Source organism: Trachemys scripta, chromosome 2, assembly GCF_013100865.1.
Source record: "Trachemys scripta elegans isolate TJP31775 chromosome 2, CAS_Tse_1.0, whole genome shotgun sequence".
NCBI classification, from domain to species: Eukaryota; Metazoa; Chordata; order Testudines; family Emydidae; genus Trachemys; species Trachemys scripta.
The window spans coordinates 232,251,956-232,315,398 of NC_048299.1; the positions used below are offsets into that span (position 1 = coordinate 232,251,956).

The following is a 63,443-nucleotide window of genomic DNA, read 5'->3' on the forward strand; positions in this document are numbered from 1 at the left end:
CAATGTTATCCCTCTCAACATTAAATGTAGCATTGCGTGCTTCAATTACCAGATTAGTTTGGTGGATCATTGTCCACAAAGATAACAACAGAATGTATTCAAATTTACTTCTGAATTTGAAGACTGCATTTGGGCAGCATTGCTCTTGTCAATAATTCCAATGTCAGTCACAGTCAAACCTGTAGTACTCAAGAATTGCTCTTGCTGTGCAAGATCTACATCTTCCTATTGCTGTTGAGTTTCTTGATCGTACACAGGATCTTCTGCTGCATTGGTTACTGTTGGCACATCTTCTTCTTGACTACTGTCCTCCTTTTGTATTGGCATTGAAATAGCACCCGTTGCAGTTGCAGAGTTTTCATGACCTGTAGCATTGTTTGTTGGGTAAGGTGTGTTTTCCAGTGGTTTGAGAAATGAAGTTAGTGGCTTTGAGCTCTTATCTGCTGCTTCACTCAGTTGTTTTCGCCGTCTCTTGCTTGCACCACTTTCAAATCTCCTCTTCATAGTGATCTATCTGATCTATTCACACCTTAAATATTCTAAAGTAAATATGTAGCCTATCCACACTTGAAATATTCTGCTGTAAATAAGTAGCTTATCTACTCTTGAAATCTTCTACTGTAAGCATGTACACAAATGCTGAATGGTACACTGAAAAGACTTAAAACGAAGGAATACTAATTAAAAACACAAATGAAACAGTCAGGTTATTATCCTTATCACTGAATCAAAACTCAAGCATGCAAGGTATAATATAACAAGCTGAGCTGAAGACAAAGGGATGACATATATATAGTAAAGAGACACAGCTACAGAAAGAGGGATAACGTCCAAAAATTTCAAACGTGTGTCCTCACGAAACTCACTGTACAAGATTGTCCTCAGAAATTTTCACCTTGAATCTGGGCCTATAGACTACGAAAGCCTATGATGATGGCCAAGCTACCAAGCTAGGGCTCAACCAATCAACCAGTCACCTCTTTTAGCTACCATATGAAGATAATAATGAGGAATTCTCACACATGAATAATTCCTTAGTCAACTAGACGTAAAACTATAAAGACACTAAAATGTAAAAATTCTCTACCTTTCAACACACATTTGATCCAGCACCAGCCACTACTAGTGGTTTGTTTATATTATCAGCAGATCTGAGGACAGGTTCATCATGGTCTAATCTTGTGCCATCAGAACCAATATATTTTTATTAATATTTATGAACATTTTAAACTCTTTAATATGACAAAATCTATATTAACAAAAGTTAACAAAATATTATGAATTTTACCAAATCACATCTTTTATTTGCTTAAATTTGCAGCTCTAAGCTGAGAGAGTGTGTCACATTTTGGTCCGATAGGAATGCGCATAAAAACAAGTTGCAAAACTTATCAAATGCCAAAAAATTAACAAGTGTCTAAATTGGAGGCCCCCTTTGAGCTTGAGGCCCAGGCCAAATGGCCCTCCTGCCCCATCTCCCACCCCCATTGGCTCTGCATACAATTTCCCCACCCAGGTGTGGCCCTCAGGCCAAAACGTTTACCCACCCCTGCTCTAGCTGGTGACCCCAGACATCCTCCAGCACCCACCATCGCAGGCATCCCAAGCACCTATCCAGTACTCCGAGTCACCAAGCAGAACACTTCCTCACCTACCCCAACCCAACTAGCCACCCACGCACTCCCTACTAGCCCCAGCCTCATACCTGCCAAGTTTTGTGCAGCTTCATATCCTATCCCTGCCATGCTTTTAGGAAGGGTAGATTAACCATAAAATGAAGCTTATGGTCATATGCAAATTATTTGCAACTATACAAATTAGTTCATTAAATAATGTACATAAAATGTCACACATGGAGTTATGCAAAACTTAGCAGCTATGGTAACAAATGTCAGTTTGAGTTTGCAGAGAGCCTGAAACAATAGCTTCAAGAGAACTACCCCATTCATTCAACTCTGAAATCTGCTGCCTTCTCAAGGAAGGATCAGGCCATGGTGTAGGAGTGGGGCCATAGTGTAGGAGTGGAGCCATGGAGGGTGTGCCCTGGGTCACCTGGATTGCCTTAATTCAGCCTTGCTGAACTTGGTTTTCCACAAATTCTCTCCATAAATTACTGCTCTTCGAGGCAGGGCCGGCTCCAGGTACCAGCCCAGCAAGCAGGTGCTTGGGGCGGCCAAGGGGAAGGGGCGGCATTTTGGGCTGTTCGGTGGCAATTCGGTGGTGGGTCCCTCTTGGAGGGAAGCACCTGCCGCCGAATTCCCGCCGAAGAAGAAAGCGGCATAGTGGAGCTGCCGCCGGAGTGCCGCCGATCACAACTGCGATCGTGGCTTTTTTTTTTTCTTCCGCCGCTTGGGGCGGCAAAAACCCTGGGGCCGGTTCTGCTTCAAGGCTGCCTTCACCACTACTTTCCAGACATTTTGGGTAAGTAAGAAAGCAACAGGGGCTGGAGGAAGGACCACACAATGTACCTTGCAGATCAAGGAGTTGCATGGAGCAGGACTGACTGAGCTTGGAAGTCATCAACAGGGAAATGAGGAACTTTATTTAGGACTTCAGCAGAGGAAACCATCAGACACACAAATATTAATTATGATTGTCTGGACCTCTTTCAGCCGTCCATTCCAGTGCTCATGAGTACTTGTTTATTCTGGCCTTGCTCTCATGGACTGAATTATTTTGTGTGTGGTTTGGAGTGTTGGATGCTAGCTCAGCAATTTGCTCGTGGCATCTAGTGATGAATAATTCTTGCATGATTTTTTGAATAAACAGCCAGAAACATAAGTCACAGGTGGGTAGACTTCATTGCCTGCCAATCCTGCTGCAGGAGACAGAAGGAGTAATTCCTCCCTGGATTCTGAAAAGCTGACTACTAAAGGCTGATGCGGGGGTGGGGGCTGGGAGAGGAGAAGGGGGCTTGCCTGCAAGAGTGAGTTTACCCTTTGTCATAGAGAATGGTTAACCTACAGTGCCCAGTCTGCTTCTGCCTCATCTGTTGTTGGGAACAAGAAGTTTAGGGCAAACTTCCGTCCCCAAGAATTAGCTCGCAAGGTTTATATGTCCATGACCATTAGTAGTTAGTTGTTCTTTGATTAATAAAGTTGCAGCTAGTTTAAGTTTAAATCTGTGTGTGTCCTTTTCCACCATGCCCATGGCAATTGGGACTGGCTCTCCAGCCCTCAGACTTGTGTGGCTGGCAGTGGTTTGCAGCATTGATGTCATGGCTTTACAGCCTCTTGATTAGTGGTTGCCCTCTGAATGCCTGTCTCTCGACTGACTGGCCAATCTTCATGACCATAAGAGCCAGGGGACAATGGGTGGGAACAAAGCTCTGCCTAACGAAAGTTATAGGCAGAGGTGTAGCCCAGTCCTGCCCCCACAACATCTTTCTTTAAAAAACATAAAAAGTATTAGTTTTTCTAATGATCAAGCCAAATACAGCACGTTTTTATATACATGATATCCTCCATATCCACTTAACTGCAGCTAAACCACTTCTATATATCTATGCTACAGATGGTTGAAACCTCTTCACCATGGCTGTGTCATGGGACCAAAAGGAAGAATATCTACATGTAGAGATGAGTATGTCAGAATGTCCTCATCAGAGAACTCTTTCAACAATCTGAGACAGAGAGACAGGGCATGGAGGATAAAGTATTATTCAATTCTAATGCAAAAATGTTTTCATTTACTAAAGGTTCATCTTTAAATCATTTCACCATGTCTGATGTTCACACTTTATTCATAGAATGTTTTTGCTTGGAAAAATAAAATGCTTTAAGACACAGGGCTTGACTATTATTAATTATCTGTATTTCAGCAGAACCTAGAGGCCCCAGGGAGACAGGAGCCTCTTTGTACTAGGCACTGTACAAACATACAGTAGAGACAGTCCTTCCGTAACGAGCTTACAGGCTACGTCGACATTTGAGCGGGGAGGTGCAATTCCCAGCTCGCGTAGACATACTCCCTAGCTACGTGAAAGCTAGAGTGCTACAAGTAGCAGTGTAGCCAGGGCAGGGACTTGTGCACGTACTCAGGAGTTCCAGATGGGTATGTACTTGAGTGGCTAGCCTAAGCCACCACCCGTGCTACTACACTGCAATTTGTAGCATGCTAACTCGACCAGAGTGAGGAGGGGTATGTCTACACAAGCTGGAAATCACGCCTCCCCACTCGAATACAGACATACAGTACCCAGTTTTAAGAGGAAAGACAGATGGGAATCTGAGGCACAGAGAGATTCAGTGATTTGTCCAAAGTCACAGAGGAAATCTGTGGTAGAAGGGGAAACTGAACTCAGATTTTCTGAGTCCCAGTCCAATGTCTTAACTAGAGGACCATCCTTCTTCCCTTAGCGATGCTACCCTGCCATAACTACTTTTCACTGGAATAACTCCAAATTTGCACTGGTGTAAGTGAAAACTGAATTAGGCCCTTCCTGCAAAAATATTAACGCATGTAGGTTAACGATACAATAAAAATATGGGACTGCATTCAGTGAATAGATCCTCCCCAAAGGCTTACAGCTGGAGGTGATTCTCCTTAAGATCAAATACTGATTATTTTGATAGGCTTTTTCTCAGGAATCAAATTTAACATTATATGATTGGTTTCTGACAGTTGTGCTGGATTTATATCCAAGAGGAAGTGAAAGGTTGAGGCAAATTTGTTCAGAATAGAGGCCGCAAGGGGTTTTACAGGAGTCTATTTGCTACAAGGCTAGAATTTTTTTGTTGTAAATAAATAGGGTGTTTTGAATATTCCTATCTGACTGTGTAGGGGCAGCAATCGGGCCCCTTGCAATTTCAGGCTTTAAGTAATTAAACCCAACAAAATTTAGGACTTTACATGTTAATCTTATGAATGCTTCTCATGCAAAAGTGGGAAAGAGTGCAACAAAAACCTGAACAGTTGGGAATACAAGGGATGAAGCCAGTTGTGATGCTGTATGGAATCTGGGGGACACTTGAGGATATTATGAATATTAATATTGTAAAATTGCAACGAGTTGTGCTAGATATGTCATGTAAGATATCTGCAAAAATGTTATAATTTGCCAAATATGATAATTTCATTTATGTGTTTGTATTACCTTTGTATATTATGGGTTATAGATATGTATGTATGTCTGTATTACAAAACTTCTGCTATGTTTCTGGGTGACACCCCCAGACAGTTTGGCATCAGCACTGCCTAGCCTGCTTGATGGCCCATTAAGGACCATCAGCTATACAACTGACCCATTGAGAGAAGGCAAGGGATACACCTTATGACTCAGCAAGGCATGCAGGGGCATGCCTATGGACAGAAAAGGCTTCCAAGACATGTGCTGGGCAGCTTGTGTTTGAAACAAAGGAAGCACAGGCCGCATGGCAAAAGACTATAAAAGGCAGCTGCATCTTCTCCATTTTGTCTTCATTCCTGCTTCTTACCTCTGGAGTAACTAGGAACCTGATATATGGACTTTGAAGTCATATGTATGTGAATGCTTTATCATTTAATATCTCTCTTCTTGTTCTTTCTTTTTTCTTTACAATACACCTTTAGTTTTAGACAGGACTGGCAGGCAGCATGATATTTTGGGTAAGATCCAAACCTATACTGACCTCGTGATGTGGCTGACTCTTTGGGGTCAGAAGAACATTTTGTATATATGAACAGAGTTTTTTAAATAACTTCTCACTGTACTGGACCTCGGTGCTGATTGGGAGCCAGAGAACTGGAATGCAAGAAAGGGGGCTGTGTGATTTCTTTTTTGCTCCTTGATAACCAGTGTGGGGGATCAGAAATATAGTTTGTGATTAGTTGAGAAGATTAACTTCAGTGTTACCCACCAGTCTTGGGGGTATCTGCTCTCCCTTTTGCAGCCTGCCCTGACTTTGGCATTTCCAGTGAGGGCTGCCCAGGCACCACAGGCCACGCTAGTGTCCTACTGTTCCATTCTGGAAAGAGTCAGAGGCTCTGAGCCACACAGATTTGCATTTTACAGTGTCCTATGGTATGCAAAGCACTGATGTCAGGAGGGGGGAAGCACAGAAATGAAATCAGAAAGCTAGGGGTGAAGCCCGATTGAAGAATGACAAGGAGAAATAGACATTCAGCCTGCAAAGCTGAGACTGCACAGTGTGAAAACTGATCAACACACTGTAAAGCTTGTATAGATTCTCTCTCTTTCTTACAGAAAAAATGTTTAATTAAAAAATGACCTTAAGGGCTTCTTAAATGATGAAGTGTCTGTCTAATAAAATGTAGACATTGCTCAACTTTTATTCAGCTCTGGCCAAGGAGTTATTTGGCTAATCTACATATAAATCTTTAAACATGATACTCTGTAACTTAATCTATTTTTAAATGTCTGCTGTTAACAGCAATTTTCTTTGCTGAATGGGTGAGTACGGAACATAGCTGCATGTGCAAATATTGAAGCCCAGAACAGTGATAAAGTCATAGATTTAGTTCTGCAGAATTTCAGTTGTATCCTTGAATTCTATCATACCATTTTCATCCTCATTTGACCAGTACAACAGGCCTGTTTTCTTGGCATACTTATTTGTGTCCAAGTCTTGCAGCATGCCATGGGGAAAGGTGGATCTTTTTGATCAGTGGGTTCTGATTAAAAATTCATTAGGCCTCCATTCCTACAATATCTAATCTCATCTGAGCATTTATATAGTGCTTGTGGACATAGTGTCTGAGGCCTAGATCCCCAAAGGTATTTTAGATGCCTAACTTCCATTGAAATCAATGGGAGTTAGGCAGCTAAATACTTCCGTGGATCATTGTCTGAGAGCGTAGTGTCTATGGTTTTTCATTTGTAACATTTTCAGACTTTTGTCGGAGATGGTGCATTCACTGCAGCTTTGTTTATGTTTAATACATTATATTTCTATCTTTAGAACTTTCTACATTATAGAAACTTGTTCACTCGATGCAGTGAATTTTTACGCCATGTTCATGGTCTCTTGTCTTTTGGGAACTTGGCTTTACCCTTTTGGAGCTCAGCACTCTGGACCTGACTCCAGCAAAGCACGGAAACAGGTGCTAACGTTATGCATGGGTTTTAGTACTTGGTGGCTCAGGGCCAGAGTGCTCTGCACCTTGCAGGATCAAGTCCAAGGGAAAGAGGTGTTAAGTAAGAATATACCATATTGACTTTGTCCCTGGTTTCTAGTCAAACTGCCTTTTAATTACATGAAAGGGGATTGCCCCTTCCATGGCAATCCTGTAGGAGAGGTTTTGTGGGAACAAGCAACCTTTTCAGTCATTCTAAACGAGGAGCTGAAGTTTGCCAAACCTGTGCCCATCCCCTCCCCTCCCCTATCATGGAATGAGTTGGATGTTGCCCCCCTCCCATCCCCAAATCCACTGATCTCCTGAAATCTGCTGTAGACTACAGACCGGAGTGCGTAGGCCCAGCCCCCATGTCACTCTAGCTGTGCAGTGTCATTGGTGCTGTGCTTCCAGAGCTTCCCAGCCTTCTGCTACTCCTGAGAATGCCATGATCTGCACTGGCTGCCTAGTAGCTACTGGGTGGAATCCAAAGAGTTGGTTCAACCTATTTTACACACACGCAAAAATTAAAAACCATTATTTAGGTTGCAAAGTCAAGCACTCAAAAGTTAGAAAATGTCAGATTTATGATTGCTCATGTAACCTTACTTCTGTCCACTTGTGCGTTCATCCTGTGCACTGAATGGGGCAGGGGGCAGGTGGAAAAATAGCATGTGATCACATAATTAAAGATTGTCTCATAATGCATATGCACAAGGAGGCTAAATTAAGGTGGAACAGGCAGCTGTGAGTCTGGTATTTCCTATCTTTTGAGTGCTTGACTGCAATATAAATAACACTATTTAAATGTAGATTTTTGTATAGGTAATTTCCTAGTTTTTCTTTTTTTAAGAAAAAGGTAAAAACCAAATGTTATTATGTGCAATTGTGACTTTCCTCTCCATTATGAATTATCTGCAGGATCTGAGGGCTGAACCTTTAGCATTGCAGCACAGACTGCATTTACTTGAGTTACAGGACTAACACTGCTACTTGGTAACCGAAGAAAGCTGTTTTCCCAGACCAGAAAATGGGTTGCCGCATCCAGGTGCTGGGTTGGAGAAGTGCTGGAGGGGAAGCCCCGCCTGGCTTGGTGCTCTTAGGGAGCTCATGCCCCATGTTACTCCTGAGAAACGGAAGGAACTTCACTGGTGCCATGTGCTGGGTCCAGGGGTAGTCCAGGGGGAACTTTTTTTCTCTCCCTGCTTGGGAGCTGGGGGAGCTCCACCCCCACGTGTTGCTCCCAAAGGGTGGAGGTAGTGGGCCATGTTGTGGATTTAGGGCAGGGGTAGGCATCCTATGGCACGCGTGCCGAAGGCAGCACACAAGCTGATTTTCAGTGGCACTCACACTGCCCGGGTCCTGGCCACTGGTCCGGGGGACTCTGCATTTTAATTTAATTTTAAATGAAGCTTCTTAAACATTTTAAAAACCTTATGTACTTTACATACAACAGTAGTTTAGTTATACATTATAAACTTATAGAAAGAGACCTTCTAAAAACGTTAAAATGTATTACCGGCACGTGAAACCTTAAATTAGAGTGAATAAATGAAGACTCGGCACACTACTTCTGAAAGGTTGCCGACCCCTGATCTAGGGGTTCATGGCGGGGGGTGGTGGTGGAAAGAGCCTGACCTGCCTCCACCCTCCGCTGCTCTGGCAGCTCCCTGGTGTTCCCTGTGTGATGTGTGCTGCCAAAATATGTCTGAGCAGCCCACGTGAGAGAAGGGAAATGGCGACTTGTAATACTTTATAACTCAGCCAAATCTACATGGAATTTCATGAGACAGAGAAAAGACACTTCTGTAGCCTGACGGGATTTGCCCTGCTGCAAACAAGGGAGATGTGAGAGCTTCCCAGATTAAAGGCAGAAAGACTCCTTTATAAAGGAAAGGCTTAGGCAACCTAAATATAAGGGTCACTACCAGCGCTCCCTATGGAACCTTAAATGGTTTGGGACCCAATTACCTGAAGGCTTGTCTATACGGGGAGATTTACTAGCATAACTATATCAATATAAACATATTGCTGTAGACAAGCCCTTAGAGACCACCTCTCTCCCTGTGAAATATTATCACAGTTATGACCAATGGAGGTGCTCAAGCAACAGCCGCCTCGGCTTAAGTGGGAAGAGGAAGGGGAAGCTGGCAGGATCTTCTCCACAATGAGTCTTCAACTCTGGAACATACTCTGTCCATGATTCAACAGAGCCCAGCCTTGTTAACCTTCAGAGCAGACTGCAAGGCTCACTCTCCCCCGCAGGCTTTTATGGAGGTACACTGCTACCTCGATATAACGTGACCTGATATAACACAAATTCAAATATAACGTGGTAAAGCAGTGCTCCGGGGTGGGGGGGCGGGGCTGCGCACTCCGGCGGATCAAAGCAAGTTCAGTATAATGCGGTTTACCTATAATGCGGTAAGATTTTTTGGCTCCCAAGGACAGCGTTATATTGAGGTAGAGGTGTATATGAAATAGCAGAGCAAGTAATAGTTCTTTGTTACCTGTTTGTGGATGAATGTGAGTGTTGTCTCAGTGATTTCTATATAAGTAGTTAATTTTTTGTAAGGTATTTCATTAACTGTGTAGAATGTAAGCTTCAAAGAACACCTGGAACTAGATAGGGGCATAAAATCGAAATAGATTTTTGGGAGCCTATAGGTTTGTTACAGTATTTTGTCTATTTTTCCCCCTGGAAAACAGGATCACAATCTTAAATCATACACTCATGTCTCTTGACTATCCCAAGGATTTCAGTCATACACTGCTGTCCACATCTAGACCAGAGACAGTGAACGTCTGCAAAGGAGCAAAAAAATAAAAATAAAAATGTGCACTCTAAACTAAAATTATCCATCCCCCTTCCTGATCTCTGAAATAATTTCTTCCACTATTTGAGACAAGCTTGACTCCTTCTTGTCCAGAAACATCAGATCAGCACAGAAAAAAGATGTATTTCTGGCCATTGGACAGCCTGTTGGCTTCAACATTTTAAGGTTTGGTGCATTCTTGCTTTAACCAGTTTAATAATTAAATACCTCTATGACGCAAACGAAAGACAACTATCTTATCCATGTTAATTCTTATACCATACCCATAGCCATAATATCTGAGCATCGAGGTCTGGTCAGAGACCTAGAGAGGAAGCATGATCCAGGGAACTATGGAGAAATAGTAGTGACACCATAGGTATGACAGGGTTCTGTTTTGGCACTCAAAGTAGAGATTCAACCTCTTTAGTTTGAATGAATAAATATAGTATATCTGCCCCAAATTTAAAGGACATGTTTTGTTGTAAAGACTGACATTTCTGAGGATATAGTTTAATATATCCTTAGAATATTCATAAATATTTTTTCACGTTATAATTAAGTAAAATTGAGCCCTTTAAGAAAGTTTACATTTTGTGTCTCATGATTTTTTTTACTCTATTAGATTAAAAAATTATGGCCTGAAGAAAGAGACTAGGTAGGTGAGATAATATCTTTTATTAGACCAACGTCTTGTGGAAGGGAGACGCTTTCAAGCTTCTTTCACAGAGCTCTTCTTCAGGTCTGGAGAAGGTTAACTAGCATGTCCAAGCTGACAAGATGAAACGAATTGTTAAGCATAAGGGGTTCACACATGTATGTTGTGTCTCTCATACAACAACAAGCTCTGCAGAAAGTCAGAAATGTGTATACAGTGAGATTTAGTCTGTTGAGTAGCTAGTTTTTAAATTAATTTAAAAGAAAAAAAAATTGGCATTTTGTGCCACAATTGAAAACTTTGACATGTCAGGTAAGCAATATATATATGTGTCTAACAACTGCTGCCTCTGTAGCATTCAGAAGAATTTCTGAACATTTTCGGACAGCAATATAATACTGCCTTTTGACATGTGTCCCCTCTATCCAAAATTGAGACTACCATGGGTGAGAAGGAAGGGTTTATCCAGTCCAGCAGCATCTGGAGGAGAATCTTCAGCAAATCAACTTTCATGTAGAGGTGGGTCTTTCTGAAAGTGCTTCTCTAGCTGTAGTATCTGAACACCTCACCATATTTAATGTATTTAGCCTCACAACTGCCTTGTGAGGTAGGGAAGTACTATTATCCCCATTTTACAGACTGGAGACTGAGGCACAGAAAGGCTAAGTGACTTGCCCAAGGTCACATAGGAAGTCAGTGGACGAGCAGAGGATTGAATTCAGGTCTTTTAAGTCCTAGGATAGTGCCCTACCCACTGGAACCAACCTGCCTCAGTCAGCTTGTTTCTTCTCCAAAATTCAATCCCACCATGGTACAGCAGGAGGCTTTGTCCTTGTGGGGAGTTTGAGGAAGAGGTTGCTGGAAGGCTGACATCCTTCTTGGATAAAGGTGAGAATGCAATGCATTGTATGTGATGCATAGTTTGGATTCTAGCGGTGAGGTGTATCTCTCTGGCTGCAGGAACTATGAGTAAGTAAAATTCTATGCTTTGTTTTTCATTTCTTTGCTCTTTACGTTTTGTGTTTGATATCATATGGGCATGCAGCAGCCTTATCTGATACACAGCATAGTGTTTTTGAGTGTTTAAAGAGACTGGAAATCAGGAGAGGGGAGGCAGGGTTCTATTCCCAGCTCTGTCACTGACTTGCTGTATTGCCTCTGTCAAGTCATTTACATGCTCTGTTCCCCAGTTTCTTTATCTGTAACATGGGAATAATCATTCTTACCTTCCTTTGTAAAACATTTAGAGTTACTAATGACAAATACAAAGTGTGTTTGTATAATACCTTATTCCCTGAACCTAGATGCAGATTTATTAAGCTGTTTAAAAGGGAGTTGCTTATTCCAAGATCTGTAAATTCCAAAAGTGCCATGGGCTTCATTCTGCTGTCAGGTATGGTGGTGTAAATCAGGATCAACTCCACTGAAGTCAAGGGAGCTACAGCAACTGTAAAACTACTCTGAGGGAGTTCAGAATCAGGCCATTGCAGCATTGCCTGATTGTGTTCCTGAGAGAGGCAATGTCCCATACACATTATAGTGGAAGCTGAAAATTTTCTGTTAATCCCTAACACCGCTGTAATCCACTGTGACTAAAATATCTCTATTTCAACTATCTTCACTCCTTCAGGAATCCCCCCCCCCCGACCTGACATTTCTTAATCTGATCTTGTTTTCCGGGTCACCAGTTTGTTTTTTCAGCTCTTTATATCCTTGGCTAGAATAACAGTGAAGTCATCAATCATTACCTTCAGGTCTTCATTTTCTCTTCTCAATCCCTTGCAGTTTGGCAACATAAAGCTTTAAAGCTCTTATCCAGAGTAGGCTGAATTGTATCAAATCTCTTGTCCATACAGTATCTGCTTCTCAGAACCTTTATTGAATAGCATGGAATTTGTCAAAGGGGTTGTTGGTGATTGTGGTAGACTATTCACACCCTCTGTAGGGGTCTTTCCCATCCACATAGCCCTTCTGTGTTGATTCAAAATACAGTTTTGCTGCACATTTAATCCCTTCCATGAGTGGGAGAGAGTATGATCTTTAGAGCCTGATCCTGTGCCCAATGAAGTCAATCATCAGGCTCTCAGTCTCTAAACGTCCGGAGAACCACAGTGTGCTGTAGCTAAGCTACTTCGCTTCAGGAAATAAAAGCATATTAGTGAAAAATGGTTGAATTTCATGTATAGTATATTTCATGCCAACCCACCGAAGACCATGAGCACAGCATTTAGATCCAGAGTAGCTTAGTAACTGTACTAAAAATACATTCCAAATATAGAGGAAATATTTGTATTGGAATTCTACCCCATTGCATAAAGCCATTTTCATCCTCTGACACCTTCATTGGCTTCCAACCAAACTTGGAGTCCAATTAAAAATGTCCCTGTTTTGGAGGATGGTGTTGGAATTATTAATAATATGTTGAAATAATTAGTATTAATATGGGAAATCACCAAACACCAATTTAACCATACATTCCTTTATTAAATCAAAAGGCTAAATGGTACTTCATGTAGTTGCTCTAAACATGTTTAATAACCTAAAAATAAGCAGTCACTGCACCCATTACACTAACCAGGGCTGGCTCCAGGCACCAGCGCAGCAAGCAGGTGCTTGGGCCGGCCAACGGAAAGGGGCAGCACATCCGGCTCTTCAGCGGCAATTCGGCAGCGGGTTCCCTCAGTCGGGACCTGCTGCCGAATTGCCGCCGAAGAATGAAGTGGCAGCGGTAGAGCTGCCACCGATTGCGGCTTTTTGGGGGGGGCGGGGTGGCAAAAACGCTGGAGCTGGCCCTGACAGTAACAAAGTATTCATAAACATGTGACCAGTATACTTAGGCCAAACCTAGGGATGACCATCTCATTCTGGCTTACTCCACTCCAGCATGCTCAGGCAGGGTCTGACAAAAACTCTTCAGATGTATAACCCCTTATACCCTTTAAACAAACAAGTGCTGTCATTACTGACTTCAGCTAAAACTAATTTGAGACAGTTTACTCTTATTTCCAGGCCTCTTCTTTCTTCCCAAGGCCTTTTCTCCCTTCCTTCTTGCTGACCAACAGTTTTTGCAGCTGAGTTCTCGTAAGCCCTAAATTTTGAGATAACACTGGTGTGTGGGTTGGGAAGGGCCTTGCTGGCTCGTTTTAAGACAGATTTCTTTTGTCTTATTTAAAACCATCTGCAGTCACCTCTATTGGTCAGAGGCCTTCTTCTTAGAAACTTCCTCTTATCTCATTAGTTATTCTTTGTACCAGACATCATCCCTACTTTATTTCTTCTGGCCTTAAAACTTATTATTTTCAAGGCCTTCCTTCTACTTGTTAGTCAGGGCCTTTCTTTACAACACAAATATATTTCCTTATACCAAACTTAAGATAGTTCTAATTCTTTAATTTCATATTTATTCTAAGGAAAGGGTGAAAATGTGTAGGTTTTTAAACAAGCTTTATCTATTTTGAATGCTCTGAATTAGCTTCTGGTCCCTGCTTTTATATGGCTTTTGGGAAGTGTAGACAGCCGATAAAAGGTCAGCAACGGCCTTGGGGAGAGTATAAAAAAGTAACCATTGCCCTGCACTTTCCCCCTTTGCAGATCTCTATAGAGTGGTCATGCTGGGGATGGGAGACAGCGGATCATTAGCAAGTAGGAAGTCCATATTGAATGGGGATTCTGGGCTGCACTGCAGCCTAGAGACAGCTATGTGGATGCTGCCATAAATTGATCACCATTTCATTTGGCCCCCACAGCAACTCAGAATCTGTGCTTAAAGTCACATTGCCCCCTTCCTCCCTAAGCTCTGCCTTCTGTGTTACATCTCTCAGGATGTTAATTTGCAGAATCCTGAACTCCATCATATCTCAAGGGCCAGACCTTGTTCCTATATGTAGGCCTGGGCTCCCATTAAAGTAAGCAGAAACCCTAACACCTCCTTCCCCTCCCCAGGCTACTTAGTTACAGGAAGTAAATGAACTGTTAACCTCTTCTAGTTTTACATATTAAATAGGAATTGTGGCTACATCTCCACAAGAAAATATTAATTAACACTGATTATTATTATTCTACTGCTCATTCTGATGTAGATCTATATGGAATGTCAGATAGCATTGGCCATCAGATGGCATTGACTTTCCTGCAGCATTTTTCAGAGGTTGGTGGGGTTGGCATTCTTCACTGGAGATCTCACAGGGTGGTGCTGGGCAATTACCCATCTTTCTGTAAGACTCTCCCAAGCTGGGCCTTGCCCTGTAAAGTCCATTTTGTCTCACACATCCACATGTCATTCAATATATATGTAAGGCCACTAGGAGAGAACTGTGTTCCAGGTTCCACTGTCATCACATAAAGGTGCTGATAATGCTGACCTCTACATTATCTTTTCATCAGACGCAGAATCTAGATTTTCACTTCTTTCCTAGTGCTTGGCTTAGACAGGTACCTGCATGGGGGCGAACTGCAATCCCAATCCCAACAAAACAGAAGTGATACTTGTCTGAACGGGAAACTATGAAGAGAAATGGTTGGGTTAGTTTCTGTGCCAGTGACTGAGGGTGTAGGCACTTACCTTTGCCAGAATGGTTGTAGGCCTGGTGTTGTATTAAATCCAGCATTGCCCCTGAATTCTTGGGTAGCAGTGACAGGATATATTGCCTTTAATAATATACCGCTGACTAGAAGATTGTGACCATTCTCATCTCATACAGACATTGCAATGGTCATCCACGCTATTGTCACCTACATACTGACAAGTGTAATGCATTGTGCTTAGGAGTGCTATGTTTGAAAATTGTCCAGAAGTTTCATCTGGTGTGGGCTGCAGCTGCCTACTTCATGAACATGGGGTAGGATGCTGTGACCACAGAATGTGTGCTTGAATCTCTGTGCTGGCCCTTTGTTTACTTCCAAGATGGGGAGAGGACAACATGGTGGGGGTGTCAGGAACAAGGATGTGGGTGGTCAGTTAGGTGGTTAGAGCTGGAGTTGATCAGGCATTGAGCCAGAGTTGATAGTTGGGGTCCAGAGCCAAGAGTCCTGCCAAGGATCAGAGCCTAAGGTTCAGCCAGAGTCAATAGTCAGGAACCAGAGGTAACGGTCGGGTTGGAGTCAATAGCCAGGAACCAGGGATCAGAGCAGGGCCTGTTTCAGCAGCAGCTCAGGGATCTGCCTTGTTACAACTTCCTAGTATTTTCTCCAGGCTTAACTAATAGGTCTGGGCCAATCAAAGGTCATCTCTAGCATGGATGGCACTTCCCAAAGTGATTGATCTCCCAGAGATGTCTGATGCATAGGCCACAGCTCTGCCAAGGCTGCCTGGTAGCAGTGTGGAAGCAGCATGTGCCTACAGACCTGGGTTCAAGTCCCACAAATTCTCCCAGGGCAGGAGTGTGATGTGAGATACCATCTCTCAAATTATAACTCACTGAAGCAGATAAGAGGCTGTTGCCATCAATAAATTTACTGCAGGAATGATTTTGGTCTACTGTCTGTGGTAGATAGCGTCCTTCTCAGCCTTTCCTGAAATTTTAAGGCCTGTAGTGTTAAACCTGGAAATTGTGGGTCTGATTTTCCTCCCATCTACACAGATGTAAATCGGGAGCAACTCCATTGAAGTCAATAGAGTACCCTAGTGTAAAACTGGTGTAAGAAGAATATCATATCCAAGGGGCTTTTAATATGACTTTTGCACAGAACCTTTCCAATCATTGCTTATTGAAATGTCAGAAAAATCTATATTTCTGCCCTTATTATTTACAGCAACACTAGGAGACATGTATCCTGTACCCAAAAAACATGTATTTGTTTTTGGCTATTTGTGATTAAAATTTTTCTGTGTTCTATTTATCCTCTTTCGTTCAGTCATGAAAACTCTGTGAGCTTCCGTAACCTTAGTTTTGCCCTTGTAAATAGAGATTTAGTCTAAACATGTATTATTTTCCTCTGACACATTGCTTTGCCTGTGGCAACAGACATCCTCTCCTTAGCTCTGATTGAACAACCAGGGTCCCCCATTCTATTCACAGAAGGGGAAGTTGGCTAGGGCAGGTGTTTCTTTTGCTCTTTTGATCAAGTTATAAATTCCTTTCAGGCTCAAGTTATGCTAAAGCCTCTAGATTACTTGAATTAAGCTAAAAGCCCTGCCTCGTCTGGTTGAGGCCCCGCCCTCTTCCAGTTGAGGCCCCGCCCCCTGCTCAGGACTTCAGGTGTATCGGTAAGTCCTTTAAGTTACTTTCACCCCTGGAAAGAGACCATTTTAACTTCCATCTGAACTCCATATGAGTAGGCCCAGTGCTACCAGGGGAAGGAAGTGGGAATAATGATCTTCAAGCGGCCTTAAATTATTGTCAGAAAGGCCAAAATATGTACAATATGTACAGTCTTCAACCTTTATATATCACATCAAATTATTGACAATAGCCAAATTTTACTTGTTTAAGCTCTTAAAATCCAAGATTTTCCAGGCTCTAACTAGCCCCTGGACTCCTCAAAAGCTGTTTGTTTTTTAACTAGTGACATCCAGAGTCCCCAAAATATCCCTCTCCCACCCCAGTAACGGGACCCTTAAACTGGCTCTGATTCTGAGCTTTGCCACCAGGAGCTGATGAGAGGAAACAATGAATCAGCAAACTTCCCATTTACTCTAGCCTTTATAACACTCCCCTGAACAACATAAGTTTCGCTGGCATAAGTGGTAGTGTGCACAGCACTGTATCACAGGACAGCTTCTCCCGGCGACATAATTAAACCACCCCTAACGAGTGGCGGTAGCTATGTCAATGGAAGAGCTCTCTCCCATCAGCATAGAGCAGCTACGTGAGAGATCTTACAGCAGCGCAGCTGCATCAGTACAGCTGTGCCGCTGTAAGGTCTCTAGTGTAGACATAGCCTAAGTCACCAAGAACGAGAGGTTAGAAAGATAATACTGGAACCATGAGAAAACAGAACCCTGTCTGACACAAGGACAAAAGAAGCCTGTGACAGTATGAAAGCAGCAGAAATGTTTAGAAGAATACGGATAAATGAGAGAGAAGTAAGTTTTACAGAGAACAGTATACAGACAGAATAGTAATTTCAGTGGAATGTTTTGGGTAAAAGCTAGACTGAAGGGAATCTCGAGGGAATGATATGAAAGGAAGATTGAAAGTTGCAAATGAACAGCAAGCTCCAAAATAGGAGAAAAAAGGAAGTAAGATTAGGCAACAGTTGTTCATCTGCAGGGAGTCAATGGGTGGGGTTTTTTTGAGAATGTGAGAGACCACAGCTTGACTAAATAAACGAGGAAGGTAAAAGACAGCAGCAAAGGAATGAATGTATGTGTAATGAAAATAATTTTAGAAAGTGAAAGAGTATGAAAGGAGGAAGAGACTTAAGCGTGTTTGTTATTGTGTGGTGAAGGAAAATGACCAAAGGATTGAGGGACAAATTCATCCCTGCAAATGAAATGAGCCTGGCACAGAGATCAGGAGGTAGTTAGGGGCCCTGTGGGTTGTCGTGGCTGGAAATAGCTGGGTCACAGGAATCTCTTCCTGATGTGTCCTTGTGCCAAGATCTCCTGCCAGGAAGATAATGTGGCTTAGAGTTGGTTATGCCAACTGCACCTGCTGGGACTTTCCTCCTGTCAGGGACTTTCCTGTCAGGAGAATTCCTTGGGGAGCTGCTACTTTACTCAGAACTCTGCAGCCCTGATGAATCAGGGACTGAGAGAACAGAGTGAAAGCAAAGAACAAAGCAGCTGGAAGGGGCCATGGGAAGACAGGAGGTGAGAAAATGAGGGATGAATACTATCTAAAGAATCCTGCACAGAAGGAGGGTGGAGATGAAGGAAAGAGTGGAAAGGAGTGACCTAGGAGTAGATAAAATTTGCAAAGTTTAGAAGTGTTAGAGTGAATGAAGTTGGTATTACTATGCTGCTTAGCAGAAAACAAGATATGAGATAAAACATGTGAAAATGGATTTGAAGAGTTAGAAATTAAAGAGGAGTTTGAACTTTTTCCAGCACTGTTCAGTAGGAAAAGGTGTGAGTGAGATAAAAAGCAGAAACCAGACAGTGCTGAGGAGTGTTAAGGAAGGCAGAATGTGAAACAAGAGAGTGAAGACAAAGTGAATTAAAGAGGGACAAGAAAGTAGAATCAGCACTCAGATCAGAGGAAGAACATGATATTATAGATACATATTATTTACAGTAAATGTGGTGATATGGCAATGAGCCTGATGATGTGATTTCATGTGGGATTCAAACCATGGGTATGATATCACCAAAAAGGCCTAACTAGAATATGGTTTCAGACAATCAGTGCACAAAGCCGGCAGAATAATCAGGCACATTGGGCTCTCTTTAAGTCACAACCCTAACATAGATCATGAGATGGTTTCCCCAGGGTCATGGCCAGAATTGACTAAAATAAAGAAATATTTTGCCTGCTTCTTGGAAGGCAGTTGTGAGAGCCCACAGAGAGGAGGGTAGGGAAAGACACAATCACTTTTTCTCAAGCCTGTTCTCCAGCTCCTGATTCCCCATCTACACAGCAATTACTCATTTTTCTCTCAGCTCTGAGGAAGGCACACTCAGCGTATGTCTTCTCTGCAGTGTTTGCCCAGGTCTGGGTATCCAGTTAACCAACCCTACCTGTGAGGGTATGTCTATACTCTTGATTTGGCAGGTTGTAGCATATGTACATGTGCAGTCCCTGAGCACAGGTAGAAATAGCAATATAGACAGAGAGACATGGCTTCGGCAAATACAGTATAGACGTGCCTGAAGGGTGTGGGTATATACACAAGCACATACCCTACACAGCTCTCTACTCACCCAAGCCACACCTCCCCATCTACACTACCTTTTTCAGCAATGTAGTGTCCCGCTGCCTCCCCACTGCTGGAATCCTTCTCTGCTACAGGGAAAGACACTGGCTACTCCCCGCTGCTGGAGCCCTTCCCCAGCACAGCCTTTCACTGACATGTGTTTCTACACATCGCATTGTGGACAGCGTGCTTTTCACTGTGATGTGTAGCTACGCGTACACTACACACTGCCGCCAGTGGTGTGTAGTGTAAATGTAGCCTGTGAGTGTCCACGCTGCTGAGTCACACTTGAGTCATACCGATGTAGCCACATCCACATTGGCACTACAGTAACCTGCATTAGGCACAAGGATTTCCAGAGGGCATAGCCCATGGTTCTAAGCATTTAACCAAGATAAGCTGCTCTAGGGAATTTTTTGTGGTGTGTTGTGGGAGAACTTCTATGTCCTTCCCAACTCCCACGCCCCTGTGCAGAAGTGTACTTATCCACCAACACAAGTAAGCAAAAGCACTTCCGGTCTGTACCCTCCTCCCGTCTGTTTGTCCAGTCATTGCCAAGGCATGGATCCAGCACAAGATGATGACCTCTTCCTGCTAATGCAGCAGGATGCAGATAGAGCAGTGGTTCTCAACCTATTTACCATCATGGGCCACATATGCAGCTGTCTTTGTGTTATGTGGGCCCCAGCCACACAATATATATACTAACTGTATGGCCCTGAGGATGTCACGTGGGCCGCAGCTGTGTGCTGACTGGGCCGCAAGAGAACCACTGAGATAGAAGATATGGTGCATGGTGGAGGGCATTACAGTATTAGCTTGTTGCCCTAAGAAGGCAGTGCTGGGTCTTGGTGAGATCATTGTTACAGCTGTTTTCAGGGTAAGTAGGGAGCACAACACACCAGGGTCTGAACTCAATAACTGCTTCTTTATTAACTTACAAAATGGCCCCCAGGCAAAACTCTCCATCACTGAATACATGTTTAGGGCCTATCCTAAATAAACTGTCCTGAACTCCCAGGATACAACAACCCTCTCCCTCAAAGTTCAACAAAAGTTCCTTGATAGGAAAATCAACTGCTCAGTATAGTAACTGGAACTCTAACTAGAGATGCAGGGTAGATTACCTGATCTCGTGCAGTAAAAAAGTAGATTACTTTGCTCCAAGTCACCCGCCCCCCCCCCCCCACACACACACACACTCTCTCTCTCTCTCCCCCCCCCTCTCTGCAGATTGAAGCAGATGGGGGGCAGGTTGTGTTGTCTCATGGAGTGGTGGCAGCCCGGAATAGATGTTCCCAGTGCAGCCAGGTGTCAAGGTTCCTTCCCCACTCTGAACTTTAGGGTACAGATGTGGGCACCTGCATGAAAATCTCTAAGCTTAACTACCAGCTTAGATCTGCTTTTGCTGCCACCACCCAAATGATTTATGAGTTATTTGGGAAACTCTGTCTTCCCCCCCAAAACCTTCCCCTCCCTGGGTAGCCTTGAGAGACTCCTCCACCAATTCCCTGGTGAACACCGATCCAAACCCCTTGGATCTTAAAACAAGGAGAAATTAATCATTCCCCCCGTCCCCTTTCCCCCCACCGATTCCTGGTGAGTCCAGATCCAATCCCCTTGGATCTTAAAGCAAGGAAAAATCAATCAGTTTCTTAAAAAGAAGGCTTTTAATTAAAGAAAGAAAGGTAAAAATCAGGATGGAAAATAACTTTACAGGGTAATCAGATTCAAAGAGCCCAGAGGAACCCCCTCTAGCCTTAGGTTCAAAGTTACAGCAAACAGAGGTAAACTCTCTAGCAAAAGGAACATTTACAAGCTGAGAAAACAAAGATAAAACTAATATGCCTTGCCTGGCTGTTACTTACAAGTTTGAAATATGAGAGACTTGTTCAGAAAGATTTGGAGAGCATGGATTGGATGGGGCAGGAGTCCCGGGTGGGCAGATAGGAGGTGAGAGCCGGGCCACGACACCCTCCCCTAACCGGCCCTCCATACAATTTACAAAACCCGATGCGGCCCTCAAGCCAAAAGGTTTGCCCACCCCTGCCCTAAATAATACCTGGCTTTGAGAGAACAGAGTTCCCCAACTGTACTGGGGCCATCAATGGCATGTGTGCCCATTGTCTGCATGCCACAAGGAGCATATGAACATGTCAGCCAGAAAGGATACTACTTGATCATTATGCAGGCCTCGGTTGACCATAAAGGCAAGTTCATGAACACCAACGTGGAATACACTTGCAGGGTGCATGACGCCAGTGTGTTCACAAGATCTAGAATTTATCTGTTTGGACAAGATGGAACTTTATTCCCTGACAGTTATATGGGTGTACATGAAGTGTTCATGCCAACTGTTATTTTAGGGGACCCAGACTATCCACTACAGCCCTGGCTCATAAAGCAACAGACTGATTTCAAAGAACCTGAGAGGAGAAGGTTTAATTAAACACTGAACAGTTGCAGAATGTGCATTTGGCCAGCTGAAGGCCAAACACTTTTGACAGCCAGTGCCTGGAACATCATTCACAGATCTGTACAATTTACTGTGAATTATGTTTCATTTTGGTGCCAGGACTGGGTGGTGTTGTGGAGACACCACCATTTATTTTTTCCCCCAATCAAGGCCATATCTACACTAGAAACAGTGTGCTAGTACAGCTAGATCAGCAAACTCTCTCAGTGGAGGCATGCACAGTTTGTATTGGCAAGAGTTCTTTCCCTGATATAGCTCATACCAGTTCCCCAAATTATTCTTCCACTATATAGATGGGGAAATTGAGGCAGAGCATCAATAACTGACCCAAGGCCACACATTAAATCACTAACACAGTCATATTGGAACAGGACACTCTGACATTCAACCTTGTTTTTATTCCTCCAGATTGTGCTTTGGCTTCAACTTAATTCAAAAGACTATATATGTATCTACATTCCGGTGGTTGCACTGACTAGCTATGGGCCCTCTGAAATAACAAGGGCACTGGGTCACCATTGTGGGCGTGAATCGAGCACCGTGTTTGTAAAGCAGTGTATAATTCTGAGGTGTTATATGGTGTAGAAACCTATTCAACTAATTTAAAAAATTCTTCTGTGTAGAATTGATTTGCAGTGGATATTTGAAGGAACCTATAGCAATCAATCCCATACAGTTTTTGCAACATAAAACAGGATTTCCACTGCAAAAGAAACATATTTGCAGTTGAATATCATTTGCAGATGAATTATGCCAAATATCATTTTGATTACATTTCAGGAAAACTCACAAGTTGTAACACTTAGCTTTTATACAGCTCTTTATGTCTTCAAAGTACTGTACAAACATGAACTAATGAATTCATTCACTAATGTTTAAATGAATTTGTGAATTAAGAACTATAAACTGTGAGCACTGGAGGTGATATTTTAGACAGAATTATTTGGCGAGAAAGAATACATTGAATGTAAAAGTGACACACTTCAGCAGAATCAGAATTCTCAATAAAAAAGACATCCATTATTTCATAGCTGAGAAGCATATCTCATTTCTAGAGATGGCACTCATTTTAGTCCTAAAGTTATCTATCTACATTCTACACAAATTTGATGTCCTCTTATTTTTATCATTGAAAGTTAGTGACAACAATAGTATAGATTCATGATTAAGAATAAGGCTACGATTTTGTCACAGAGGTCATGGAATCCGTGACTTCCAAAGACCTCCATGACTTCAGCCCTGGTAGCTGGAAGCTGCAGGGTCCCGCTGCCTCCACAGCAACAGGAAGCGGTGAGGTAGCCCCGATGCCTCAGCCAGTGGGCCCCCAAACTCCGAGCCACCATGAACAGTGGCGGTACGCCATAGCTCCTAGCCGCCACAGTCGGGGGGGTACCCCGCAGCTCACAGCAGCTGCGGGCAACAGGGGGGATCCCCGCAGCTCGTTGGCCCCCACGGCGGCAGGGAGATCCCCACAGTTCCCCATCAGCCATGGTGGGGCAGGGGGATCCCTGCAGCTCCACATCAGCCACGCAGGGCAGGGGGACCCCCGCTAGGGTTGCCAACTTGTGGTTGGACGTATTCCTGGAGATTTCATCACATGACATATTCTTTAATTAGTTATTAATCTTTAATTCCTGGAGACTTCTGGACAATTCTGGGGGGTTAGCAACCCTAACCCCCGCAGCTCCCTGCTGTCGCGAGGGGGCAGGGGGACCTGCAAAGCTCTCTGGCCGCCACGCAGGGGGATCCTCACAGCTCCCCAGCTGCTGCGGCAGGGCAGGGGGACCCCCTCAGCTCCCCACCACCAGGGTAGGGGGACCCTGGAGCTCTGAGCCCCCATGGGTGGTGGGGGCCCCGGAGCTCCCAGCCACCCTGCATTTGCCCAGCCCCTTGAAAACCAGCATTGCCAGCTGTCTTCAAGACACAACTGACTTCTTGAGAAAACTACAATCCATTAGTTATCTTCCAGAAAACACCATCCTAGCCATTATGGATGTAGAAGCTCTCTACACCAACTTTCCACACAAAGATGGACTACAAGCCATCAGGAACAGCATCTTCAATAATGTCACTGCTAACCTAGTGGCTGAACTTTGAGACTTTGTCCTCACCCACAACTATTTCAGATTTGGGGACAATTTATACCTTCAAGTCAGCAGCACTGCTATGGGTATCTGCATGGCCTCACAGTATGCCAACATTTTTATGGTTGACTTAGAACAACGCTTCCTCTGCTCTTGTCCCCTAGCGTCCCTTCTCTACTTGCGCTACACTGATGACATCTTCATCATCTGGACTCATGGGAAGGAGGCCCTTGAGGAATTCCACCCGTTTCAACAATTTCCACCCCACCAACAACCTCAGCCTGAACCAGTCCACACAAGAGATCCACTTCCTGGACACTACAGTGCAAATAAGTGATGGTCACATAAACACCACCCTATATCAGAAACCTACTGACCGCTATACTTACCTACACGCCTCCAGCTGTCATCCAGACCACATCACATGATCCATTGTCTACAGCCAAGCTCTAAGAATATAACTGCATTTGCTCCAATCCCTCAGACAGAGACAAACACCTACAGGATCTCTATAAAGCGTTCTTAAAACTACAATATCCACCTGGTGAAGTGAAGAAACAGATTGACAGAGCCAGAAGGGTATCCAGAAGTCGCCTACTACAGGACAGGCCCAACAAAGAAAGTAACAGAACACCACTAGCCATCACCTACAGCCCCCAACTAAAACCTCTCCAGCATCATCAAGGATCTACAACCTATCCAGAAGGATGATCCCTCACTTTCACAGACCTTGGGAGACAGGCCAGTCCTCGCTTACAGACAGCCCCCCAACCTGAAGCAAATAATTACCAGCAACTACACACCACACAACAAAAACATTAACCCAGGAACCAATCCCTGCAATAAACCCCGTTGCTAACTCTGTCCGCATAGAATCATAATCATAGAATATCAGGGTTGGAAGGGACCTCAGGAGGTCCTCTAGTAGTCCAATCTCCTGCTCAAAGCAGGACCAATCCCCAGCTAAATCATCCCAGCCAGGGTTTTGTCAAGCCTGACCTTAAAAACCTCTAAGGAAGGAGATTCCACTGCCTCTGTAGATAATCCATTCCAGTGCTTCACCACCCTCCTAGTGAAAAAGTTTTTCCTAATATGCAACCTAAACCTCCCCCACTGCAACTTGAGACCATTACTCTTTGTTCTGTCATCTGGTACCACTGAGAACAGCCGAGTTCTATCCTCTTTGGAACCCCCTTTCAGGTAGTTGAAAGCAGCCATCAAATCCCCCCTCATTCTTCTCTTCTGCAGACTAAACAATCCCAGTTCCCTCAGCCGCTCCTCATAAGTCATGTGCTCCAGCCCCCTAATCATTTTTGTTGCCTTCCGCTGGACTCTTTCCAATTTTTCCACATCCTTCTTGTAGTGTGGGGCCCAAAACTGGACGCATTACCTCAGATGAGGCCTCACCAATGTCGAATAGAGGGGAATGATCATGTCCCTCGATCTGCTGGCAATGCCCCTATTTATACAGCCCAAAATGCCGTTAGCCTTCTTGGCAACAAGGGCACACTGTCGACTCATATCCAGCTTCTCGTCCATTGTAACCCCTAGGTCCTTTTCTGCAGAACTGCTGCCACTCGGTCCCTAGCCTGTAGCATTGCATGGGATTCTTCTGTCCTAAGTGCAGGACTCTGCACTTGTCCATGTTGAACCTCATCAGGTTTCTTTTGGCCCAATCCTCTAATTTGTCTAGGTCTCTCTGTATCCTATCCCTACCCTCCAGCGTATCTACCACTCCTCCCAGTTTAGTGTCATCTGCAAACTTGCTGAGGGTGCAGTCCACGCCATCCTCCAGATCATTAATGAAGATATTGAACAAAACTGGCCCCAGGACCGACCCTTGGAGCACTCCGCTTGATACCAGCTGCCAACTAGACATGGAGCCATTGATCACTACCCGTCAGTGTAGTTAATCCTCCTCCCCAAGAGGAGATAGCTATGTCCATATGGGGATGTTAGGTTGGTATAACTACATCACCCTGAGTGATGTCGTTATACTGATGTATGTCTGTAGTGTAGACCAGACCTAAGTGTACACTTGCCCATGATTAAGCAAAGTTAACACCCCACAGCAATGAACCGGGCTATTCAGAGCTATTGTTTCAGGTACAGATTCCAATTTTGGTTGGGACCTATTCCTGGAGGTTTCATCACTTGACATAATAAAATTAACCTTTAATTCCTAGAGACTCTAGGACAGTCCTGGAGGTTTGGCAATGCTTTCAAGCCACATGCAGTATCAAGCAAATTTCACAATATTGGCTTATTTTGGTTTGTTTTCAAGGTTTTCCCCCCACAATTATGAAGTCTAGAAATGATTTTTCCCTGCAAAAGTGTTTAAATTCTGAGCAAAAAACAGAATATGCTACAAATTCGGAGACTATGGTATTGCAGAATAGATAGGGCCCTGACTATTTTACAGGGTGAACTTTAGGTCTGTGTCCATAAATATAGCACCCAAATGGAAAGGAATTAAGAAATGCTAGCTCAATTTTGGGTGAGGTTAGAAAACAAATGCAGCAGGGACTGCTATGAATGCTACAAGACCATTATTATAACCAATATAACCTGTGTTTTCAGATTTGTTAATGATTACTGCCTGTAGTGCACACTGAGACCATTGACCCGCACACCCCTCCCTCCCTTCCCCTCTACTGGATTATGGAACCTAGGTTATCTATGTCATTAGAGTGTATGGCTGCGCAGGTATAAACACGCAGGGCGCTCTGTAATTGGCGGTGCATGATGTAAGAGCCATGGCAATCATCCCTACTCAGTTCAGCACGTGTGTGACCTTTTCTTTGAATTCCCATTTCACAACAAGCGCAAGTAGCTTAGGCACTCGGGGCAGTGCATTTCGGAGCAATTACCCGCGCCTGGCACACTATACTGCGGAGGCGGGCGGTGTGCCGCCATCATCGCCCACAATGAGAAGTCAGGGCCCCGCAGGCACCCTTTCTGAAACACAACATGGGGCTCGGGATGCATAGGCCACCCTAGGTGGGCTACAGCTCTATGGGCAGCTCCTGGCTAGTATGGCAGCATAAGGAAAAAGAGAGAGTTGCGTTGTCACGGGGGGGGGACAGAGACTTGCGCTGTGCTCTGGGGTGGGGTGCGCCGCGCGGGGAGGGGGGAAGGAGGTGCAGGGAGCGCTGACTAGAACCTGACACTCACCAGCTGTTCGGCCTCCCGCTCTCTCCTTCTCTCTCCCTCCCCCGCCCGCTCCACCCCCCTCCCCCTTCGGTGGCTGCCCCGGTGCATTGTGGGAGTAGTCCGTTGTTCATTTGCCATTCGACCTGGGCCAGGGCCTGTCGGGACGGAAGCGCTGCCGAGCCGGATCCATTGTGGGGAGCCTGCGGCGGTACAGGCGAGACCCGGGGCCGGACTCGCCCCTTTGTCTCTCTTTGTTCCCTGGGCAGGCCGGGTCCCAGTTTCCCCGTCAGCGGGCAGAACAGTCGGTCGGTCGGGGAGCGGCGGTCGCGAGTCAGAGCGCGAGGCGGGGGGCGCGAGGCGGACGGGGGGCGCGCGCGCGCGCGCGCCATGTTCGCGGAGATGAACCGCAGGACGCTGGCGTTCCGGGCTGGCGGCCTGGTCACCGCGGCGGCCGCAGCAGCGGCCGGGGGAGCCGCCGGAGGCGGCTCCTCGAATAATAACAACGGGGGTAATCCGGCCGAGGCCTGGGCCCGGCAAGACCCCGAGCAGCTGAATGGGCGGGGGGCGGACGAGGAAGTGGAGCTGGAGGGGCTGGAGGCCGAGGAGCTGGAGGCCGCCGCCGAGGGGAAGGAGTTGCTGTTGTTGCCCCCGCCCCAGGACGCAGTCTCCCCTGCGGCCGCCAGCGGCCCTATGTTCGCCGAGAGGAACCGCAGGACTCTGGCCTTTCGGGGGGGCGGCGGAGGGCTCCTCTCCGGCCCCTCCGTCGCTAACAATGGCTGCGAGGCCCCTGCCTGGCCGCGGAGGCACTTCAATGGGCGGGGGCCGGACGAGGAGCTGGAGTTGGAGGGTGCCGAAGGCCTGGAGCCCGAGGGCCTGCTGGAGGGCAAGGAGCTGGTCCAGGACGGGGGCTCCTTGAGCGACAGTAGTGACGACGAAGAGGACGGCGAGGGGGGCAGCCTGGGCGACGGCAGCGGCGCCGAGGGCGGCAGCTGTAGCAGCAGCAGGCGGTCTGGAGGCGATGGGGGGGACGAGGCGGAGGGCAGCAGCGTGGGCGCGGGGGAGGGGGAGAGCATCAAGCATTTCCCGCTAGCGGCCAGGCCCAAGTCCCTGCTGCAGAAGCTGCACGTCTCCTTCCAGGGCTCCTGGCTTAAGGAGTTCCCATGGCTGCACTACTGCCAGGAGACCGGCCTCATGTCCTGCGCCTGGTGCACCGCCGCCGCCTCCGCCCCCACCGACATCAGTATGGCTGGCGGAGGCGGCGCAGGGGGGCACGACGAGCTCTGCAAGGGTACCCGCAACTACAAACGAGCCCTGCTTCTCAGACACCACCTCTCCGCCGAGCACCGCCTCAACGAACCGGTCACTGCAGAGCAGGTACGGCGCCACAGGGGTTGGGCGGGGTATTCGGGATGGGGGGGGGCATCCTCCCGGCCAGGGTAGTGTTGGGTGGGGGTATCGCACTTCCCTGGTGGAGACTAACTCTTTCACATGTCTGCATGCCCACGTGTGTAGTTTAAATGGCTTCCTCGGTCTCTCACTGTCCGTAGGGTTGCGGGGCACATTCTGCTCCAGTATGCAGATTACCCTGCGTTCTGTTTCAGGCTGAAGCATCTAATAGGCCTCTCCAGCCCAGGGGTGCTGGAACAGTTTTTATAGTGGGGGTGTGGAGAGCCATTGAATCAAATTGTAAACCCAGTATATAATGGAATCTGCTTCAAGCCAGGGCCCCTACTTCCAGCACCTATGGTCCAGACACATTAGCTGGGGGTGTATATATAATAGTTTCAGTAGTCATATAGTTAATTGTAGTTATACTTGGTTAACATAACTTACGTGCTCAGGAATGGGTGTCTGCTATTTTCATTTGTTAATTTTGTGATGATAAATTGGTGTCCTTAAGTGCATACAATTTTCTTCTCCTAAATGTGTTTTATATCAGTGCATTAACACTACTTACAGCTTCCTTCTTTGGGGGAAAACTACAAGTGTCCCAAAAACATCTATGTGCCAAATCCTCTAGACGCTAGCGCAAAATCCGAGGGAATATTCATTTTAGTATCTAGGGGGTGCATAGGGTGCTCATATATGCTTTTGGGTGTAATTCTTTTTTCCCAACATAGGTAACTTAGATTTCATCTGCTACTTTGCATAAAGAGTCTGCAATTGCATCAAGATAAACATGTGGTTTCCTGAAAGCATAGTTAATATGCCATCTAACCCCTTTAATGCTTTAAAACTAGTGAGCTGTGTGCATCCCCAGCCACCCTGAAAGCAAAAGCTGTTATATCTCTTATTGGCAAGGCCACTGACAACATTACTCTTTTACTATGTCTACCAAGTGTCTAAAGGGTGTTTGAAATGTCAACAAATACATGTGCTTGACATAAAAGCTGTATTTTTTTTATTGGACCTAGTGCTTAATTAACTGTCTACAATGAGAACTTAATTTCCTTTGTCACTATTGGTTTTTGACCGTATCCTACATTGTGGCTAAATTAACAAGATAGTGAAGTAAATTGATCACAAAATGTGAGTCAAGCATAAGGAAAATGGTTTCTATTCTATAGACGTCTCTAAAGGCACATCTGAAAAAATGGAAAGCCTTCAGCTGTATTGTTTCTGCCTTTGATCTTGATTAGTGCTCTCAAAGCTAGGCAAGTTTAGCTCTGGTCCATAGGTGAATGAGACACTAAAGGAATACCTAATCCTGCTGAATCACTAACTTCTCTGCAGTACTACTTTTCTACCTGAGCTAGAGCTGAACTGGTTTGATGATTGAAATTTAGCTGGCTGCTTAGGCTCTTTGAAGAGCCTGTGGCACTTCTGGCAAGACCAGGTGTTCTAAATTTGGGCAGGATGTCAGTGTTTAAAGACAGGTATGGTAAGCAAATCTAGATGCCCCTGCAGTTTCAATTGGATAGGATATGTAAGTTTCACTTCAGGTGAAACTTCCTATGCCCTGCTGTTGTGTTGCAGTCCACTTTAGAAGTGGGTAAAGTGACTTCAGTTGTCTGAGCATTTTTGAATTATATACTATAAATTTCACCTTTAGTTGAAGTATTTTTTTTATCTTCCTAGTAAAAGCATTCTCAGAAACTTGATGCTTTGAGATTGCTAATGGGATCTGTCATGTAATTCTCAAACATACTTTGTTCCTTGTCCTGTAATTTGAGGCTCGTTCCTCTGTCTCCATTGTCTTGTCCTGGTGTGTGTTAAATGACTAAAATTTCTATTTCCTTTCTGACAGTTTCCTTTGCTTTATTTCCTTACTCCTTGTGTTAACCTCTTTAGCAATCCTACAACCATTCCTATCCCTTCTTGTTTATATTTTAAAATTGTTTTTGGAAGATTATCTTGTAAAGGTAAGTCTGGTGTAATTTATGGAAGTGGTATCTCTGTTCATTCTTGATAAGTCACTGGATTTTGCTGCTTTAATATGTTAAGCTTTTTAAATTTTTCATATAAAGGAAAATGTTTCTGCTATTGTCACCTTACCCAGGTGCACATGAAGTATATTTTAAATAGTCATGTATCTTACAGACTTCTTACTGCTTTACTTCAGATTTGAACATTTTTTCTGTATGCTATAGAAAGACCTTTAAACACTAAGGACAGATCCTCAACTGGTGTAGACTGTCATAGCTTCTGTTGAAGTTCTTTCAAGCTGTTTACACCAGCGAAAGATCTGCACTTCGGTGTGCTGGCGATTTTCATAACATGAATCAGCCTTATCTGTTGTTTCTTCTGTACACTGTCAGTCAGTGCTTGTCCACAAACTTTAAACACGGAGTAGATGGGATACAGTAACACTTCAATATTGTAAATAGGGGGAGCAAACTGATCTTTCAAACACTTCTAAATATAACAAGACCTAAAATAAAAGTAGATTGCTTAATACATTTGAAATCTTCCAAGTTCCATACCTCCTCATTCAAATGAAAACACTTGTATTATGGTATAACATTGGATTTTTCTTCTTTTGTACTATTGCTGAGTAAGTGGGAACCCCTGCAGGGTAGCATTGGGTTGAACTTTCAAATGGAAGGTACTGATCTCTGTATCCTTGAACCACGGTTGTGTGACTCTCTCCCTTTTTTCTGCTGCAAGTTTGTGACTTGTATGAATGTTCAAAAGAATAAATATGGTTTTACTGGGTAGTCAGATCTCTTAAATCACATTTGCCATTAATCCCAAACGTAATTAACAAACTGTGGGGGTTTTTTCTGTTATGTTTCCATTCCCATGTGTTATCGCATCCCTGTTGTGTTTGCATTTCTCTCCACCTCTAAATTTAATCTGGTAATACCAAAACAATATGCCTTTAAAAAAATCCCTGATATCAAATTTTTAGAACATTAGAATATTAAGTAGGTAATTTGTGTTCCTTAGCATGTTTTCCCTAAATTTTTGAGGAAACATCATGGGGGGGGGGAGCCTTTTAAGAGTTAGTTAAAAGCTAGGAGAGATCTTTCAGTCATTGTCCTAGAGATAGTACACATGTATTCTTCACTTGACAAGCTTCAACTGCAGGGCATGTTTAACAGCTGCTAATAACAAACACATGGCATAATGCCATTGTTCAAGTGAGAAAAGGAAATTGTGGGTATTGGACACTAAAGCAGTGGAAACGTCTATAGGTCTGTTGTGCAATAGACTCTCAAAAATAAGAGCAGTGATTTCAATTTTTAGAGAGATACAGTTCACTTGGAATGCCAAAATACATCATAAGTGGTTGTCACAGCTATAAATTCAAGGGTATTAGGATTGGGCCTCACTAAAAGGCACGGAATCACAAGTCTTTTTTTCCCCCTTTGTAAACTAGTTTTAAATAGACAGTTACTATAGACCAAAATTATGGCCTGCCTTTAAATTAGAGTATGTGGTAGACCTGGGTGGATTGATCTAAATCAAAGCAATTTAAATCACTAAGTGGGAAGCCTCGAATTAAATAATTGACTTTGATCAGCTTTTCCATTTGTATTTCAATTTTCTACAGAAGAGTGCATTCTCATATAAGCATTAAAACATGTTGATTTACAACTAAATAGAGCCTTTACACTAGATTTGGTATATCTTTTTTGCTATTTAGGAGGGTAGGCTGTAACTGTATAAATTTATTTAAGAAATTATGTAGCTTAATATTTTTAGATTCTTATTGTACCTTTGAGTAGATTAGAAAATAGTGAATGATATATTGCTTGTTTACTAGATAATTACGTTTTTACTCATGATCTGTGTCAAGCTACATTAGGATGGAAACTGAAATTTAATTACGCAAACGGCATATAACACTTATTCATTAAAACAAGCATATAATAAAGTACATGACCTATTTTGTGCCATGTTTATAAAGGAAAAAAAGTTAGAATCAGTGGAAATTATCTTTATATATAGGAAAGCAGTCTTTAACTTAGAGTTTTTAATAGAGGCTCATGGAGTCAGCATTATTTCTTTTTTAAATGTTTTAAGAAATTATAATTTTAGCCCTTAACACATTTTGTATTCAATTCAGATTTCATTTTAAACAGATTAATAGTTAGGAAAAAAAATGTACTATAATTTAAATAATGAAATAAGTCTGAAATGAAATAAAAAAAATCACTGATTTTTATCTGCCCTGGGGTAGACAGACTGTCTCCAAGTTTTTAAAATTTAGACTCTTGTACTAGGACAGATTTATTTAGTTAATAAGTTTTGCAAAAATGCTATACTGTGGTCTGTGTTCCTTTTGCTGCTGTCAGTAAATGCATGTGGTAGGGGTGCCAGTTTTCTTTCCCCTCCACACGTTTTAAAGTTAGGGCTTTGCAGGTAACACCACAAAAGCTCCCTTTCAGTCTGAAATACGTTTTTGGTTAAAGGCAGAAGTTCTCTGAAAGCAGAAGAACAGTTGATATGGTTCATGTAGAAGAATTATACTACAATTGCCTTGGATGTCATGCAGTCATGAATAGGAAGTGGTGTTTCATTCATAAATATGTTTGAGTATCCCTGTTTTAAGAATTACTTCCCCACCTTTACTTGCGGATTTAAAAGTAAGCTCTTTGAAGTAGGGATTGTCTTATATCTTCTATAACGGTTGCCACCGTAGGGCCCTATTCAATTGTGTCTGTTCAGCGCTACTGCAATATAAATGTTAAATAATAAGGCAAGGTCCGTGTGTAGGTGATGCTTCAGCTCATGGCAGCTGACAGAAAACATTTCAGAAGGTTTTGCTAGAAAACTGTGGCCAGGAAATTACTACTCTTACCCTTCTGAAAGGGCTTGTTTACGGGCAGTGTTTACCTGATGGGGAAAGAACTAACTAATTGAATAGAGGAGGAAAGATGCTGCAAGGCAAATGAAGCAACATATGGAGGATTCTGAAAGGATAACTACTTCTCCATTACTCTTCATACACGCATGCAAGAAGTGGCGCAAGAGTCTTTGGTCCTTTCCTGCTCCCAGGAGACAGCAGAAACTGATGCCAAACAAAGATCTCTGTGTTAGTTCAAGATCTCTCACTAACTTACTGCATTTTAAGAACATGTTACTTTGGAATTGCAGTCATCTGCATTTTGAGGAATTGCTCATGTTAGTTCATCATATCTTATTCTGAATTAATCTGAAATGCCTTTGCGTCTTCCTTCATTTTTTTTTTTTTTATAAACTAATAGATGAATAGAGACCACATTACCCACAATGTGGTGTGGGTATACATTGTGACAAATGGTTTCTTGACCACCGTTTCTTTGCTGTAACTCCTAGTTTCAAAATCCTTTGAGGACTTAGTTGCTGCAAGAAGTTCGGTACTCTGGGGAGTATGGCATGTTTCTGATAGGTTTTGGGGTATTACTGAGTGGATGTACCAAGGGTGTTCTAAGGTGTGGCTGAGAAAACCACATCCATTTCCAGTTATCAAATCCATATTTCACTATTCTGCTTTTCTTTACGCATCTTGCATGAGGTCAGCTGTGAGGAGGGTGGTGATTTAGGAAAGTATAGAGTTGGTTGAGTGCAGTACCCACCAGGAAGACAGAGGCCTGACCGCTGGTGCAGATAAATCTTTCTTCCATTTCTGCCCCACTGGGGTAATAGCTGCTACCTAAAGAGAAGCAGCTAAAACTTGATTTGTGAGAAGATTTGATCAGTCTTGCAGCCATCCTCTTCATGATCCCCATTGGATGGAGTTTGAGAGCTACTAACAAAATACACACGTTATTTTAGTGTTGTGGGAAATGATTTCTTAGTTACGGTGCTAACCGACTGTATCTCTTGATGTCTTCCAGGCATCAGTTTTGATTTGAAGATCTGTTTTAGTCAAACACAAGTTATTGGGTTCAATACAGGGGTAACTGGGTGAAATTTGGTATGTGTTACATAGATCCAGTCTAGATGATATAATTGTTCCTTCTGGCATTAAAAAATGTGAATTATAGTTGGCAACGATAGTGTTTTTTCTCTTCACACTTTGATTACTGAAATTCTAGCCTGTGGCCTCCTAAACAACTTATCCAGAGTCCAGCCTGTTCTGAAACATCTGTGGCCCTTTCCTAACTGATACATAGCAATAGAGTTGCATTAACCATGTCCTGAAAGACCATCTCTGACTGACTTGCTACAAAATTTCTGCTGCCTTCTTAGTATTCTTCATGGCAATACTCCTTCTAACTTAGGGCCACCCTGAATATCCCAGTCTGCCAACTCTCCCCTTTCCAATTTTCTCTCCAGTTCCTCCTTGTTCAGAGGATACTCCTTTGCCACATCATCTGTTGACTTCACCATCCCTTTTGAAAATTCAGCTCAAAACTCTCCTGTCTGCTACTTACTGGTTTCCACTATCTGCATTGACCTATAGTAGTAATACTTCACTGCCTGGTGCCTCTTTGTCATTGTTCTTCAGGAATTGTTACAAGCCACTTTGAGATACCCTGATGAAAAACGCTATATAAATGCAAAGCATGTAGTAATTCCCTTGATAACACTTGTTACACATTTAAACACTACTATAATGGCAAATCCTTGTGCAACATTTTTAAGATGTTTCCTGGTTTAGTAATTCAAGCTTTTGTGGTATTTTAACACTTGCAGTAATCACCTTCAGTACTCTTTCCACTTGTTTTTCTGAACTAATGTCTAATGGTGAAGGCTGCCACTGTAGAATCATAGGACCGGAAGGGACCTGGAGAGATCTTCTAGTCCAATCCCCTGCACTCATGGTGGGACCAAGTGTTATCTAGACTATCCCTGACAGGTGTTTGTCTAACCTTTTAAGAATCTCCAATGATGGAGATTCCACAACCTCCCTAGGCAGTTTATTCCAGTAAGTTTGTCCTAATGTCCAAACTAAACCACCCTTTCTGAAATTTAAGCCCATTGCTGTCATAGCTTCAGAGGTTTAAAGCAGGGGTGGGCAAACTACGGCCCATGGACGGTTTTAAGTCGGATTGCGAGCTGCACCACGCGGCTCAGCCCTGCTCCGGCCGGGGCGCTGGGTCAGGGGTTGCACCATGCGGTTAGGACCTGCTCTTGTGCTGTGGACAGGGTGCCAGGTTGGGGGCCGCACCACATGGCTCCCGCAAGCTGCACCACATGGCTCCCGCAAGCTGCGGCATGGCCCCGCTCTGGCTCCTACATGCTCCAATGGCCCCCTCTGGTGCTCCAGTGGGAGCTGCAGCGGTTGTGCCTGCAAATGGGGCCGAGTGCAGAGCCACCTGGCCGCACCTCCACATAGGAGCCTGCTTCTGGGAGCCGCTTGAGGTAAGCGCCGCTTGGAGCCTGCACCCCTGAGCCTCTCCCCACGCCCCAGCCCTGATCCCCCTCCCGCCCTCTGAACCCCTCAGTCCCAGCCCAGAGCACCCTCCCACACCTCAAACTCCTCATCCTTCGCCTCACCCCAGAGCCTGCACCCCAACCCCAATTTTGTGAGCATTCATGGCCCGCCATCCAATTTCTATTCCCCGATGTGGCCCTCGGGCTAAAAAGTTTGCCCATCCCTGTGTTAGAGAATAATTTACCTTCCTCTTCCTTGTAACAACTGTTTATGTACTTGAACTTTATTAAGGAAGTACCATGTACTCTAAATAATTGATGAAGAAATTGAATAGAACCAGACCCAAAACTGATCACTGTGGGACCCCACTTGAATATGTCCTTCTAGCTTAACTACTGTCTGGGAACAGTTTTTTCCAACCAGTTGTGTACCCATGTTATAGTACCTCTATCTAGGTTGTATTTCCATAGTTTGTTTTGGAGAAGGTCATGCAAGACATTATCAGGTACCTAACTAAAGTTAAGATATGCCACATCTACTGCTTTTCCCCATCCACAAAGCTAGTTACCTTGTCAAAGAAAGGCATTAGGTTGGTTTGCCATCATTATTTGTTGACAAATCCATGCTGACTGTTACTTATCACCTTATCGTCTAGGTGTCTGCAAATTGATTGCTCCATTATCTTTCCAGGTACTGAAGTTCAGGTGACTAGTCTGTAATTTCCTGGGTTGTCCTTATTCCCCTTTTTATAGATTGGCACCGTAATTGCCATTTTACAGTTCTCTGGAGTCTCCCCTGTCTTCCATGATTTTTTTTGAAGATAATCACTAATGGCTCATATCTCTTCAGTCAGCTCCTTGAGTATTCTAGGATGTTTCACCAGGCCCTGGTAACGTGAAAACCTCTAACCTGTCTAACTTGTAACTTTTTCTTTCCCTATTTTAGCATCTGGTCTTACCTCATTTTCACTGGCATTCACTCCATTAAATGTCCAATTACTACTAACCTTTTTGGTGAAAACTGAAACAGAAAAGTCATTTAGCACTTCTGTCATTTTACACATTTTCTGTTATTGTTTCTTCCCCCTCTTCCCCCCCCTCCCCCCAGTAATATGCTTATCCTGTCTTTGGTCTTCCTCTCATTTGTAGGATGTTTTTTTGTTACCTTTTATGTCTCTAGCTGGTTTAATCTAATTTTGTGCCTTGGCCATTCCAATTTTGTCCCTGCATACTTGTTTATATTAATCCTTTGCAGTTTGACCTAGTTTCTGTTTTTTTAGGATTCTTATTTGAGTTTCAAATAATTGAAGAGCTCCTTGTTAAGACAGGGAGGTCTCTTGCCATACTTCCTGTCTTTCCTACACAGTTGGATAATTTGCTCTTGTGCCCTTAATAATGTCTCTTTGAAAAACTGCCAGCTCTCTTGAACTGTTTTTCCCCTTAGACTTGCTTCCTATGGGATCTTACCTACCACCTCTTTGAGATTGCTGAAGTCTGCCTTCTTGAAATCCTTTACCTTTATTGTGCTGTTTTCCTTCTTACCATTCTGTAGAATCATGAACTGTATCATATCATGATCACTTTCACCCAAGCTGCCTTCCACTTTCAAATTCTCAACCAGTTCCTCTCTATTTATCAAAATCTAGTCTAGAACAGTTTCTCCCCTGATGGCTTTCTTCACTTTCCAAAATAAAAATTTGTCTCCAATATATTCCGAGAACTTGTTGGATAATCTGTGCCCTGCTGTGTTGTTTTCCCATCATCACCAAGTCTGTGCTTTGGATGATTTTTGTTAGCTCTTTATAAACAAGCCTCATCCATCTCCTCTTCCTGGTTAGGTGGTCTGTAGTAGATCCCTAGCATGACATCACCCTTGCTTTTTACCCCTTTTATCCTTACCTAGAGACTTCCAACAAGTCTGTGTCCTATTTCCCTCTCAACCTCATTTTTGAGATACAAGACCTTGTCCCTTTTTTCCCTGCCTGTCCTTCTGGAGCAAGCCGAAACCTTCTATACCAATATTCCAGTCATGTGTATTACCCCACCAAGTCTCTCTGATGCCACCTGTCATAGTTGAAAATTAAGTACTTTAGAGTTTAAAAATATGCCTAGAAGTGCACCAACTTTTATAAATTTTCATTAGAATATTGTTTATTACTAAATGCGATCTGCAAAGGAGGCAGGGTGGCATTTGTATTCATTTTGCTTCCATTTGTTTGTGGAAGGCTGATAAGGAGGGAGGAAGGATATATTGGGAATTTGTTAAAGTCCTGTCTCCCCATTTTTACTTGAGGCCAGAGAAGTGGTGTGAGGGAGTTTTCATAGCTCTTACCTGAACAGGTTGGTGGTTGAATCTTTAATGACAAGTTTCAGAGTAGCAGCCGTGTTAGTCTGTATCCGCAAAAAGAACAGGAGTATTTGTGACACCTTAGAGACTGACGAATTTATTTGAGCATAAGCTTTTGTGGGCTACAGCCTACTTCATCGGATGCATAGAATGGAACACACAGAAGATATTTATACATACAGAGAACATGAAAAGGTGGGAGTAGCCATACCAACTGTAAGAGGTCAATCAATTGAGATGAGCGATCAGCAGGAGAGAGAAAAATACCTTTGAAGTGATAATCGAGATGACACATAGAAGGTGTGAAGATATTTTAACATATTTTAACTTGAGGAAATAAATTCAATTAGTGTAATGAACCAACCATTCCCAGTCTGTTCAAACCTATTTAAGTGTATCTAATTTGCATATTAATTCAAGTTCAGCAGTCTCTCTTTGGAGTCTGTTTTTGAAGTCTTTTTGTTGCAAAATTGCCACCTTCAGGTCTGTCACTGAGTGGTTAGAGAGACTGAAGTGTTCTCCCACTGGTTTTTGAATGTTATGATTCCTGATGTCAGATTTGTGTCCATTTATTCTTTTGCGTAGAGACTGTCCGGTGTGGCCTACGTAAAAGAATAAATGGACACAAATCTGACATCAGGAATCATAACATTACACTAATTGAATCTATTTCCTCATGTTAAAATATCCTCACACCTTCTATGGGTCATCTCGATTATCACTTCAAAGGTTTTTTTCTCTCTCCTGCTGATAGCTCATCTCAATTAATTGGCCTCTTACAGTTGGTATGGCTACTTCCACCTTTTCATGTTCTCTGTATGTATAAATATCTTCTTTCTGTGTGTTCCATTCTATGCATCCGATGAAGTAGGCTGTAGTCCACGAAAGCTTATGCTCCAATAAATTCATTGGTGTCTCAAGTACTCCTGAATCTTTAATGTAAATCTCTTCTAACTTCTAGTTCAGGCATTTGTTAACAAAAATGAACACTTTAAACACCCAAACTAAATATCTTTCCATCAGTGGCTTACATTTAACTTCTGTGGTACTTAAAGCTCATCTACCCCCTTTTTCCTGAAACTGGAAAAACAGTAGAACTGGCCTGAGTTTCTAATACACAAGGAAACTTTCTGGAAACTTGTATTTTATGTTGCCTTTATTAAATAAAGTAACAAAGGATATAAACCCATTTTCCTCTGTATTACATATTTAACTTAAGTTTATTTTCATATCCTGTTGGCAGCAGTGGGAAAACTAAAAAGGAAACGGAGTTAACTTTTTTTTCTCTAATTGCAGGAGTCAGAAATACCGTCGGAATTGACTAATGAGGGGTACTGCGACTACAACAGTAGGCCAAACGAGAACTCTTATTGCTATCAGCTGCTGCAAGAACTAAATGAACAGAGGAAGAAAGGCATTCTTTGTGATGTCAATATTGTGGTGAGTGGGAGGGTCTTCAGAGCTCATAAGAACATCCTGGTTGCCGGCAGCCGTTTCTTTAAGACTCTATACTGCTTTACAAACAAAGAAAGCCGTAACCAAACCACTGTTACCTATTTAGATGTTGTTGCTGTTCAAGGTTTTTCTGTCATATTGGACTTCTTATATTCCGGTAACCTTGTCCTTACAAGCCAAAATGCCATTGAAGTGATGTCAGTGGCCAGCTATCTTCAAATGACTGAGGTTGTCCAGTCCTGTCGCAATTTCATTAAAGATGCCTTAAATATAAGCATTAAATCAGAAGCTCCAGAGGCTGTAGTGGTGGATTATAACAGAAGATCTGTTAGTCGGGATGGTCTGCCTTCATCAAGGGATCAGAAAGTTGCCAGTTTCTGGGCAACACGGAATCTTACTAACTTGGCAAGCAGTATAAAAACTGAAAATGATGGTTACTGTATTGATGAGGGCCAAATAGAAAACTATCAAATGAATGACTGTAGTTGGGTCCAGGACAGCTCACCTGAAATGGCTGAAAATGAATCTCAAGGTGAAGGAAAAGTGTTTGTGTGGAATGACATGGCCTCACAGGGACAATCAGTTCAAGAACCAGGAAAAGCAAGAAGGAAAAACCAAACTACAAAGAGATTTATTTATAATATACCACCTAATAATGAAGAGAATTTAGAAGATTGCTCAGTGATGCAGCCGTCAGTCCCATATCCAGAAGATTTGCAGTTTATTAAGGAAGAACCAGGTAAATTATTTCACTAATATATTGGATTATCCAAGTGTTACTGTTTGTATCCATTCTAGGATAACCTCATTTCTATAAACATGTATTAGCTAAGATCCTGCAACAACTAGTAAATCTGTAGACAAAATGAATTGCAAATATCTGACAATGTTGCAGTGAGTCTTATCTAATGTAAACATGCTTACTCTGTTTCAATTAGTTAAAAAAAAGGCTGAATGTCTGTTTCGTGTGCAGATGTACACTATTTCCAAAACTGTATTAAAACTTACAGTTCACATTGGTGAATATCTACTTCCTATAATCCTCAAGAGCCAGTTATCAAATAAACCAAACAATGTAACATCAACTGGTGAAAACTTTCAAAAAATTTTTATTTTGCTTATATAAATGTTTAATTCTTTTGGCTAGCACATTTCAACTATCCACACCATGTGTAACTTAATCTGTACTATGCTTTAAAATCAGCAGTTTTCTTTTAACTTGAAAATAACTGAGTTTAATTGCCTGGCCAGATGCTCTCCTGTGGTGGGAAGGTTGATGTCTGTAAATTTGCATCTGCTAGTGACTTATCTTTTGAATGATCATCTCTTTGTTCAGTGTATAGAGAAGCTGCATTTTGACTTCACACCAGTGGTGTTCAACATATGGCCCTTGAAGAGATGTTTCACTTTTGTGAATTGAAAGTGTTCCTTGAGCCACACTTGCAGTGTGGTGTATGGGTGGTGTGGTGTGCCAGTCCCATTGGTATGGGCTGGTGTTGGATGGGATCACCTCCAGCTTTGTGCCATTTCTCAGGAGTAGTTGTAATGTGAGCCAGGAGTGCTCTGAACAGCTCCTTAGTAGCTCCCCAGCTGTCTGCCTGCTGTATTACATGAGGGAGGAGAGTTGCTTTGGATGCTCTGTTGTCTGTTGCCTTGTTGAGCTGCAGGTGCTTCATGGTGAACAGGATAGAAACTTGACTGATCCTGCCTAAATTTAAGGGATTGACTTGCAAAAGAGGGCTTCTCCTTCCTCATGCAGCCAGATAGGGCAGCCTAAGAAAAGGATAAAGAAGCTGAGAATCAGTGAGTTATAGGTCTCCCAATTGTCTGTCCAGCCCATGGCAGCTCCAATTTTTCAGCTAGTAATGGTCCCTAAGCAACCATATGCCAGCTGGGGATAGCTGGAGCACAGCATGCTCAAACTATTCCTCTCCTTGCTCCAGCCTGTCCTCTGTTCAGGGCACTGCACTGGGGTGTGTAGGAGCCAGTTATGCTAGATCTGTGCTGTTATGGGCGGTCCCCATATTAGGATACCCACAAATGCCCTGCTGTGGATGACTTCCTTTCCCCTTGTATTGCCGGAATAAGGGAGAACAGCAACATTGCTTGATTAATATTAGGGAATTCAACAAGCACATTTTTATTCTCAAGTCTCAGATCCTGCTGTGTCTGCTTTGTAGTGTCACCTTCAGGTAGACCATGTCTACTGACTTCACTCAGAATGGACTCTTGTGTCAAAATTCCCAGTCGTAACCTATAAAGAGTTGGCTAGGAATTATTTTTCCAGAAAGAGCAGTAGAACCCATGCTACTGAAGGAAGTATGAGTGTGTTTTATTAAAAGTATTTCCTGGCGTAAGTTTTCAGTATCTTTCATCCCATTTTTGTGTTTATATGCTAATACATATTTTGTTTGCTTTATCAACTGCTGCTGCACGAGCAGCCTTTTTTTATTTCAGCTGCCCACAAGGATGTCTGTCCTTTTTCCTCTCTTCACCCTCATCCTGCCCTGAGTAGTTAGTTTGAGATTTCAAATTATTCCACAAATGTGAGGTAATGTGCATTGGAAAAACATTGAATTTGATCTGCCATTTACTACTACTTATTCAGCCCTTCTAAGTCCCTCTAAAGCCTTCACTAGTCTTAACTGCACTAACCAAAATAACTTAGTCATCTTTAAATGTTTCTACCTCATTGTTCACCCCTCCTTTAGATAATGAATAAATATTTTAAACAATACCAGTCTTAAGATGTCCCAAGGTTGAATATTGCAATTAACCTCCTGCCATGTTGAAAACAAACCATCTATTTATCCTATTTGTTTTTCTCCAGCTAGTTTTCAGTTCATTTTAGCACTTTGCTCCTTACCCCAATGAGTGCTTAACTTCCTGTAATAGCCTTTTATGAGAAATTTGATCAAATACTAGTTTTTAGGAAAGTCCACATAAACTTCAGCTGTTTCTCCTTTGAACTGGTCAAAGAAATAGTGGATAAAGGATGGATTAATCCGGGGTGATTAAGCCTGTAGGACAGGCATAGCCACTTGTGGCCCTTAAGGGCAACTGTTAACAATATACCCGACCCTTGCTAGAACGTGGGATTTGGGATCCATGCACAGTACTGCGTCAACACAGGGACCACGTTAAAACGAATTGCAATTAACGTAATTAAATTTGGGATCCATGGCCGCGATCTCGTCGTATGCGAATTCTACTGGGGGTTGGGTGTATTTGTACTTGATTGTGAGTTGAAAATGTTCCCTGAGCTTCACCCCCCACTCCTTAAAAGGGAAGTGGTTTTGAATTAGCTTTGTTACAAGGAGGAAGAAAAGAGCACAACTTCCCCCAGTGGCCGCTGCGTGGTGTGAGCCAAGAGTGCTCTAAGCAGCTGCTGTCCCGTCTTTTCCGGGCAGTTTCTCTGGTGGCCGTGTGCTCTATTGCAGTGGAGGGACCAGAGTGCCTGTGGTTTTCCTTTACTTGCTTCCCTGCTCGGGCCTGTGGGAGCCTAGGAGAGTGCCCACAGAGACACCTAGGATAGCTCAGAAGAGGAGAGGAGGTAGAGCAGAGAATCATCAACCAGTTGTAGTTCCTTCATCCAGCTTTAAACAGCTAAGGGGCTGCTCTAACTTGTACCAGCTGCAGTGGTCCTATGGATGTCATATCTTAGCTGAAAATAACTGCAGTGTAATGCACTTAAAATACTTTTCCCTTGCTCTTAACTTTCCACATGCTGGCACTACTGCCACATCCCCTCTGGGGATGTACCCAGCAGGGAACTTTAGGGCGACTTCTGTTCCCTTTGTGCTGCTTGAGTGGCACGGGACAGTCTGATCCAAAACGTTATGGGAGGCAGTTCATGGCCAAGCTCCCATATTAAGAGCTGACATTTCAAAGTGCTCTAAACTCCATATGCATACTCAGTTGTCTTGAAAAGTGGTATGCCTCATTGGGGGCAAAGTAGGCTTCAGTGGTGCAAATTTGGGAACATTTGATCCCAGCCCAGAGAGAGAGTCCTCAGGAAAAAAGGGCTGGTGAATAGATTTGGACTGTTTTAACTTGTATGCACACTTCTGATTTAAACTGACACTGCTCTGTACCAGATAGAGCTACCTGCTCCGATTCGACCTGAGCTAGTGTGCAGCAACTGAGTTCTAAGTTGGGAGAGCAATATTTAAAAAGTTGGATTTGATTTCGCTCAGTAAACGGGTACATATAGGGAATCTGCACCAGAGAAAATGACTTTTGTGAACAAAACACTCCACTGCTTACACTTCTCCCTGGGGAGAATTAGTGAACAAACATCATGATGATAGTCATGTTGTTTAGTGCACTACTGAAAGGTACTTGGATACTATGCTAATGAGCCTGGCATAAAAACTTATATAAAATAGTGTGCTCTGGCAGCCTTTATGCTCGCTGGCCCTAGAGCTGATATAGTACATAACGGTTTTGGGATGGAAGGTAGCACGAATGACCCGTAACCTCATGCACAATCCATTGATCTGATTGTATCAAAGGAGTAGATGAAAGTATCTTCTGCTTAGGAAATCCATCAGCTATACCTTGTGTAAGAGAACGTTGCCGTGACCAGAGGCAACATTGGCCAGCCACACCTCTGACTTCATATGCTAGTATATTGTCAGTCAAAAGCAGTGGCGGATTTAGAGTTAGTGGGGCCCTGTGCACAGCTTCATTTTTGGGGGCCCTCGGGACCTAGCCAAGAAAAGAGCATCTCCCCCGCCCCCCGTTTCTCATTCTTTTTCTTCCATCCTCCTTCTATATTATAAGTAATGGAACGTAAATGAAAATAGTGAAGTACTTTGATTGGGGCAGGGGGTTGGGGTGCAGGGGGCAGGCTATGTGAGGAAGTTTGGATGCGGGCTCTGGGCTGGGTTGGGGTGAGGAGTGCAGGCTCTCGGAGGAAGTTTGAGTGCAGGGTGCAGCCTTGGCGTTGGGGTGCGGGAGGAAGTCGGGGGGTTGTACTTGCCTCGGGTGGCGTGGCTCCCAAAGTGACCAGCGCACACACCCCTATGGCAGTGGCTCGGGGGCAGAGGATCTCTGCGTGCTGCTGCCCACAAGTGCCGCCTCTCCCACAGCTCCCATTGGCTACAGCTCCTGGCCAATGGGAGCTGTAGAGTCAGTGCTGGGGGCAAGGGCAGCGCTTGGAGACACAAGCCCCCTCCGCCCCAGGGGCCACATGGACGTGCCAGCTGCTTCTGGGAGTGGTGCAGAAGGAGGGGGGCAGGGAGCCGCCTCAGCATTAGCCCACGCCACTCCCAGAGACGTCCGGCTGCTGGCACGTCTCTGCGTGCCCATTGAAGGGAGGGGGCAGCGGGTCTCTGTGAGCTGCCCAGGAGGGAGCAGTACGCGGAGCCGCCTCCCCCCCTCCAGGGGCATGCAGAGACATGCCAGCAGCCGGATGTCTCTGGGAGTGGTGTGGGGCCACCGGCCACAGTATACCTGACTGAGCCCTGCTGTGCTGCCAGCCTGGACTCGGGCAGATTGTCATATATTTGTCCTGCATTTTGGGGGGCCCCTTGTCATTGGGTGGTCCAGTTCCCACTGCACTGTTTGTTTCATGGTAAATCCACTCTTTGGCCAAAAGGTTATACCAATCTTTGTCACATATGCCTATTCATGGGTAAATACCAATTCAACTGTAGAAGGACACTTGTGTGGATGATAGTTTCCATAGGGAGCCATGGGTAATTCAGCAAGGTAATACATGAGGGTACTGAGGCTGCCAGATGTTGGGCGTAGGTATTAGTTAGTAAATGGTAGCAACAGCAGCCCCTCTCTGGCCGTGATGCAGGAAGACACTCGTGACTGCACTGTTCATAAGACCTTCGTAGGGTTCAATAAAAGCATGGCGATTTGCCATGTTACGGGAGATATCATTTTTCTCCCAAAAGAAAAAGAATGGCTTCCTTCAAAGACTAAGAAAATGGAAACCACTCTTTGTTCCTTGGGTTTGTTGTCCAGTTATCATTGACCAAAGAGGTTAAATAGTACATCCAGAATCTGGGTGTTTGGCCTGTCTCTTCATACAAGGTCAAGGGGCGCAAGCCTCCTAAATACAAACAGCAAAAGCTTCTTGGTCTTCTAAAGGTTTCAGAAAGACTAGCAAGTCTGTGGCGTCTGCCTTAGAGGACCTATCTCTTAAAGGGATATTTAGAGTCTTGTACATCAAAAGGCTCTGCGCTGTTGGGAAATGGAATCTTGAATTGCCTCCAGAATGGCTCTATAGAGCCCTTCTCAGGGAAGTTCCCAGGTTTACATGTTTTAAAATAAATCCTTTCTGTCAAAAGCTACACTGACCCATAACTCTGGACTAGGAAAACTTTATGGTCTAAAAGATGGCTAGGGCATTTGATTTGCCAGGAAAATCTGCATGTTCTGGGTGGTTGTGAATGCACTGAGGTGCTTCAGGTAATCTCAAGGTGGTCCTGATTCAGGTGGACGGTAAGGTCACAGTCTTCTAAATAAAACAGACTAACTGTGCCAAAAGTCTTGAGATTAGGAAAATTTATACAATACTGCCTAGTTTGCTTGACAGCAAAACTTGATCACTGACTGAAGCCAATTTGTGACAGAGCTACATGAACCCTCATTTGGGGTAGTGAATCAGTGTTGTGTATGGGGGGTGTGTGTGTGCTTTTTTTATGAATGGGGACACAGTAAAGATTGTTTATAACGGGTCAGCAACCTTTCAGAAGTGGTATGCCGACTCTTCATTTATTTAGGTTTCGCGTGCCAGTAATACATTTTAATATTTTTAGAAGATCTCTTTCTAGAAGTCTTTAATATATAGCTAAACTATTGTATGTAAAGTAAATAAGGTTTTTAAAATGTTTAAGAAGCTTCATTTAAAATTAAATTAAAATGCAGAGCCCCCTGGACTGGTGGCCAGGATCTGAGCAGCGTGAGGTGCCACTGAAAAACAGCTTGCATGCCGCAGGTTGCCTACTCCTGGTTTATAACAACCTAGAATTGCTCTACACCTGACACCAGAAAGATTGGACTGGCAAGATTCCTTCTGTCAACTAGAGATGGGTTACATACATTCCTTTGCTAAACTACCTCTAGTACAAAAATCCTGACAACCTCTGAGACAATGGCTTCATGATCAGAACTAATGTTCCAGCCAAACACCAATGTGACCTCCATTCTTTCCTCTTCTCTTCCCTCCCCCCCCACCCTCCCATCCATCCAGATCTCTGTCCCTGACAATGCCATTTTATCTGCCACTATAGCACATAACTGGGATCTTTTCAACTCTATGCTTGAGAGTTGAAAAGATCAACCAAGTCTGCATCAGTAGCTTGCCCTTGGAGTGTTGTGAAGGATCAAAGTTCTGACCCTTTCTGGCATTCATCATCTAGGAATTTCTCTTATTTTAACTATAGCAAACTCCTCTCCGGCTTTCCTGACATCCATCTCTCCTCCTTAGGTCTATTCAGAAAGCTGTTGATTAAAAGTAGCTTTCCTGACCTTTGCTTTTGACCATGTCACCCCTCTTTTTCCAGTATCTCTGACTCTCCACTGTATCAAACTTCTGGTCTTTATGCTGTTTAGGCCCTCCAGTTTAGCTGCTACCTATCCTTTCTTTCAGAGGGGTAGCCTTGTTAGTCTGTATCAGCAAAAACAACTAGAGTCCTTGTGACACCTTAGAGACTAACACATTTATTTGGGCATAAGCTTTTGTGGGCTATAACCCACTTCATCAGATGCATGCAGTGAAAAATACAGTAAGCGGGTATAAATATACAGCATATGAAAAGATGGGAGTATTGAATTGGCTTTGTTAGCACTAAAAAAAGTAATTTCCCCTCTTAATATTCACGACTTCTTATCAACTGTTGGGAATGGGCCACATGGACCCTAATTGAATTGGCCTCGTTAGCACTGATAACCCCCTCCCCACACACACACACCATACTTGGTAAAGCAACTCCTATCTTTTTTCATGTGCTGTATATTTATACCTGCTTACTGTATTTTCCACTCCATGCATCTGGTGAAGTGAGTTAAAGCCCACGAAAGCTTATGCCCAAATAAATTTTAGTCTCTAAGGTGCCACAAGGACCTCCTCATTGATCTATCCTTTCTTGTATCTTTACTGTGTTGTTCTATCAACAAAGCTAGCCTGTCTCCCCTCTCCAAATGGCTTTAATGCATATAATATTCTTACTGACCCTCTCATTAAATTACTTATAAGTCACTTTCAAAAAGCCACTTCCATGATACCTACAGTGAACTGTAACTGATAGCTGCTAGGTAAGTTGTGTCTTCATTTAACTCACTTGCTGTTTTCAAGTTAAAATGAACTATGCATAATGGCTGCTCTGGGTGCATAATGTTGCCTGTCTCACCTTTCTTGTCTGCTGACCACTTATTTCCTCTTGTGTTAAATGTGATTGTAAAATCTTTGGACAGTTATTCTCCTACTAAATACTTTGGCACACCCTGTACCAAGTGACCCTGTTCCTTGTTGTGTAGGGGCCTGAGCGCGAATGTGTAGCAGTAAGAATCCTAATTGCTGCTTATTGGCTGAGGCAAAGAGAGTTCTCTATCCTTTCAGTTGCCCACTATATCTTTCAAAAGCCTCTCCATATTTGGTGATAGAGAACCATTAAAACTTTCTATAATACAACTGAGGATGTCTCTGTCTGTATAGAAGATGAAAACTGATAAGTCTGATTTCAAGTTACCCTATCTGCTGCATTTTTTTAGATAGAATCGTGTCCATCATCCTCAAACCTTTAATCTGCTGAAACACAACTTTAGTCTGTTCTCATCTCTTTGCAAGGCAGTTGTCGTATTCTCTACACACACTTATTGTTTACACTACATCAAAAGACAGGGTTTGATTATCAACATTGCAGATACGGGCGGTTTTTTTGCTTAGGATTGCTAAAAATGTTGATCTCAAAGCTTTCTTTGGTGCTTAATCTTTTTCTCCTTTTTGGATGGCATTATTGATTTTCTTCAGTTTTTTCTTTAAGACCAAGAGCATTATAAGAATTATCTCATCCTTTCTGTTTAAAGTGCTTACCTGTCCTCACTATCCAATCCAGTTCCTTGATTTTTTTAATTTATTTTATTTTTTAAATAGAGACCTGGAGATTTTTAATTCCCAAGAGTGGGGTATAACAGATCACCATTCATCCATACTCTTCACCACAAAAGGAGGATTTTGTGTGTATACGGGAGTTTGACCTATTCAAAAGGAATAGGCAGTTAGATATTCTATGTGAATCCCTTGTTTAATTACATTAGCCATTGTGAAATGCCTGTACTGGAATCAACAATATAATCTTCAAGCTGAGGGAGTTCTCGCTAGTTTTTGTGTGTGGGAGCATGGACATAAGAATGATCTGGTATGATCTAAATAACTTCAAAGAAGAACTTCCTTACAGTAACTCCCTCCCCCCTCTCGCACAATTCTTTCTCCACTTAGCTCACTTAACTCCCAGGAATCAAAGGAAAATTAGGTTGTCACTACCTCCCCTCCAACAACCAGGCATGAGAGCTAAAATATTGGAATTCTCCTCTTCTCCCCCTCCCATCCTCTTCTCTCTCCCCCGCCCTCCTCAAAAAAAACCAAAAACCCCAACAACCTTGGAACAAATCTTGTGGGCAGAGGAAGAATAATTTCCGGTTTACTCATTGGGATCTGAGGCTTTGTGATCACTGAGACTGAGCTGCTGAGGGTCAGTTGCGTGAATGATCCCACATGGACTATAGCTGGCAGCTGGCTACCCAGCTGTGTGACAGTTTTTCCAGACACCTGCTAACTTCATTTGGGCTCCCTTTGAGCTGTCTTCCCATGCAGTTACCACTGCCAACCATAATCCAGAATGCTGTTTAAGCAGCAGAGTAAAACTGATGCATACAATGTGATGTTGAGATTTTCACTCTACAATAGTAGTGAAAAATTGATGTACGTTGGATACTTCTGCACATACCTTGCCCAGCAGAAAGGAAGTATACTGTCATTCCGCTGCTGCTGTAGCACTGTCAAAACATGGCATAACTTCTTATATTGTGTGCACCCCCTACCTGCAAATGGATGTGTTAGCTGGAATTTACAAAAGTGCAGACATAGCTATTCCCATCCTGCTCAGGACTTAACACCTGACAAAAGATGGTAGGACAGGATTACAAGCCTCCAGATTTAAAACATCCATCACCAGTGAAGAACAGGCACAGGAGAAGGGTAGGAATGATGTGGCTGCCCATCAGAATTCAATCTAAAACGTACCTGTTTTTGTGTATCAGAATGGTGTGCAATGCTGCCAGTGCCAACATGATGTGCCCTTAGTAAAAGATTTGTTTCCTTTTATGCCTGAATAAAGAAACACATAGGCCTTGGCTACACTTGGGAATTCACAGCGCTGCCACGGCAGCGCTGTGAAGCGCGAGTGTAGTTGCGCCACCTGCGCTGCGAGAGAGCTCTCGCAGCGCTGTATGTACTCCACCTCTCCGAGGGGAGTAGCTTGCAGTGCTGGGAGCAAGTGTGCAGCGCTGCAGGCGCTGATTACACTGGCACTTTACAGCTCTGTGCTGGGGGGTGGGGGGGGAAGGCGTTTCACACTCCTGAGCGCAGCAAGTTGCAGCGCTGTATAGTGCCAGTGTAGCCAAGGTCATAGATAAAGGGGCCTGTACCCAGTTAGTTAATAGAGGATCACCACAATATGTGGCTTCTGGGCATGGTGGTTTCTAAGTGTAGTTTTTTCATCATTGGTAGCTGGAAGAAGAATAAAACAAAAAACTAAAGTCAAGCAAGGAGAGGGAGACAACATGAGTTGAAGGGGGGGAAAGAGAAGAATGAATCAAAGTGCATAAAATTTGTTTTGTGATGGAGACTGTATTTCAAGGCTTTCTCTTACACATTCTGTAGATACTAGGGGGTGTGTGTGTGTATATGTATATATGTGGGGGAGGGTTTAGATTTAGAAACCAAAAATAGAATTGCGGTCCTCATTGAGGTTCAACAGAACTGCTCCTGATTTATAACATTTTTAAAGGGAGGTACAACTTTAAAAGTTTTAACCATTCTTAATGACTACAATCTTCAGCTTCTACACTTACTCCTGGATCTCTTGGTGGGTGGGTAGGTGGATTTAATCAGCTTTTTTTAAAAAAATTCTCTTGTTGCTATATAATAGACATAAGAAAAAGTGGAAACTCATTGGCTAGGGAAACTATGGCACTAATTGCACACAGAATACTGACAAGCCAACAAAAATGGGGCAGTGAGAGGACTTTGTTTACTTAATAAGTAGTATGAGAATAGGATGAAATTCAAATAAGTGTGTGTTAAGTAGACCATATTCCTTTAAATTAGATTTTTATAAAAATTCCTTATGCACCTTCTTTCACAAACATACAAATTTACCAGAGACCAGATGGGACAAAGGGCTGATCAGTTTTTTTGTATTGCTTTAAGTATGTTTGAAACTGAGTATAATTAAGGCTGTACAACCCCCAGTATGCATGTAGTTATAGTGCAAATAAAGGCACTTATCACAGTAGACTTACAGAAATAAGTTTAAATCACTTTTCTACTGATATAAGGCATGGTGTGCATTACACAGTCTTGCCAGCACAGCTATGTTGGCTGGGAATGAGGGAAAAATTGTGCTTTCTGCTCAACATCGGTGTGTTGACAAAACTGCTCGTGTAGATGCAACTGTGCTGTCAGAAGAGTATTTGTTAGCTACACCATCTCCCTCAATAACATTAGCTATGCTATGTCAGCAGAACAACTTCTGCTGGGAGTTTACACTAAGATTTTTCTGGCGTACAGCAATGGAAAAAATAAGAGGGCAAAAAGTGGGGGAATGAGGACCTACATACATAAACCCCGCGCGGATGCAAATTTATATCCACAGATATAAATCGATATCCGTGGAACGGCAGGGCTCTCCCAGGAACCGCAGCAGTGAAAGGAGCAAAATGTGGGGCTGCCACTTCCAGGAGCCAGTGCTCTGTGCCAGTAGCTCCTCTAGCGTAGCTGTAATGCCCCCAGCCTTGCCCCCTGTTTAGGGACGATTCAGCTGTGCCGAAGGAGGTGCGGGGCACTGGCTGCTGGGAGTGGCAGACACACGTTCTCCTTCTTTCACCCTTGCGGTTTCGCGGATACCTATTTATATCCGCTCAAGGCTCTATGCATACCGTAAAACTTGATCCTTTAGGGTTTTAGTGGCATGAAAAACGTTTTTGCAAAATCTGTCAGTATGGAGAGGATGAAGTTGCCCAGGGCTGTAGTCTTAAAAATCCCATATTTTGGTGAAATTAGTTAATGTTTACTTACAAGGGACTATCAAAGTAATCAATTCATAAATAAGGCCCTACTTGAATTGCGAGATTGTCAAAAAATTGTCGCTGAGTTGCAGACAAGCCAGGGAAAAGTGTGGAAAAGTAATAATGGACCTTATTATTTGCAGTAATAAAGTCATTATTACTTTTCAGCAATTTTCTGCTGTCAGCCACTCGGGGCTGAGAATGTAGGTCCCTGTAGTCAAAATTGCAGTGGAAGCCTAATATTGCAGAATCAGCAATTTGCCCAATATCACAAGTTAATTAGTCATAAAACTTCTTAAAAAGTTTGTTTAAAAATATAACTGTTTAGAGAATTCTCTTCTGTAGAATTTTGTGTAAATCAAGTTAAAAGAACATTACTTGTAACAGGTACTTCAAATGACTTCAAGTATGGATTGTTGCCGGGTACTTCAAATGACTTCAAGTATGGACTGTTGCCGGGTACTTCAAATGACTTCAAGTATGGACTGTTGCCGGAATCTTGGCCAAAAGAAGCTTGGGAAAATGGCAAGTAAATTTTTTTCCCCTTCATAGCCCTCTTTTTTTTTTTTTTTTTTTTTTGGGGGGGGGGGGGGGGTCCAGTTTCTTGTACTATTTAATGGTCGTATAGATTATAAGGCCAGAAGGGACTGCTGTGGTCATCTAGTATGACTTCCTTGAATTTATTCTTGTTATATGAAAAAATTAAAAAAATCCTGGGTTATAGCAATCTTTCTCATTGACAATGTCACAGTAGCTTTTCCCAAAGCAAACTATAGCCAGTTTGGCTTTTTTTTTAAATATTAGGCTCTTACTATCCATTTAGGATAGATGGATTAGCATACAGATAAACTAGATTTGATCTTCAAATATGTAATGCTTAACTCTGAAAATTGTCACTCTACATATTAAGTTTTGGTTAGCGCAATTCATATTTCCTTTCAGCATGGCTAAAAGCATCTTCTCTTCAGACCCATGTTGGGTGGTCTTGCCCTTCTGGGAGTAACATCTCCTTCGCCCCCACTGTATAGATCTAGCTACGGAGCTAGTTGTAGAGAAATTCTCTGAAGATTTTGAGAATATACAAAGAAGCACTGTCATGTAACAAACACATTAATAAGACACACCGCTTCTCAATAAAGCAGCTATATTAGGAACATACAGGAGTGGGTAGTAATATGTAGCCCTTGTATCCCTTATCAAAACTCCAAGTGCTTTATGAAGGAAGGATGATAATATCCTGACACTTATAGGTAGGAAACTGAGGCAAAAGGAGGTGAAATGACATGCCCACGGTCACTTGCCAGCATGCCAGTGGCAGAGCTGGAAAAAGAACCCAGGTCACTTAAGTCCCAGTCCAGTATTTTATCTACTAGGAGGAACTTCCTCAACATAATACTTCATGCAGGGTCTTAATGTTACGCTAAAGTTTTGTATCTGCCTCTCCCCCTCCCATCCTTGCAGGCATACATAAGTAAGGCTAAGATTTTGTCACTGTTTTTTGTAAAAGTCATGTGCAGGTCACGGGCAATAAACAATAATTCATGGAGCCTGTGACCTATCTGTAACTTTATTAAAAATAGGTGGGGGCAAGGCTAAATAGGGAGGAGAAATGGAGTCCTGAGGGGAGGTGGGGGGGAGAGGAGAGAATGATATGCCAGAAGCTGCTGCAGCGGGGGGCACAGCCTCGGGGGGTGTACAGCTCCCTGCTCTGGAGATAGATGCAGCTGTGGGATGGGTGCATGGCCCCAGCTGCAGCCGCCCCGCAAGCCTTGGCTGCATCCAGGAGGGGTTGCATGGCCCAGGAATGCTGTGGGGCAGGGGCGCACAGCCCCTGCTGCAGCTCCCGCCAGGGTGCTGGGGCATGCAGGGTCCTGATTCCAGATATCCAGCTTGCGGTTATGAGCTGTTGCAGCAGGGCAGGGGTGCACAGTCCTGCCTACAGCCCCCGCTTCAGCTGCTGACAGCTGAAGCAGAAGAAGTTGCAAAGGTCCAGTAAAGTCACGGAATCCGTGACCTCCATGATTAAATCATAGCCTTATACATTAGTATTACATTTTTAAATTGATTATTTTTGTTGGGATATTTTTATGGCACTCTTTTCTAAGGGGCTGTTTTTTTACTTTAAACCTACAATACCTGAATGCAGGGGTAGTCAATTGTTTCTCTGGAGTTAGGACCCTGACACACAATTTGTCACACTACAACAATAATAATGGTAATAAGTAAATAAGATTTTGCGGTCCATTTAAAAGTGTCTGATGGTCCGAATTTGGTCTGCAGTCCACCTACAGACTACCTCTGCCAGGTTCAGTCAGTTCTGGAATAAGTTTTCTTAAAGGTAAGTAGAATTCAAATAAGTTAGTTAAGGTTACGAGTCTGTTAGATGCAGCAAATGTGAGTGCTCAGCTATTGAAAGCCAAATTTTTGAAGACTACAAATACTTAATTCATTTGTACCATGGATTTTAAGTCTTTGCCCCAGGGAGCAGTAGTACCTTCTGTTCAGACACGCACAAGTCTTTGCTTTCTCCTTCCTGACATCGACTCCACAGAATCCATCTTGTGCATAGCCACATACCCTTAGAAAACCCGTTTTAAAAGTTTTGGTGGCAGTTAGGTCCATGTGCATGTATCTTCTGTTCCTGTTTTTCCCTGGAAAAAGAAGAACAGGATTATTTGTGGCACCTTAGAGACTAACAAATTTATTAGAGCATAAGCTTTCGTGGACTACAGCCGACTTCTTCGGGTGTGTGTGTGTGTGTGTGTGTATATATATATATATATATATATATGCGCTCTAATAAATTTGTTAGTCTCTAAGGTGCCACAAGTACTCCTGTTCTTCTTTTTGCGGATACAGACTAACACGGCTGCTACTCTGAAACCTGTTTTCCCTGGGTGAATAGCCATCCCCCATAATGGTTCCTGAGTTCTACTCCGTCCAACTGCACCATAGTCATAGAACCCATTCCTTTCCTTTTGTCTTATAGTAGTATAGTATCTTAACATTTCTTGTAATTTGGGTGTGTGCATGGCAGTTGAGCTCTACCATCCTTGGCCCATGGGTATAACTAGCTCTTACCTCCTGATGATACCTCAGTTCTTCACTACCTTTAGAAGCTGTATCTGAGCTCTGAATTAGAGGGGAAGAAGGGAGGGTAAATGAGGTTCTATGGAGACAATACATAAGGAAATTAATGAAGTTAAGTAATTTTATGACTATTCTAAAATTATAATAAACTCACTGTCAATGTAGTGAACCAAAATACCTTCCATATTTTTAACAAATGTATATACAAACCAATAAAAAGAGGTTTTGTTTTGTTTTGTTTTCCCCTTCTGCTTCAAAGAATTGGCCTGTCCTTGGGTTCTGGAATTTTTTTGTATGAGAATGAGACTTCATGGGGTGTCTTTATTTACTAGATAGGCACCTACAGTCAAATCCTGCTTACTGGGCCTACTGTATCAGTGGACCCCAGGGCAGCACTGTTTTGACCTGGGTAACTTTGACATCCGTATGGTGCAAAAGCGTTTTGCTGTTTCAGCTGTACTAGAATGTGTCAGAGGATAATCTTGTTTTATTTTGTTCCATTACTGAACACCTGGGACTTTTTTTTTTTAGGTGATTCATCTGCTCTAATCATGAACAAACTGAAGTGTCCACACTGTAATTATGTAGCCAAATACAGAAGAACACTAAAGAGACACTTGCTCATTCATACAGGGGTGAGATCTTTTAGCTGTGACATCTGTGGGAAGCTGTTTACTCGAAGAGAGCATGTAAAAAGACATTCCTTGGTAAGTAACGTTTTCTGTATATGTCTTTTAAAGCTCTCAAATGTTTATCTTTGGTAGAAACCATTTCATAAGAGATTTGACATGTGAATAGTCTGTTTTACCGTGAAGTAATCAAGTTTGAGTCTACTTGGTGCCAGGACAACTATATCTCTCTTTAAATTCCCATCTGGAAATCGCACTATTGTCTGTGAAATTTGTTTCCAAGATCTTCCATGTTGATGGCATGATGATTTTGGGGCAGATGTTTTAGGAGGATTGAGGAAGTGACAGAAAAATAAGAGCAGAAATGCATCATTTTACAGGCTTAGTAGACCAGAAGAAGCCTTCCCTTGATGGGGCAGCAGTTGAATATAATAACATCCTTTCATTCTGTACTACTACTTCACCATTTTCTGCCCAAACTGACAACCCACTAGTCAATTTCTCCCAAGTGTCTTGTTGAAGTTTCAGAGTAGCAGCCATGTTAGTCTGTATCCGCAAAAAGAACAGGAGTACTTGTGGACCCTTAGAGACTAACAAATTTATTAGAGCATAAGCTTTCGTGGACTACAGCCCACTTCTTCAGATGCATAAAAACATTCTTATTATAAATATCATACTGTGGTTATGCTGGTATAGTTATAGCACTGTAACTGTTAACATATTCCCCTATAATCAAGGTCTAAATGTTATATGGTGAAATACCTCCCCTCCGACTAATTTTCATCTGGTTTTAAATTGTGTGTTTTCAGTGACTTGTTTGTTGAAAAACTATTTTCATATTGTATCCTTAAACAATAATGGAATGGTTACAAAACATATTAATTCAGTTGTATGCATAAGGAGTTCAGTCCCATATACAGGTCTTGAAAATACTCTCCATAGAGAAGTGGGAAGCTTTCCCTAAGGAATGAAGGGGCCTACGCCATTAATTTACGCAGGATTTAAGCTAATTTATTTTTAGTTTCTAGCCCTTAGAATAACAGTCTTCGAAAAGAGGATGCAGTGTAACTTTATAGCATCTTTTTTCAAGTGTCTATACAAAACTCTGTACAGCAGTAAAACGGACAATAATCAAGCCAGTCGTATCCCAACCAGCTGCTAAATCTGTAGGCAGGCAACAGCTAAGGCAGTGAAAATATTGCCTCTCAACCTTCAGAGGCCCTTTCGTCTCACTTCTCAGCAGTTGGCTAGCAAAGTTTGCATCAAAAACTCTTTTGAGGACTTCAAAACATGAACTGACCTCAAACAATTCATGCAAATTCAGCAAGTTTTTCCAAATGTTGCAAATGTGAGTTTCTTCTAAATAACATTTCTCTTCCTGTTTAGGTGCATAAAAAGGATAAAAAGTACAAGTGTATGGTGTGTAAGAAGATCTTCATGCTAGCAGCCAGTGTTGGAATAAGACATGGATCTCGACGCTACGGAGTTTGTGTAGACTGTGCAGATAAATCTCAACCAGGAGGGCAAGAGGGAGTAGACCAGGTGCAGGACACAGACTTCCCTAGGGATGAAGAGTATGAGGAAAATGAAGTCGGAGAAGTGGATGAAGAGTTAGTTGATGATGTAGAAGAACAGAATGACCAGTCTCGATGGGATGAATCTGGGGAAGTCTGTATGCCTTTAGATGACTGAGGGTGTACTGCTTAAGGATGCTACAGTTGGATACTGTGGATTGACAATTTGAGTTCATGAACTGAAGGCTTGCAAAATATGGTACAGGCTGGATGGTAGTTATGTTGCTGTGAAAACTGTAGGGTCAAAGCCTTATAGCAAAAAAGGATTATTAAATTTTTTATGATATTTGCACAGGACTGTACAGCATACAACCATTTGGTTGAATTATACAGAGTCCTCACATCTAGTCAGTTATCAAAAGAAAATGTATTTTTTATTATTTATAGGATATAGCTACTTGGGTCCTATTCAGACATGGTAACTGTACTTATTATGTTACACATTCATGTATCCTTCAACATGAATGAAGAAAATTACAATCTTGTTATGGAAATACATGACAGCTTCCCCAAATCCAATCATAGTTTCAGCCATAGTAGTGGCTCTTATTTTCAAGAATAGGGCTTTTCCACACCACTCTTGCCTCCCCCTTACCCTTAATGGTCTAAACTCCTCAGTAACTTAAATATGCAGTATAGGTAATACCAACATGCTAATGAAATTGACTTATATTGGTTGGCTTTAAGCCAGCCTGTGGTGTAGGTGACAAGCACTGGAGAAGATAATATTGGCATTAATTTACTGACTTGATTTCTTGACAATTTTTGAATTTGCAAGAAAGCTATTTCTCTTTCAACAAATGCAGAATAATCACACGAGGAAAAATGATTAATACTGGGAGGATTGTGATTCAAATATGAGTAACTTTTTCCTTGCCACTTAGCAAATTTTAGTGTATTAAATACTTTCTGGCATTGCTGCCTGTTTTAGGTATCTTTTTGTTGGCAGCATTCCCTGTTGACCATCTTTTTTTCCTCCAGTGTATACCTCAGTCCAACACAAAGCTTAAAGAATCCCCAAAATGAAGAAAGTGTCATAGAAATATTATGACATCTGACTTTGTTTGTTAATTTACAATAAATGTCTGCTTTTGGCTAGTTTTGTTATGCAGTATGAATTAGACACTAGGCTGTTGTGCCCATTGTTATTCATTAAAATGAACACACATGATCTAATTTTTTTATTCTTTTGTATTTTTCTGGGGTGTTTCTAGTGTTTAATGTTAAATTATGTTTAACTTGGCGGCTTAATTTGATGGAACATTGTTAAAAAACAAAACCAAACCAAAAGCAAAGTGATATTCATTTGAGTTCACCATTTAGAATGCTCCACTCCCAACATTCTTTACTTCAGTTTTTGAGGAGGCATTGAAACTTGAATTTTTGTAGCCATGGACTTTTTTTCTAAACTTGTGATACTGTACCAATGATTTCAGGCCTCTTTCTGAGGGAGGGGAGGGTATTGCACCTTTAGGTTAAACTCCTTCGCTTCATCTAGCCTAATGAATTAGCTGATCATTGGACACTGCATTTGATGTAATACTATGTCACAATGAATAAATATGCACAGCATTTATCATAACACATAGCTAGGCCAGTGTGACTGTACTGTATTAAAAAAAAAATTGAGGGTCCCCATATTTTCAGCTTTTGTTTTAATTTTAAAATGAGTATATTTTCCTATTTTATATCAGGTAACTAAATTATGCTAGTTGTGTGGAAAACTTTGAACTATTGCTTTGACGGACAGAATCTTAATGGTGCTCCATCTGATCAAAGTTGGTATGTATTTAAAGAGACAAGCTTTACTGTTGTCCTTTTATTTCAGTAGAACAGTGATTTAATGTTAGACATTGTTTCTGCAGGATGAAAGTGAGATAAGTTGAACTACAGTTATATGGGTATTAAAATGCATCTTTTTTTATCATCCAGTTGTTTCATGGGTAGTTTCCACAGCACTATAAACCTGACAGATGACTAGCTTTTTGGTTTTTTTTTTTTTTTTAAACTGAAGAATATATCTTATTCTCATTGTTCTAGACTGAAATGTGTAATTCTGGTGGGGTCCAAAGTAGAAATTAGTTGGGCAAAGATCCTATGAAAAAGTATTTTAAACATTAAAAGTAATGTTCTGCTTTGTGAATATGTAAGTATAGCATAAAGATTTTTCCATCCCATTTATCCCCTTTAAAACCATAGTTTACAATTGGTAGATCTGTCTATATATATATAAAATATGAAATTCATAAAATATGAAATTCACCTAAATCTGCTTTATTAGAATACAGCTCACTTAATGCTTAGAAACTGGACCTGGCTTTACATTCTTAATGTATTTTACTTTTTTCTCAAGGTATGAACTTATTCTCTTGAACCTGAATCTTCTTTTACTACTTAAATCATTTATGTATATCTGGTAAATTATGACCAAATTTGTTGTTAGATTGCATACAGTAAATTGAAATATACACTTGGTACACTACAGAATTGTTGTGCTTTTGTTCTGGTTATATTTTGAAAAACAGGGTTTAATATAGATTGAGTGTAACTTATAAATATTCAAACATTCTTATAATTGATTGGCCTTAGACTCTTCTGTTGTAGCGTGACAATCTTTATATGCTTAGTAACATTTGACTGTTTGGTGTCAGAAATTCTGTTTTCTTAATGTAACACGAGAAGCCCTTTAGTCACCTGGTGTGAAATAGGTAAGTACAGGAGATGCGCTTATTCAGAACATGGTTTAAAACCTGAATACTCTGAGTTGGTGGTCGCTCAATATTTTTCATTTTAAATAAATGATAAAATAATTGGGAGCTGTGATTTAGAACAGTGAGTAGAAAAGCGACACAGTGGGTTTGTTTCGCCACCTTTATATTATATTATAAAGAAGCAAAAAAGACATACCCTTCCTTTTGCAGGCTTCCTATAGTGCAGAATGGATTTTTTTATTTTGCAAAACTGTGATGACTGCTCTTTAGAAACTCATGTAGGGCATTTCTTTTGAACCACTTGTTCGTGAGGCAGGGTGATAACATTTATAGGATGCAGACACATGATTTTGATTGGTAATTTCATTCTCTTTATCAAACTTCTAGCTACACCTAAAATAGATTAAAACGTGTCATAAATTACTCAAACGTCTATGTACACACACATTAATAGCATACAGTGTCCCAGGAGCATCTTCTCATTGTAATGTTAAAGGTCTGAAACACAAAGATGGACTTTTTTCCATCACACAAGAAATTCACAGTTAAGAATCTGTTGTAGGAGTTAATCTATTTTTTTCCTAAGTGAACTTAGTCTTTGTGTCTGAGTTCTGGAGACTGATATACATGATCCTCAATAGATATAGCACAGGCAGCAGGAGTTGAAGCTACCAGTCACAATAGTAAAACACTTTTTTGCCTCTCTAAATGGATACTATACATCGCGGCTCTGTTTTTATAGCTTGATGCTACCCAAACCTTTTATTTCGATTTTGAGGGGAATGGTTATCAGCCGATAACTTTTTCTTTAAGTCCTGGACACCAGCCTCCAATGAACTTCTTGTCTCCCAACAGCTGGCTTAACTCTGTCCTTCTGAGAAAAGCTTTGATTGTTATTTGACATTGGCTTTAAATTGGTAAGTAGAGCTCTCCTTAATAGAGTAGAGATGGCTTGGGTTTTTTTTTTTTTTTTTTTTTTTGCTTGTCTTTCAGATTCTTAATTCTGTTCAGCCAGAGTTTGGGGAGGCGCTTTACTACTTAATATGCCTCCAAAGAACTGGTGTTGAATCACTTCTTGCTTCTTTAAGGGCATGGCTACACTTGCAGGTGTAGAGTGCTGGGAGTTAAACCAGCCCTCAGAGACAGCAGCTGGGAAAGTGTTCATACTGTCAGCTGCAAGCGCAGTGGCATGGCCACATTTGCGGCACTTGCAGTGGCATTGGGAGCAGTACATTATGGGCAGCAATCCCACAGAACATCTGTTCCTCTTCTGGCGCTGTGGCTTAGGGGGGAAGTGGAGGGGGCACGCGGTACAACCTGGGTCCTGTCCCAGTGCCCCATGATGGATCGCTTCGTATCCCAGCAATCCCTGTGCTTCCGTCCACATTTGGCGCCATCTTTCAACAGTTTTTGTATTGCACGTTCTGTCTTCTCTTTTGGTCTGTGGGAATAGATCTTGAACTTGTGAGGAATATGCTGATGGGTCTCGCCAGCACGTCACAAATTGCAGTCAAGTTACTCCTTAAGCTACAAAGTGACATTGAGGAGTCCAACGATGATGATGACATGCATAATGCATACGACACAAGATTGCTTGTGGCATTCACGGACATGCTCACCACAGTGGAACGCCGTTTTTGGGCTCGGGGAAACAAGCACCGAGTGGTGGGGATCACATCGTCATGCAAGTCTGTGATGACAAGCAGTGGCTGCAGAACTTTTGGCTCAGGAAAGCCACTTTCATGGGACTGTGCTGAGCTCGTCCCCACCCTGCGGCACAAGGGCACGAGATTGAGAGCTGCCATGCTGGTGGAGAAGTGTGTGGCTATTGCAATCTGGAAGCTTGCAACTCCAGATACCTACCAATCGGTCGCTAACCAGTTTGGAGTGGGAAAGTCGACCGTTGAAATCGTGTTGATGCAAGTGACTCTGGGTAACGTGCATGACATTGTGGTTGGCTTTGCACAAATGGGCTTCCCTAACTGCAGAGGGGCGATGGATGGGATGCATATTCCAATTCTGGCACCAGACCACCTAGCCTCAGCGTACATAAACCGGAAGGGGTATTTCTCGATATTTCGCCAGACGCTTGTGGATCACCGTGGGCATTTCATGAACATGAAGGCTGACGCACGCAGCTTTCGGAACATAGGCCTGTTCAGAAAGCTGCAAGCTGTGACTTTCTTCCCAGACCAGAAGATCACCATAGGGGAAGTCAAAATGTCCATTGTGATCCTTGGAGACCCCACTTACCCTTTAATGCTGTGGCTCATGAAACCCTACACAGAGAGCCTTGACAGCAGCAAGGAGCGGTTCAACAATGGGCTGAGTCAGTGCAGAATGACTGGAGTGTGCTTTTTGGCTGTTTAAAGGGACGCTGGTGTTGTCTATATGAGAAGCTGGACCTGGCTCATGACGACATCCCCACGGTTATAGCCAAGTGCTGTACCCGCCATAACATTTGTGAAGGGAAGGGTGAAAGCTTCACTCAAGCATGGATCATGGAGGTTCAACACCTGCAGGTTGAATTTGAACAGCCAGAGACCAGGGCTATTAGAGGGGGCCCAGCACGGGGCTGTAAGGATTAGGGATGCCTTGAGGGAGAAATTCGATGCTGAAAGCCACCAGTAATGTTTGGTGCCCTGCACAGGAGTGAAGTGCAGTGGTTCCAATGCTAGTAGGCATCTGTTTTTGCTTCTTATGGTGCACTGACTTGCAGTGCCTTTTCCTTTCCTGGGCTATGCTGTCTTTTACTTAATGCAATAAAGAGTTTTCAAAGCCAAAAAATTCATTTATTGAAAAGAAACACAACTTCTGGGGAAACACACATGGCATGATGCGTCTTCTGCTGTGTGGGAGGAGGGAAGGGGGCAGGGTGGGAACGGGACAATCACAGATTTGAATGTCCTATTATATTTAGCTTTCCTGTCTGGAGTGCCGTGCAATGAGTGCTGCACTTCAGGCTGGCTAAAATGCATGGTGATGGGGGTTGAGTGCAGTAGGTAAGGGTCGTAGTTTGCAGGGCTGGGTGGTGAAGCTACAGCTGTTGGAGGCAGCTGGTGTCAATAAGAAACTGTATGTTGGGGAAAGTGGGTTGGCGATGACATGGGGGCACAAGGGAAAGAGTTTTGGGACAAGGACTGGGTGGATGGGGAGCAGGCACGGATCTGCTCCATCTGCAGTGCTATGAGCGCCTGCACTGAGTCCACTTGGCGCTCCATAATGCTTAGGAGCCGCTCTGTGGTTTGTTGCCGGTGATCTGCATTCTCCTGGCGGAGCCTCCTTTCAGTCTCCTCCTACTCCTGTACTTTTTTGATTTTCAGTAAGGGACTGCTGCATGACTTCATGCAGAGGGTCCTCCTTGCTTCTTTGTGGATGCTTCCTGATTCTTTGCAGCCTTTCGGCCGTTGATAACCAGGACGGCTGGGATCTCAAGGTTGTATCTGTAAATCCAAAATACAACATTTAACAGAGGCAGCATTGTTCACACTAGACAGAGCAATGATTCAGCCGAACTTAGACAAGCACAGTGCACACAATAGGAGAA

The 63,443-nt window shown here is 42.9% G+C and overlaps 1 protein-coding gene across 1 annotated transcript; it reads left to right on the forward strand.

Annotated features, from left to right (window-relative positions):
- Window positions 1–27,159: 27,159 nt before the first annotated feature.
- Window positions 27,160–59,667, forward strand: ZBTB10 (zinc finger and BTB domain containing 10). The gene is made up of 5 exons (XM_034763177.1): window positions 27,160–28,410; window positions 39,428–40,325; window positions 52,280–52,417; window positions 55,514–55,689; window positions 56,998–59,667. Exons 1-5 carry the CDS (start codon window positions 27,424–27,426, stop codon window positions 57,301–57,303), a joined length of 2,505 nt encoding a protein of 834 aa, XP_034619068.1. The 5' UTR covers window positions 27,160–27,423; the 3' UTR covers window positions 57,304–59,667.
- The last annotated feature ends 3,776 nt before the right edge of the window (window positions 59,668–63,443 follow it).

Bases quoted from the DNA above. Each gene is read 5' to 3' on its own strand.
- ZBTB10 (XM_034763177.1), top strand. From the start codon at position 27,424: ATGTTCGCGGAGATGAACCGCAGGACGCTGGCGTTCCGGGCTGGCGGC. The intron at 28,411-39,427 runs GTACGGCGCCAC...CTCTAATTGCAG, and splicing joins AACCGGTCACTGCAGAGCAG to GAGTCAGAAATACCGTCGGA. The intron at 40,326-52,279 runs GTAAATTATTTC...TACTTGTAACAG, and splicing joins GTTTATTAAGGAAGAACCAG to GTACTTCAAATGACTTCAAG.